Source organism: Ambystoma mexicanum, chromosome 11, assembly GCF_040938575.1.
Source record: "Ambystoma mexicanum isolate Mex_15411 chromosome 11, UKY_AmexF1_1, whole genome shotgun sequence".
In the NCBI taxonomy this organism is placed as follows: Eukaryota; Metazoa; Chordata; class Amphibia; order Caudata; family Ambystomatidae; genus Ambystoma; species Ambystoma mexicanum.
The window spans coordinates 869348329-869420417 of NC_090934.1; the positions used below are offsets into that span (position 1 = coordinate 869348329).

Consider the following 72089-nt stretch of genomic DNA (forward strand, 5'->3'; position numbering starts at 1 on the left):
CATTCGGATTGTGCAAGTGCAGAACAAGAAGTGCAAGGAGAAAAAGAGGAATGGGAAGTGCAGGTCTGGAACCAATGAAGTGCTTAGGAGGGAAGGAAGGGAAAAGTGAAAGGGAAGTGCAGTTGACCTCAGTACATAAGGGAGTGCACATACCACCACACCCAAGCTTAGAAAGGGGTGCAGTAATCGAACAAGCTCAACCAAAATGTTGATTCATTACTCTGATGGAAGTCAATGGACAAATACAAGACCTGAACAATGCCCTTTATAACCTTTAGCCAGATTGAAACATACTGTGGCAGATGTTCTCCATGGGTCTTTCAACACCAGATGTGTTAGGGATCCTGTGACCCTCAAATTGTGTTTGTGACACACATCTGCATAGCCTTGACTTTTCTGTAAGGTCCTACTTTGCCTTATAGGCCAAGCTAGCAGTTGCGCCCGTGCGTTCCACAGTAATCCCTACTTCGCAGAAACATTCTTGGTGTCCTGATCTACAGCCCGAGGCTGCAGCGATCTCTACATAAGGGCCGTACATGCAGGGCTGAAGTGTATAAGCTTGAAGTGCCGTACCAGTACGTGTACAACTGAAACATGCAAGGTTCGTACTGTTGAGATGGCAATCAAACATCAACTTCTGTGGGGAATTAAGTTTCTGTAATCATCATGAGAGATTTGCCACAATGTGATAGACAATGTCATTGCGTACACCATTGAAGAGACATGCACCGTTTCCCGTCACCCACATTACTACAAAGCACCGTTTTGTGTCACCTGCAGGACTTCAAAGGCGAGTGCCGCTAATGTCAGCTAGAATTCTGATAGTGTGGAAAGTTGAGGAACAATGAACTGCTGAAGTTGGCGTAGAACTACAGCAAAACTACGGTGTGACTAGCCAGAATGCTTAAAAAAAATAGGTAAATTAAATGTTATACTTTTTACATTGTCTACACCATGGAACCTACCCACATGCCAAATGTCAGGTAATGGTGGACACAGAATGCAAATGGTGGAATGAAAAGTACTCTGCCCCCACAGTCGTGGCTGGCCCAAATACCAGTGTCCTCATGAAGCAAAACAGAATGGACTATATGGATATGTTACCTTCGAGAAACACTCCCACGAAAACACTACTACGTGGAATGAGATTAGATTTTAGCACGAGATGTATTGGAGTGAATACAAATTACAGCTATAACATTGTTGGTAGATTTTCTGATTGAAAATATCACAGTGGGCCTCGACCTCACTACGAGTTATTTGGTAATTTGGCAGTAAATCCACTGAATTACCGCCAAACTCAATTACTATTACCACCACTTTTCCGATGGGATTACCATGCGATTACCAATAGTGGCAGGTTGGTGTTAATCCCCTTTTCAGAGTCCTTAGGACTCCATTGGGATTTCGGCAGAATTACTGCTGGTGGTAATTCCGCTGCAATTTCACCTTTACGCAGCAGATTTACCTCCAGCATGATGCTGGATGAAAGTCCTCCCCTTCAAGGTCAAACCTATTGATTGGCAGTGTGGTAAACATGGCAGTAATTTCATTAGCACAAAAAAAGTGTTGCAACGTAATTTCAACCCATTATTTCCTGCATCGCAAAATTTATAGTGAGGCCCAGGTCTAATTCAGGGCAGAACACACACAGCATCTCCTCCAGCATAAAAAGCCCAATTTCAGACCGAGCAGAATCGGACAATCAGGCCTGGGAAAAATGTATCCAGCTGATCTCCGAACAAGATGAATTGGCAGGAAATTCAGTTAAAACAAACTTCAAATTGTTAAGATGTTTGGTTATGGATTCCGGGTTAAGTTCCGGACACTTGCTCACTTGAGTGTCTGTAACCAGTGGGCTGAAAAGGTCAGCGCTCTTCCTGTCAGCAGCTCTACAGATATGCGGCATGCCAGCCACTTTAAACTCCCTAAAAATAGGCAAACACTGCCAAACAAAAATGAACAACGGGGCCCTACAGCAAGAAGAGGCGTCATTTTCCATTCTGTGTGTCCGCTGCGAGGGCGAAACGCATTGACACAGGGTAAATGTGGACCCTCGCTGCCAGCCTGTGCTATCTGTCAGGTGGTTGCAGCCCAACGTTCCACTGCATATGTCAGGTGATGGCAGCCCAACGCTTTGGAATGCCATTGCTTGCGACCGTTTGAGATGACAGTTGCTTGTGCCAGTTGCTGCAAGATGTGGCTGCCTGAGGTTCGACCTGCCTTGGGTTCTTTTCCTTCGAATAAATCTTCTGTTATTACTCTTCATATGTGGTGCTGTTTAAATATTATCACATTAGTGGTGACGGTGAAGGAAGACCCTGAGAACGGAGTATAGCACCTACGAGTATCGTTGAAGTTTGGCAGTGGTGGTGCGCGGCATCGGTGTGGCTGGACCTCGCTCCAGGAGACAGGAGCCCGTTTCGGGGGTGTCATTTGGATGTCAGACTGTGGTGGCTGCGAAGTCCGATGTTGCTGGTGAGATAACTAGATCGTGCTGGGCCAATCCGTACAGACAGGCAGCTTTGAAGTGGACATAGGGGGCTGTCTCTGTACTTTGTTTTGACTGTTTTTGGGGGAGGTGGGCTGCCGTGCACATGCGCTGTCTGTGAGCACCCTGCACACTCTATCGTCACCTTGGCATGAACATAGCAGCCACGGTGCTGCCCGCTGTATAGAACGACCAAAGCAAAACAAAAGAGGTGATGGCTGGAAGGTTTAGAATGACTCATAACCTCTGGCATTGCTTTGGGCAACCCTCCAGACCATTGCCTGCCAAACCATCATAAAAAGGGAAAGACCATATGCAAATCGGGCTTGGTCCCACCCAAAAGGGGCAGTCCAGCCCGAACTACTAGGTCACATCCCTTCGGCATGGGACCACGAGCATCCCCAGACATGTTTCAGCCTCACCAGTGAGGAGTAGCTTGAGTCTCTATGCCCAGCAGTCACGGGGCCCACGTCTGGGCATACCCATCACACTTGGGTTGACTAAAGCAAAACAAAAGATGTAATAGCTGGAAGGTTTGGAATTAATCTTAACCTCTGGCATTGCTCTGGGCAACCCTCAAGACCACCGTTCTTCGCCTGACAAGCCATTACAAAAGGGGAAAGACCAGGTCTGTTATAAAATCGAATCTGGGTGTTATGCCTTACCCAACTGCTGCATTTTGCTCATCGGTTTTAAAATAGAACCTGCCTGTGTAGAACGTTTGATTTCTTTACTTAACTGCTGCATTTAGCTTTATGTCTTAAATGCATCGTGCAGCCTGGTGTTGCTCTGCACCCACTGCTTTATCCTAACGTTGGCATTCTGAAAGTATTATGGATTCTGAATCTGAATGTTCTTAAAACTACTGGCTGTACTCACAGGTTAGCTTTTCAAATGTTAAACTTACCTTCTGATAACTGATGCCTTGTGCTCTAAAAACTGAAGTGACCATGCTCCCCTCATTGCGTTGCCTGTGTAACCTAGGCCCTTCTTACCCTTGATTTGCTGTTCTTCATTTGCTGCATTCGCTCTTCTCCCACCTTATTGGCTGCTAGGCCACCCTTTGAGTGCTTTGTGCAGTCCCATTTTCTTCTCTCCAGCCCCCTCCTGCCACCATGGTGCTCCCCATCTCTTGTTTCAATTCTAACTGGTTTTCTATCTCCTTTCCCAGCCCTCTCTCGATGACTGGAAGATCATTTTTATTAAAACCACTTCTGGTCTCCAACCCTGGATTGCCCATTGCTGACACCTGCATCAAGGCAGACTATAACGGACATCCTCTTTGCTGTCCCCTGTCCCTCTATGCGCTCCCCTTTCTCCTCCTCACCCATTAATGGTGGAACCCTATAGGAAGTGCTCTTGGCACACTTATCATCCAGTTGCATCATTAAGGTCTACCAGAATGGCACTACCATGGCCCAGGACTCTCAACCCACCCAACTCCTTCTTGACATGCATCTTCCCTCTCCCTCATTAACTTCTTCCCCTCACCAGCCACCCCTCTTTCTGCCATCTCCTGGACTCCGCCCCCTACCCCCGATGGGTGTACCCTGTCCATGTACCCCCCACCCTCCTCGGAAAACCATCAAAAAGGATGGCAACCTGCTTCATCTATCCACCTCAACTCTCAAACGGCTGTCAAACACTCCTCTGACATCTGTCACCTCCTTGAAGACTTTGACCTTGATGTTCTCGCTCTCACAGAGACGTGGTTCAATGCCAGCTCTGTCACTGTTTTTGACACTCATGAGGGCTACAAGATCCTATCCAAGCACAGGTCTAACCGATCTGGAGGCGGAGTGGCTCTTGTCTTCCCTGAATGGGTCTGTGCCTCCGTCATACCCACTCAATACTATTCCTCCTTTGAATGTCTTGTTTGTAAGCTTTGTGTCTCTCCTTTCCTCTGGCTCACTCTCGCTACTATCTACAGGACCTCTGGGACGATCTCCCTCTTCCTCTCTGAGAGGGCTGACCTCTCTTCTGCTCTGACCTCTACCTCTGAGCTTCTCTTTCTGCGAGACTTCAACATTCATCTAGATTCCTCCAACTCATCCACTCTACACTTTGCAACCTCTGCAACTCACTATCTTCGCACTGGTCCAACCCACTCAGCCGGGCACACCTTGGATGCGCTCATCACAGCTGGTATCTCCTTGTCCAACCCTCTCACTCCCCCCCCCCCTCTCCTGGTCTGACTATGCTCTTCTCTCCTCCTATCTGGAGCTCACGGGCTTCCTGGCTAAGCCTGTTACTCAACCTTTCACCCTTTGAAGCGAGTGTCAGTAGGTGCTTTTACCGCCTCCTTCATTCCTCCAGTCTCTCCTGGTATCGACTCCCACACAGAATCCTCCCTTGCTAACCTTCACCTCTCCATCTCCAACATCCTTGCCCCTGCCATGAGGTTCTGCATGTAGCCTGCCTCCAAGTGCAATAGTTGGTATAATTCCGACTGCCTTGCTTAAACGCAAAGTCGCTGAACAGAAATGGTTGGCTTTTATCCCATCCTGTGACAAACTGGTCTGTCGCCTGCTCCAAAGGCAATACAGACTCTCTGCCTGCACCAAGAAAGGGGCCATATCCAAACCTGCATCTCTGGGGTCACAAACAACACAGCTGAAATCTGCAAGCAATGTGCCAATCCTACCTCTGTCTCCACTTCTCTTCCTTCCCAGGCCCTCTGCATAGCCTTGGCCACCCATTTCTCTACCAAAACTCAGGATATCCTGTCCTCCGTCTCTTCCTCTCTCCTCCCCCTGCACCCAGGCCTTCCCTTGGCCCACCTCTCTCCTTCTCCCCTTCTCTCCTCCTTCTCAGCAAGACTACGAAAGTCTCTTCCAAACAGGTTCTCCCCTGCACCTCTAGACTACCAAGGACAATATTGCCTCTCTCACTCCCCCCTGAGTTATGCATCATTGTTTTGCCACTGGCTCCTTCCCATCACCCCTCAAGCACTCCCTTCTGCACCCTCTCCTAAAAATCCATCTGCGGACACTTCCTGGCTGGCTAACTACCGCCCTATCTCCACCACCCCCTTCTTGGATGAGATATTGGTCACCCCCTCCCCCCAACTAATCCATCACACTGAATCTGTTGGTTGTCTCCATGACCGCCAGTCTGGCTTCAGAGCAGCCAGAGGCATGGAAACTGCTCTCCTGAACACGCTTGATGACCTGCTCTCAAACATCAACTCTAACTCTCCTTCTGTGCTCATCCTCCTCAATCTGTCCTCTATCTTTGACACAGTCAATCACTCCACCCTCATAAATCGGCTTTGTGATACTTTGGGCATCACGGACGGGCACTGGATTGGTTGACCTCTTTCCTTTCTAACTGTCCCTTCCAAGTGCAAATGGGCCCATTTCTCTCCTCTACCTCACTCTCTACTTGCATCGTCCATCATGGAGCCATCCCCTCACTGTGGCTTTTCAACATTTACCTTGCCCCTCTCGCCCACCTGATTTCCACCTTCTCTCCTCATTTCCAATGCTATACTGATGACACTCAAACTCTTCTTTAAGCTACCCACCGCTTCCTCCTCCCATTCTGGACGGTCTGTTTGCTATTCAGGCATGGTGTGCTGCTAATTATCTCTGCCTTAATGCCAGTAAAACAGAGATACTCTTCATTGGGACTCCTGCACCCTCCTTCCCTCCTTCCCTTCTACTCTCTGGCCACCCTCCTTGGGTCTCCTCCCCTTACTCTTGTGTGAGGTAAAAAAAAACCTGGGTTTCATCTTCGACACCTCCCTTTCCTTCTCACCTCATATCACTGACCTTGTCAAGAAATCTCATTTTCAGCTTCGCCTCCTCAGAGGTATTCTCCCTTTCCTCACCTTTCCCCCAGAAACTCAATGTCTCCAGAGCTCTGGTTCGCTCCAGGTTGGACTACTGAAACCCAACCCACTTTTTTGTCTTGTGGCGCCCGAAAACACTTTGATTTGTAGGTGCCATATAAATGCCCAATAAAAATTATAAACATGGAAATAAGGCTTGGTCCCATCCCAAAAGGGGCAGTGCAACCCAAACTGCTGGGTCACGTCCCACTGGGGGTGATAAAGGCAAAACAAAAGTGATTGGGCTCCCTTCCCCTGGATCAACTCAGGGATACCCATCCAAGAGTTCTGATTCAACAAAGTTCTGTTCAGTTCAACACGAAATATATTTTCCCTTCACTGCCTCCTTCCACTTGGTAAAGTAAATGTCACTTTTTTGTCTTGTGGTACCCGGAAACACTTTTTGATTTGTAGGTGCCATTTAGATGACCAATAAAAATAAATAAACATGGAAATCGGGCTTGGTCCCATCCCAAAAGGGGCAGTCCAACCCAAACTGCTTGCTCACATCCCTTCTGCACAAGGCCACAAGCATCCCCAAACATGTTTCAGCCTCGTTGGGCCTCATCAATGAGCAGTAGCTTAGGTCTCTAGGCCAAGCAGGCACAGGGACCATGTCTAGGCATACCCGTTCCACTCGGAATGACAAAGGCAAAACAAAAGAGGTGATTAGGCTCCCTTCCCCTGGATCAACTCAGGAATAACCATGGAAGAGTTCTGATGCAACAAAGTTCTGTTCAGTTCAACATAAAATATATGTTCCCATTCACTGCGTCCTTCCACTTGGTAAAGTAAATGTCCCTTTCACAAATACTTGTTCAAAAATCAAAGCAATGGTTGCCTTCCACAATATCCTTCTTGGTAAGGCAAATGTCTTTCTCACAAAAGACAAGCTCATAAACCAAGGCAATAAACTAAGTAGGCAAATGGAGCATGTGCCCCTCCAATCCATGCCTAAAAGAGTACAGTGAACAGCATTATAGTCAACACTGAATAAAAATACATGTTCACACGATTTTCCATTGCAGGCATTCTACATGTAATATGTTATATGAAATGTGTATAGAACCTGCCATTACTATGGCCGCAAAGCGTGATGGGTTTGATGGCTCTTTGGCATGCCATAGTCTGAGAAAACATGCATTACATTGCATGCAAATATCAATTGGGAGTTAGCAGATTGCTTAATTGTTCGCAGCAAAGCCTAGTTTGGACACATAGTAGAAATGCTAAGCAGGGTTCAGGCACACAGAGGACTGCAATGGCAGTGGCTCTGTGGCAGCTGGTCAGAATTTGTGTGGGACTGAGCTGTATTCTGTGGATCGTAGCTCTAACAGGGGTACGGGGTATTATAAAATAGTCTATCAACCCCAAAGGCGATTGTCTACAGTTGAGTCTCTGCTATACTTTATATGCAGAACAAAAGTACACTAAATAACAAGCAAATTACATGCACAATTGTCAGAAATATCAGCGATACATGTACCATCAAGTTAATGAAGTAGGCGTTTTATATTGGATGGGGTAGGGTCATGCAGACGTTTTACTTGTCATTGCTTGCGATTGGCTAGACGGACTTGTCACAGAGATGGCGATGCCTTCAGTGAGTTTACTTTCAAGAGGACAGGAAAAGTAGGAAAAGTATCAAGTTGACCAGCATGATGACAAAAGCATGGCCTCTGTTTGAGAACTGATCTGTGCGACAAAAGACAGACAATTTGTTCATGGACCAATGCCAAAGGGTGAGGTTGGGACAGAGTCTCTGGAGCTTTGTGCCCCATGAAAGCTACCGAGGGCCTTGGTAAAATGGAAAGAACATCAGTGAGGATAGGTCAGTATATCAAGAGTTGTGTTGAGTGCTAATCCCACTGGTATAATAACCCCCCGGCCCCCTCCTCTTTGGTCCTTTAGCAGCTCATAACAGCTCCCAGTCCAAGGGACCTAAAGCACCTAGGAATAGGCTGAAAAGTAGGGGAATTATTGCTATAAATCACATTGCACTTAATGAAGGAAGAATATTGTAGAAATGACAAAGGAGAAATATTGGAATGTTGGGACAGACGACCTATACACAATCATTAGTGCCCTCTGCCGTAAAGTCGTCTGCCCGGGAACTGCCAACATTCCAATGTTATCATTTAAGCTTTACAGACCCCAACCCGAGGGATGTACCAGCCGGGAGTTATGGGACCTGAAGACCAAGTTAAATGCCCGAGCACAGCCTATAACGTCTGGTGGGGCTCAAGGGCGGGCGTGATCTATAAAGCCATAATGCCCCAAAACCCACCAAAAATATATATATATATTTTTTAAAGGAAATCCGCCGGGGTGGTTGCTGGGAATTTGCTAGTTCTCAGCAACCGCGTCCAAACATGAGCTTTATTAGCAGCCAGTCCACATCTGCCAGGTGTCACCTGGCGAAAGCTGCAGGCAACAGAGGGGCAGCCATCCGCCCCCTCAACCTAACAAGATAAATAGTGGGGGGAGGGGCAGTTAATTTTAAACAGCATTTGATGCTGTACCTAGGCATCAACTTTGGTCTTGCCCATTTGACTTGGGCACCCCCCCCCCCAACTACAATCTGATATTATGTTGCTATATAACGGAAATAGAGCTGAGACACTCGGCCATTAGTTATAATAAGGGAATACAACAGGGCTGTGTCCTTGCCCCTAAACAGTTCTGTCCATTCATTAATCATGCAATGCTAGACTTAAGGTTGCACCCATAGATGCACCAGTACAAGAGGAACCGCAGGTTCAGACATTTGGTGTATGTGCTTGGCTGAGGAGCCAATGGGGCGAAGCTACCATCTGTGGGATTATGACTGAATCAATCCCCCCCTAAACCGTAACGATACCGCAGCGCTGCTGAGTCTCGGTTGGCCTAGGATAGCGGCCTCTGGGCCGATGCGTAGAGCCGCTTGCCTCGGGCCTCGAGTGTGGACAAAAGGGGGACACCTCTCTCGCCCGTAGTGCACCGCATGTTCGTGGGGAATCTGGTGCTAAATCATTCGTAGACGACCTGATTCTGGGTCAGGGTTTTGAAAGTAGCAGAGCAGCCGACAACAAATGCGTACAACTACACTTGAGTAGTACATGAAATTGCACAAAATAGTGTGCTACAAACCCTCACAATAAATGTGCAGCTAAATGTGAAATTGTACCTTTTTCTCCTTTGATTTATGTGCTTTTTAATTTCACTTTTTGTAGGCCTCTTGTTGAGTTACAGGCCTCCATATTTTAGTTGTTTGTCTAGCATTTAAATAAAGGTTTTTCTATGTGTTCACAATCCCTCCTTCTGTGACCTCTCCTATTAGCTAGTACTTGTCATACCTAGCTCATGCTGCATCACGGACCTAGCTCCAATGCGTCTCTGAATAGGGGTAGCTTTTGACTCCTTTCCCTCCCTTCACCACAGATGCACCTACGTTGGGTAGGAACAAGTTTCCCATCTTAATGTTCACAGACGATGCCACCCTTCTATCACTAGCCCCAAAGGCCCTGAAAACCCAATTCTGCACGTTTGAAACCCTCTGCAAAATCAACGCCTTACAGATAATAGCTTGAAAACTAAAATGTTGCATTTACCAAGAAAAGGCAAAAACCATTTATATAGCTATATACTCAGGAGGGAATGATGCTGGAACAGGTTCATCATTCTTGATTATCTGGGTACAAATGTTGCAGCTAACGCTACCTAGCATAAGCATAAATAGAAAGCTGGTGTAGTACTGCATAGATACAATGGGGCCACTGTGCGTTTGGCTAGAACACATGGAAGTGGGGCATTGAAAGTTACAGGAGAGGTATACAAGAGACAGGCTTGCCAGGCAAGCCTCTATGGTGCTCAACTATGGCCGCTATTGGAGAATGGGTTTTTGAAAAATATAGGTCTAAAGTCTACCCCTACCATTTCACTGCTCCTACAACTGAATTTGAACAGAATCGGAGAATTAATTCAGCTAAACCGTTACTGTTCTGGTTAAGGCTATGGAGTTGTCCAGCACTGGAAAAATATTGGAATTCAGTACAGCATGTGACGATCCAGGAATGTAGGTCGACTTTGGTGAGGTTTGCACAGATTAGAAGACTATTGGGCAACATAAGACTTGGTGGGTGCTGGCATGTGATGGAAGCAATAGAACCAATAACGAGAAATCTGTTAAGTAAATTTAAGGTAATGAAAGACACGTCACTACAGCAGAAAATGCATGCCGCCTCCTTGACCCACCACTGGTGTAAAATGTATGCAATGAGAAATATTTGGATTTTTTGCAATGGAGATTCCTTCCACTGGCAGCATGTCAACACAAGTGGAATAGCGACACATGTGGCTATTGTAACTTGGCTGTTCAAACGGATGTCCATTTTTCGCTGATCTCCCTGTAATTGAAGTACTTAAGGAAACGGTTGTTGAAACCCAGACGGGTACAAGTGTGGCTGATTTTCTCCACTGTTGTGGATCAAGTTCCCCTGTACCCAGTAGCTAAATCCTTGCATCTGGCCTAGCAGAGGTGTAAGCGCCCACGGATTGTCCAACGAATATGTCAAATTAACACTCCAAAAGGTAATGAGGCAATATGAACGTGTTGCTACTGGGCAGCTGCCCAAGTTAATGGCCCTTAACACGGGCAGCTCTGCCGTTACCAGCCTGAACAGTCTTCCCCGAAGGTCATATCATCATCATTAGCACCAGCGTAGTTGACCGGGAGCTTTAGATTATGGACCTTATGCAGCAGTTCAATGAAGCAGCTACACTAGAAAAGTCTGTTTTCTTTGCTGATGACCAGGAAATCACCAAGGACTAAAATTGACTTTTGGAGTGCACCGGCTCTGCACAGCACAGGCTGTTCAGAATACAGGCTTATGCCAGTGAATACAGCCTGCATAGCAGCTTCCTAATTTTCTGGTGCCCCCCCCCCCTTCAGGGTGCTCATAGGAAGTAAAATATGCCCTCTTCAAAATCATACCAGGAATTGGGTGTCTGACTCAACCCCAGCACTATATCCCTTTCAGTGGTACAGGTCAGACATTTACTTTCGATATTGAAATATTATACACCTCATTGGAGCTCCTTTTACTAACCTCCGAAAGAGGTAAAGATGATCCAGGTATCGCCAACATGCAGTTGCCCGTGCCCCAAGAGTACCAATAAAATGACCCACTTATAGACAGATCATGATCATTACCAGATCATTACCACAGGTGTTTTAACTTATCTCATAATTTAAAGTAGCATCATCTGGAAAGCATCGATAGATGCATGACACTCCATTCTTGCAAGCACACTTTATCCACTGCACTTTGCACCTTTCCTGCAACAATTGCTCACTTTGAAGTCACTCCTCCAAAGTTTTCTTTTTACAAGAATCTCACAAACATGGCCTAGATTCATGGCTTTGGAAGGAGATTAAGGCTGTGCAATACTCGCAAACCAGCACATCTCACCTGGACACACTACAAGCCAAGTCACCCTTCCGTAAAGGTTCGCCCAGTCTTACTCCGACTGGCACCCCCACCCACACAAACACGTAGTCCTTCAACTACAATTGGTGAAGCGCCTATGTATGCTTAAATAATGGAGTTAATTAGAGCGTGCCAATGGAATCGGATCCTCTAGAAGCAGAAAATCCACATTGCAAGAGACTTTGTGCATAAACCACGATGTACCACTTAATCTTATTTTCCAGAAAGAAAATGTGGGACATCTTAACACTGCCCCTGGGACTACTCATCTCTGGGCCCAGATGTTAGCGGTTTTATGTAGATCTTCAGTGGGAGAATCTCGCTCCAGACTTCTACATCAGGATTTTGCAGGGGAGTTTGTGGACTGGTGAACTTTGCGTGTATAGGTATAGTCACTTGTGGGATGGAGATGTTTGGAAATGCAACTTCTGTTTTTCAGGTTCCCTGGCAAAAACAAATCTAACTGGGTCAGGAGTTCTTACTACAGTGCCAGGTGGGCACCCACATCCTCGGCATTGCATAGGTGGAGGACATGGAGCTCCACGCTAAGGACGGTGGTTGAGCTGTGCACGTAAACTTCAGCCTCATCTGCAGCAGCTGTTCCCTACAGGCTTGAGGGATGGGTCCTGCTCCCACTGACATCTTCAAAATAAAGGAGGAATAAGCTGGAGGGTCTAATAGTAATGTGTTACGGTACTAAAAGAAAGTCCTAAGAGTAATATTTAAAAGAGTGCATGGCGAGTTTAACAGCATCATCAGGATCCCTTGCATGAAACTAAAAGTCCCTGCATTGGCTGATTATAGACAGAGGAGTTCGGCAGGGTCAGTAAAAAATGTAGGCATTACTGATATTTGCGGCTGTGATTAAGATATTTTATTATAAAAGGATTATGTGCGTGAAGTATGCTGGATTATTTTGCTTCTGTGTAGATGATGCTATTACAATATGATACTGAAAAGCTCAGTCAGGAGGGTGGCAGATCTTTGCACTGGGGTCCGTTTGTTATTAATATTTATGGTGGGGGGAATGCTGCAGGAGATCGTAGTGACACACGAGTGGCCTTTGTCTTTTCTACGGTAGGGAGAGAATAAAGGCAGCAGTATAGCGGTTCATGGTGGTACACTGAAATACAGCTCTTTAGCTACAGAAAAAAACAGCACCAGAGCTAGAGACACAAACACTTATGGTGTGAACACACTCAACCAAAAGATGTGTATGCTCTCCACGCAGTCACACATACACAACACAACAAGGAATACAAATGTGGTATATATTTTCTTTATTAGTGCCCACAACATCACTTACATTGCAGAAAGCGCCCATAGAAAGTGTTAAGACACAAAAGGCAACAAAAATGGTTATAGTCTAAACATGGAGAGATCTCTCCTTTTCGCAGTATAGGTAATAAGTGCTGCTACAAGAAAAGCTATCGCTGCCATAACGCACACTGGTTCTACAGAGTCAGGAAAGAACGAACAGAGACGCTACCAGCACAATGGCTCTTGAACAGAAGGATGGTTCCAGGTGGCTCTAGAGCGCCTCATTGCTCGATGTCTAGGTTGCTTGTATGCAGCACACTCAATTAGGATGCCATTTTCTCTTGCATTCTGAAATATGGGGGCACTTTGAGAAAAACAAATCCAGGGCCTCTTTTGGTTCCCAGTCCACTCCTGTGTGTGAGCAGTGGTGTCCCCTGCGAATGAGCACAGTACGTGAACATTACACAGGCTCCAACCACAAGCACAAAAGGTACATAGGGGATACAATAACATAGGATATGGGGTGGGGGGCATGTATCACGCTGGAGGCCCGTCTAAGGCAATCAGCACACAATCAGCGAGTGCTGAAGAAATGTGAGCACTTGAACAAGGTCTGGGAGAACAAAGGGCAGAATGCTCTCCAACTAAATTTATTGAAATTAAACTGGGCTTAAAAACAAAAAAAATTAAAAAAAGAAATCAGTGTTTGAGGCATGGATAGGGATATGAAGGAATGGGGTTAGTGCTCCAGATAAGATTTTATAGTGAGTGTATTTTACTCCCTATTTTTTGCAGTCAAAAGATTTTTTGAGGGAGTAAAAATGAAAGTCCAATTGGCAATCGGACTATTTTATAAGCGAGTAAAAATATGCTTTAACTGGAAAACGGAAATGTTTTTTTTAATATATTTCTTTGCACCGTTTACTTCTTCCGATCAGGCAAATTCTTCCTGTGGTACTTAGTGCACTGCTGGTCCAAACATAACCACAGAGCTGTGCGAGTGAAAGCAGGGGCACAAGGTCATATATGTCCAGTTTCCCATTTTTGTTGGGGGTATTTTTACTTTTTGGGAGTATTTGGCTACTTTTATGGAGTAAAAGCGGCCAATACATACCCTAACTGTAGGGCTGCATGGGGTCCAGATGTGGGCCCAAGTGCTCACGCACTTATGGAGAAACCACAGATCAGTGGAGATGGGTGTGAGAATTCACACAGAAGCCGAGGAGAGAGGACTATGCTGGTGCAGTTCGGGAAAATTATTCAGAGCTTGTTGTCAAATTCATCGACCACGACTGGTTGGCAAGAAACCAGAAGCCAGGTGTTGGTAAAGCGTGCCAAGATGGTATGAAGTTAGAAGTCACAGTGGTATATTCACAGTGCTGGACCGGTATACTGTGGTTTGCCAGGTTACTTCCCAGATCCAGGCCCCCAGACGTTGTGCTCAAATTCGGCCTGCTGACGGATTACACTTTGCATAGCAATGACACCAGTGGCCAGCAGGACGATGAAGAGGAGGACGAAGAGCAAGCTCAGTACAAGCGATGTGATATTCAGGCACTTTGCTGTCGAGCCATAGCTGGTGGCCCCATTAATATCCCCCACAACCTTTCGATCCCGTGCCTAAAAAAAAAAAATAAGAATAGATTAACAGAGTTAGAGATGCAGACAACATGTAAAGAAATCAGAAGAAAGACTATGAATGGCAGTAGTTCACAAAGCTCTAGGTGCGGTCAGCAGTGCATTGCATTCTACAGCAATATATATGGGGTATTATATAGTGTGAACCCATCAAAGAAACAACAGAGCACTGTATATGTCGTTAAGGGCAACATAACGTAAAAAGTGGGTTACAATATGTGGCATGGGATGTACCAGCCACAGGGTTGGGATGTGAGAACACAAAGTCCTAGTGGCACCAAGCTATTGACTGGACAGTAAAGTCTTGACTTCCTGAATTGCAAGAGCGTTGGTGCAGACTGGATTGACACCAGGGTGGTGTTCCAGCGGTCAAGGGCAAAGCAAGGGAAAGCTGGTTTCCTGTTTTTTCTTTGCATAGCAGTTTCATTTTGAGCCTGGGATGTCTTGGCTTCTGTAGGAGCGCGACCCACCCAAGAGAGAAATATTATTCTGCTAGGCAGGCTCGTGTGCAAGCGGTGGTTGCCTTGTTGGCAACACTGGGAGTGGTGGTCTGGCCACAGGACACTGGAGATTTCCTGTGGTTCTCTTTTCTGTGAATCCTCTGGTTTGCTTTCTGCTTCTCTTACCGTCGTCTCTCAGTCACCCCGCCACATTCTTTCCATCTCTCCTTATCCTCCACATCCCTTTGAAGCAAGTAATGCGTTATAAAGCTTCCAGAGTTATTCCTTTGTTTGTATCAAATCTTATATGCCAGTTTTTCATATATTTAACTTGTCCATCATTGTGTTGGGAGGGACACGTGTTTTAAAAAATGCCTGTTTAGAGCCATTTTTCCAATGGCAGAGAAGCCACTGAGCTTAAAATGGGCTGGGCTTGCTCACTACCCTTGCTCGCATGGTGTAACATAAGGCCACTCTCCAGTCAATAGCTTGGTGCCACTATGTCTGTGCGTTCTCGCATCACATCCCAACCGAATAATATGTGGCATGGGATGTACACTGGTTAACAGGTGGAGTTTAAGTCTGGTCTTTAATAATGCCACTGATGGGCTATAGGTTGCTGAGGGCATTCCATCGGAGAGGGGCAAGTAGAGAGGAGCGGGATGTGGGGGAAGGAGGCCGGGGGACAAGGCTGTGTAGAAAGGACGACTGCACAGTGTGAGGGAGGGTAGAGAGGTGCAGTCAGCAGCAAGTCCATGGATGCACGTATAAGAGAAGGAGGCTTTTTATATGGATAGCCATTAAGCCTGGTGGGAAATGGATCTGGGTAAGTTGTAGAGGGTATGAGGGGAGAACTCTATTTTGTGGAGAGAAGGAGTATGGGGGAGCGGCAAGGAGTAGGCTCGAATAGTAGCCCAGCTTGCTGAGCACAAGGGCAGAGATCAGGGTTTTGGCTGATCGATGGGGGACGGTAAAGGTGGATTCTCATTCGGTTGAGAAGGTGAACCCTGGCAGCAGTTCGAGCAATCATGATAATTTCCTGGAGTCCAACATCACAGTCAAAGAAAACCCCAAGATTTTAAGTCTTAAGTGATGGAGTGAGGTGATCAGGAGATGAGGCTATGGTTAGCATTGGGAGCAGGAAGAAAGAAGATTTCCATCTTGGAGGTATTACGCCTCAGACTGCATGATGGCATCTATTGTGTGTGGCTGAGAGGCAGCTGCATAATACGTCCACAGAGAACAAGGGTGAAGGAGGGAAGGTGAAAGAAGTAGTATTGAAAGCCAAAGGATGAGATGAGTTTGCCAAAGTAGGAGGCTGTTTTATAGATACACCGACCACAGGACAAAAGAACAGCCAGGAGCCACTGCTTGGCATAGCTTTTCTTCATTTCCCTCCTTTACACCAACTAACTTCCTTCTCCCCAACTCCTCCTCTCCCTTGCCTGTGCAACCCTTCCTAGCTCCTCCTTCTTAAAGTGTCTATCAATTTATGGACACAACAGAGGTGAGAAGTGGAACGAGGACCGATCTTAAGCGAAAGAGTTCCACGAGATAAGGAGCAGTTAGAGATAAGAAGCTACCCACTCAAGAACACGGTCCTCGAAGCCGAGGGAGGGCAGGGGAGGGGATGGTTTGAAGGGAGGCACGGCCGTTCACTGTATCAAAGGCTGCCGAAAGCTCAAGTAGTAGGAGGATGAATGAGAGCAAGTGAAGCTCAAGATTAAGGACAATACGGTTAAAGACAACTCTAGGATGGTCAGACGGGGGATTATTAATCAGGGGGACAAGAGTGGCTATTCTGTAGCAGGCAGGGAAGAGGGCGTTAGACAGGGAAAGATTGAATGAAGTGTGAGGGGATAGGGGGGTGGCACAACCTCTTTGATAAAAGGGGTCAAGGGAGCACTAGAAGTGTGAGCAGAGGGTGGGTAGGAGCTCAGTGGGGAAGTGGGAGGGATACGGTGGGGAAGTGGGGTGACAGGCAAAAAAAGAAGAAAGGTGTGCTTGGAAGAGGCAAGAAATGGGCAGGGTGTCATATCCGATTTTGGAGGAGAAGGAGTATAGAATGGGATAGGGAGCATATTGAGGGGAGAATATGGGTGTACGTTTCATTTTGGGGGTGAGAACGAAGAAGGGATACGAGATCAGTATAGTAATCAGAAATGGCAGAGTAAAGAGCATTGGTAAAGGCAAGCACAGTCTTATAGGCAATAAGGATCATGAGTGAGCGATCAATTCCTCAGCGAGAGGTGGCGACATCCGGATGGCATTCAGTTTTGGGATGGTTGGAGAGTTCAGGAGTTGAGGGCGGGAGGCGGATGCAAGCAAGGATAGTGAAGGCCAAAGAAGGTGGCAAGTGCGTCAATGAAAGCGGAAAGTGACGAAGTGAGGGTGAGGTCAAAGTAAAGGGACAAAGGGTTGGGTGTGAACTTTCTTTTGGGGATGGATGAAAGGAGCAGAGGTGCTCAATAGAGAGCAGACGAGTTGAGAGAGGAGGATTGGAAGATGCTAGCGAGGGAGATCCCATTAGGGTGGCTTGCGTCAGGCACGAAACTTCACATAAATACCAACACATGGAAGAAGTTTTACCACTTTACTGACAACTATTGAGCTGCACTTTCTTTTTTAAACCAACTCAAAAAGTGAACGTAGAGGCAACTATTAACCAGCTCCTCATTCCCTCCAATGGCCCAGCGCTTTAGCATAGCTGTGGAAAAGCACGTTAGATATTTGACATTTATAGTCCCAAACTCCGCTCTTCATGGTGTCACTCTGCTCTGACGAACAGCAAACTGCCGACTTTAATGGTCTTTTGAAGGTGCTTGGTGCTAGTTTGAATCTCCGCCCTCCCACCCATGTGGACCCTAAGCCAAAAGCCACAGAGGGCAGCGCTTGCATTACAGGCATGTGAACGGGTAACTCAATTAAAACACTAAAGGTATCCAGCACAAAAGGGATTAAAAACAGTCTCATCTGTGAACCGATTAACCTCTTGCACAAAATGGCTGCCAGCATCCCTCTCCCCGAACTCTGCTTCTCCCCAACAGGATAACTGCATTCAGTGTGAAAGGCAATGGATCAAGTGTACTGGTCGCTAGCGACCATATATAAAAATTGCACCCCACTTAAGACCCCCCCCTCCACTGTGCATTATAACCCCAATATACTTCTGCTTGGAGCACTCACAAGCCCTGCCCGACAATACACCCCCACTACTCTACGACCTCTCTTCCCCATTCCCTTAGGACCTTCTTGCCTTTTGATAGCGCCTATAATTACACTCCAACCTCACCCCCACAGCCCTACACTCTGCCCTCTCCCACATCCCTTCCCACTGAACACTTCAAATCCCGCATCCCCAGCTTGCACTCATGGGCATCACAGAAAATGTTTTATCCCCAATGAAACAGCAAGGATTGCTGCCGCGCACACCGACAGAAACCTTCGACACTGCCAGGTGGTAAAGAAGGAAGGCCGGGTGGATTTGTATCATCAACCAGCTCCATTTCTCGGTCCTACTTTCTCCATTGCCACTTTGAACACGTTGCCGTCCAACTTCTTGCACCTACAGCTCCTGCACCTGCCCTCCCCTCACCCTTGCTGGCCTTCTGATCTACAGGTAGAGAGCCCAGTCTACTCTCTCTTCCTTGGCCGCTAATCCCTAGTCTCACTTCACTGGTCAGGTGGGAGGCGTAGGCCTCAGATCATGTTATATGTGTGAAACCGAGCCCTGGGAGCACTGGCTCTGGTTCCAAATGCCAGACTACAATCTAGAACAAAGGTGCTGGATCTTGCGATTAGTGTGCTGGAGTACCTACCCTGTACCAATGTGGAATGTCACTTGTGCACTCAGGCTGAATTATTATTAGACCATGTGCTTCCCGTCATTTGTGTTTTGGGAGTTTGCACCAATGACAGGGTATGAAGCCCTATATTTTGTCATTCATTGTGTTTTTAATCTTGGTACCGTTGTGTAGGTCGTTTGCGCCTTTACATTAAGCTGTGAATCCCAGCACTACTTCTGTGGGCTGGGGCACCGGGGATTTGGGTGCAGAGCAAGCTACCACTGCATCAAGATGTGGATTCTAGCAACAGAGCCCTCTGATGGTGTACATTGCGTTTCAGCCAAAAAGACCGAACCCAAATGACCTAACCAACCAAAAGTCCGAAAGAAGGTACCACCAAATGTTGGACCTTCTAAAATGTCGACTTTTGGTTGGGTAGGTCATTTGGATTTGGTCTAGGGCTGCAGGGGTGTCGCCACGCGACCCATGCTCACTATACTGTGAGTGAGGGTTGCAGGGGTGTCCCCTGCAGCTGCCCCGCATTCCCCCAAAAAGGCTGCAGCGGTGTCCCCTGCAAACCCCCACTTACTATGCTATATAGTGAGCGGGGGTTGAGGGGGAAACCCCTACAGCTGACCCAAAAAAAAAAAAAAAAAGAAGAAAGGACCCTCCAGCGCCGGTTCCCGATCACAGAAGTGAAAGGGAACCAGCGTCGCAGGGACAGAACGAGACGGAATGCAAGGTAAGTGGGGAGTGAGGGGGGGGATAGTCAGGGGATAGCCATTTGGGCAAATCTGTAATAATCTTTGGTCTTTTCTCCCTCGAACATTTCCGTTTCGGTAAAACAACCCCAAATCATACATTGCCGAAATGTGCATTCTCCTGTGAATGGACTGTCCATCTTCCCCTAAATGGGCCTTGGTGGGACTCGCGTCTATATAGGCTAAACATGTGAGTGTACTGGGCTCTAGACCATGCCTTCGTAGACTTGCAGCAGAAGGTGCCAAAGAACTGTGCTACAACATTAATCCTGGCTCAAATGTGTAAACTATGGCACGAGAACACATGGGCCAGATTCCTGGAACTGATGTTTGGGGGGGGTGGGGAGGTGTGTGCATAAAATTCCTGGCACTAACTTGCAGGAAAGTAAACCAGGGCACTAAACTATCAAGTAGCTGAGCTATGAAATGCAATTGCCAGACAAAAAAGGGGTTGCTTTTAAAAGAAAGTCTGCAAGTTAAAAAGAAGAACAAACCAGCACTACTGTAGGATTCTACTCTGGGAAGAGTGTACTGGTGTTAACATCTGACGTTAACTTCTGGCACAGGTGTATTAGAAGACCTGAGAGAATTTATGGGTAGGGCTGAGCCAGGGGTCTGGCCTGGCTCTTGGCTACAAACACGAGCCGAGCCAGGGAAATGGTGCTCAAACAAGGGGCGGGCAAGAAAATGTGCAGAATAGGACTAGAGGGAAACAAAGGGGCTAAAGCGGTTGGGGAGACAAAAGGGGGCGGAGCAAGTAAAGGGGGTAAAGGGGATTGGTGTAAGAAAATGAGGTCTAGGGGTGGGGCAAAAAGGGGCTAAAGCGAACTGGGGGCAAGAAAAGGAGCTAAGAGTACCTGGGGCAACAAAAGGGGCTGAGGACAAGGAAGGGAGTAGTCGTACACAGGTGGAGGTAATGGAGAGGGCAGGCAGAGTCCCTGGTATTTCGTGGATGGTGGCGCTGGGAAGGGGGACAAGGGGACAGGCAGCACATGGGGTGCTGGATCAGGACAGCGCTAGTGTTTCTTTTGGGGGGGCCGCCTATGGCAGAGAACAAGGTAAAGAAGATGGTGGCCCCTAAGGGAGGGGGACTAAGCAGAATGCTGGGGGTTTGGAGAAGCGCTTGTGTGTTTGGGATGGGGGGAGCTGGGACAGGGAAAAGGGGATGGTGGCGCTTGGGGAGAGGAGGTGGCGGAGACAGCGCCAGTGGTTTTTGAATGGTGAGGGGAAGGAGGGGCATGAGAGATGTCAAGGGGAATGAGCAAACCACTAAATTTGCCACAGCCACTGCACAGTCAAGTGCTCCTCTCCCAGTCAATCAATGATTGGCTGGGCGGGACAGGAAGTGAGGTGGCTGGGACAGTAAGTCAGGCAGACACGCTTCTGTTCATGTTGGGGGGGGGCTTGGATGCGGGTGGGCTTGAGCCCTGCCGATGTCACCCAGCTCTAATTGGTGGATTGCATGTTACACAGTACAAGGACTTCTAGTCACTAGTTGTGAGGAATTCGCCCATCCACATGGGGGGTGTGCACTCGCCTGGGCTTTTTAAAATGAAATTGAATGATGGTAGATCAACCTCCAGAAAATGTGTGGGGCTGATCCGCACACATTTTCCTATGCTCACTGCATGACATACGCATATACTTGTGTACTATGTGTGGACACAGCCTACAGACGCAGTCCCCCGGATCATATTTAGATAGGATATGACAGCCAGGAGTACACCATGTCACCTCAGAAGGGGGGAGGGCCAAACCTTTCCCCTGCCATGGAGAGCTTAATTAACTAATTAAGGCTCCATGGATCTGCCATGTCTTGGTGGCAGCATTCACATACTAATTAGAGTTTAATTCAAACAGGCCCACATGAGGCCTGGCTGCAGAGTCTAACAAAGGAGACAGGAAACCCCAACACCCTTTCATACACTTTGTCAACCGGAAGCCAGCTCCCGCCCTCAGTATGTCTGGGACTGCGTGTTTACAGTAGTCATCCCCTTCCTCTCCGCTATCTTTTTCTCGACCTGTGGTGTCCCCCAGGGGTCTAACCTCTCGCCATGGCTGTTCAACAAATACCTGGCACTCCTTGCCCACCGCATCGCCACTCTCTGCCCCAACTTTCCGTGCTATGTGGAGGACACCCAGCTCATTTTCAGGCTACCCTCGGCCTCCTCCTCTCCTTCCCTCATCTCTGACTGTCTGCTATCCAGGACTGGTGTGCCGCCAATAACCTCTGCCTTAATGCCAGTAAGACTGAGATTCTCCTCATAGGCACACCCGCTCCCTCCTTCCCTGTAGCTCTCTGGCCTGCCGCTCTTGGCTTTCTTCCTGCTCCCACCTGCAAGGCTAGAAACCTTGGTGTCATCTTCAAATCTACACTCCTCTCCTCACATCTCAGACGTCTCTAAGAAGTCACACTACCAGCTGCACCTCCTCAGAGGTATTCTTCCCTTACTCTCCTTCCCCCAGAAACTCACCGTCTCCAGAGCTCTGGTTCTCTTTAGGCTGGACTATTCTAACAGCCTCTTTCTAAATCCGACTGCTTCTACTCTCCGCCCTCTGCAATTTATCCAAAACAGGACTGCAAGACTTGTCCTTGGCATCAAGCCCAGGGATCGTATCTCTCCAGGACTGAAATCTCTGCACTGGCTCCCAGTGGATGCGAGGATTAAGTTCAAAACTCTCTGGATCGTTCATAAGGCCTTCTGGGGTCTGGGTCCTCAATACCTTCAACTCTCCCTTCCTAAATATCTTCCTTCTCAAGCTCTTCGCTCATCCCCCTCCAACTCCCTCAGGGTCAGCCGCTTCTCCAATCAACGAGTTGGTGGTAGATCTCTTTCCTCGGCTGGTGTCTCTCTCTGGAACAGCCTCCATCCCCCCCCTTAAACTTGAGGAGAACCATCTCCAGTTCCGGAAGCACCTCAAAACTTTTCTCTTTGCTTCTGCCTTTTCTCCTCTGCTGACCTCCTGGTTGAAACCTGAACTACACTGGCTACCTGGACACCCTATGATCTCGGGCCCAGGTCCCTCCCCTGCCAGCGTCTCACACCTGCACTGCCCCCCCTTGCAACCCCTGCACTTGGGGACTGTTTCTGTATCCCTACAGTCCCCCTACCAGCCCCTGACACCGGATGTCCGCACTTGCACTTGCCTCTTGCTGGCCGCTACTTACTGTTATCTTCTTGTATTGCACTGTCCCCCCTTTCCCACGCACTTGCGCGATCTGAATGACACCTGGCCTAGTAGGATCGCTGTCTGTCCTCTCTTTGTTCCCCTCCCTTGCCTCATCGCGCCTTGAAGCACTTTTGCATAGGCGCGTTATAAATGCCATATCATAGGGAGACCCCATTCAGAAGGTAAAAGTATGTGGATTGACAGAGCCAGAAAGTCTGGTCTCGCTGCACCTTCAAGAGAGACCTGCTACTCAGGGTGCTCCATTAACCAGAGGGACCTTTTGATCCACAACAGACCAAAATATGGGTGGGACTTAGTATTACATAGTTTCACCTCTTTAACTTTTCTGTTGCAAAGCACTCAGGTTATGACCTTACACATACAGGAGATTGTTGGTGGGGGCCCAGGATTGGTTCATTAAGGTAGGCTTAGCCTACACCAATCACGGGTGCCCATAAAGAGGGCTGAGCCCCTCTTTTGGAAGATCATCTGCAGGCTTCACCAGAAGGAAGAATTCATCATTGGACCCTGGCCGAAGAAGGCCAGGACCTCCAAGACGGAAGCAAGATCTTTCCCTTAACATCTCCCATGCGAAAAGCCCAAGCAGATGCTATTCTCCTCCCAGGCCCAGTTCCAGGAAGGCCCTTCAGCATTCCCAAGTATTGGTTACATGTTACCCCCAACTGTACCAACAAAGTACAAAAACGTCGACAAGAAGGGCTGGGGACGTGGCTCGTCTGAAGGAAGAGGAACGTGGACCAGGAGTACAAGAATCCATTTATTACTACAGTCCCTGCCTCTTACAAAATCGGTGGAGAGACAGCAGTCACTGCACAATGGACCCAGCTCAATATAAAGAAAGAAGGCGGTGTAGCTAATGGGCAGGCACATAGAATGTGGGTGGGTGCTGCATGGTATTTTATGTGTCTTCTTTCAAATTGATGGGAAAAATTGAAAGAAACTAGATTACTCTTGTATTATTCAATACAGGAGACTAGCCAACAGGTAATGGAAGTCTTAGGGGCTCCAGGTGAAGGGCCACTGTATGCCACACAAAGCATGTAAAATGCTCCAACAGATTCAGTACAATCCTAGGATGCCTCAGATCATAAACTTAATTAAAAAACCTTAATTCCTCAGAATGAGGGAGGGCCCTTTTCCATCAAAGAGATCCTTCACATCGTCGCTGGTTTTCTACTGGTGGTCAACACCAAGACTTGAAAAGCGCACCCATTAAGTTTCCCAGCTTGCAAAATCAACACAATGTGTTATTAGCAAAAATGATGGGTTAGTAGCCTACTTCTGTAGCTCAATGACAACCATGCGGAGTGAAGCGAGTGCCGTCTCACACCCTCGCTTGCTAACATGGAACCCTGTTTTAAGGCCTACGGACAAATACGCTATTAGGAACAAATGGTAGGCTGTGTTAATAAGGCACACAAAGTGGTCAATTCCAGAACTTCAATGAGATTGTTTCTGTCTTTTGGAGGTAATTGATTGCTCTAGTCCTCACCTGCTTGCTGAACAATTTATGTTTCTTTAGTAAAAGGTTAGACTCATCAGAAAAGCAAAGAGCTCGCCTCACCAGCTGGGAGATTGCGCCAAACACGCCCAGTAGAGAAGCATATTGGTTTGCTATATTGGAACCAGGTCAGTATGGTGGTGCTCATGTAGATGTTGGCACATAACTATTTGGACACAGACTGTCATGGGTCCCCCAGAAATACCACAGCTTGGTGCCCATTAGGGACATGGGCAAGGGGCATCCTGTAGAGGCCCAATATTTCCTATGTGAAGGGAAGGAGTTACCCTCCATTGAGTTTCAAACTGCACCAATAAATGGAAGGCTCAACTCCGTAAAAGTGGATTTGTTTCCCCCCCTACCACGAAACGACCCAAACTAAAGAAAAAATTAAAGGAGGAGAGGGGACTGCACTGCACCAGAGGGATGCAGTTATCATTGGCACAAGCTTCATAAAGAGTGTGGTTGAGCCGAGACCTGCAAGATGTGGAGAAGGTTTATACTGTGAGCCCCTCTACTGAGAACAAGCATGGCCAAATCTGTTCTATGGGTAGGTTGTCAATCGGGAGGGTCTACCACCATGTTTTATCTCACTGTACCTTCCATAATGGAGAAATATCGATTTGTTTGTTCTCAATAGATTCACCCCAAGTAACCCAGGGTAATCCAGGCGTAGACGCTTGCTCACTTTGCCGTGGAGAGGCTCAGCTTCACCTCACTAAAAAGGCCCAACAAGGCTGAAACTCGTGTCTGGGGTTGCTGATGGTACTCTTGTTCCGAGGATAAATGCTTTAGGCCTTGCAAATTATTCAAAATCCCACTAGACCTGTAGGGCTGGTTCAAAATCCTACTAGACTTGTAGGGCAAGTTCTTTACTTTATATACTCGATCTAAGAGAAATGCACTTGCACCAAGGTGACTGCTGACAAAATATTTACCAGTGCTTTTTGTAAAATGGTGCATGTCGCCATAAGCACACTTCATATTTGGTGCAATGCTTTCATGCATGCACAGTGAAACTTGTATTAGCCATTTACTACAAACAAAGTGTTTGCAGTAAATGAAAGGAACAAGTTACTTACCTGTAACTGTTGTTCTCCAGCATGGGTCTGGCATGGATTCACATGCTCATGAATATTCCCCGTCATCAGGCTGGGAATCCTCGGTAAAGAAAAAAATCAGTTTCAGTTCGTTTCTGAACTGTCTTTCTCCTAATAACCAATCACTGGTCTCGGTCATACTGCCCCAGCCAATGACTGCCCTCTACCTAAGCCATCCTCAGATTTGGTAGCACGTAAAGTGGCAGTAGGACCAAGTGAAGAGTCGCAGAGGGGTAGGAGGGAGGGTTCGCATTTGAATCCATGCCAGACCCATGCTGGAGAACAACAGTTAAGGAACTTGTTCCTTCTCCAGCATGAGGTCTGGCATGGATTCACATGCTCATGAATACAAGATACACATTCACAACCACGGGAGGTGGCAAGGCACAACATTAAGCATTTCATCAACTGAACATTAAGCATCTTACCTCCTCACCAGGCCCCCCTTCAGGCGAACAGGTTGCGCAGCACTACCTGGCCGACTCTGGACTCCTCCCTGGAATCCTGGTCGACGCAGTAGAATCTCGTGAAGGTGTGCGTCGACCTCCACGTAGCAGCCTTGCAGATGTCCAGCAGGGGCACACCAGATAGGAACGCCGTGGTAGCAGCGATCGCTCGGGTTGAATGGGCTCTCAGACGGCCGGTTTGCCAACCGGTGACAATGCAGGATGCAGCCAGAGAGCCATCTGGAAATGGAAGCCTTCGAGAGGGCATTCCCTTGGTTCAAAAACAGCTGTGGTGCTTCCGAAAAACTCTTTGTGCGGTCCACGTAGAACTTCACCGCTCTAGCTACATCCAGCTAGTGCAAAGTCCTCTCGGCCAGCGACGGGAAGAAAACAGGTAACACCAAGGGCATGAAGGAGGGGTGCGTCCTCAGCACCACGCTCGTCTCGTGGAAAGTCAGGTATGGAGGCTTGCAGGAGAGGGCCTGGATCTCTCCCACTCGTCGTGCGGAGGTGATGTCGTGGAAAACAGCGTTTCTTGTGGCCAGGAACTTCAACAGTGCCGAATGCAGAGGCTCGAATGGCGGCCCAATGAGCCTGGTCAGCACCACGTTGAGCTCCCACGCCGGGGCCGGAGGCTTCACCGGTGGGAACAACAGTCCCTTCATGAACTCCTTCACCAGGCGATGGGACCACAGGGATGAGCGCCCCAGAGTTCTAGTATAGCGGGAGATAGCCGCCAGATGGATCTTGATGGGAGGCATGGGCCAGCCCCGCCTTGGCCAGCGACGATAAGTACGGCAGCACTTGAGGGGCCGTAATCCACAGAGGGTTCATCTTCTGTGCCCGGCACCAGACAGAAAACCTCTTCCATTTGTGTCCATAGCACTTGAGAGTTGAGGACGCCCTGGCCTTTGCATGCACCTCCTTGCAGTCCGCCGGGATATCGTACCCTCCAAACTCTAGTGCTGCAGGAGCCAGGCCTGAAAGTTCAGCGACCCCGGGTCGTGATGGAGGATGGCGCCTCCTTCTCTGGCGAGGAGATCCGCGTCAATCGGCAGTTTGACTGGGGGGGGGGGACGCTGACAAGTCCAGAAAGTCCGGGAACCAGATCTGTCTCGGCCACGCCGGTGCAACGAGGATCATCCTGCACCGGGACCGCTTGAGTTGGTTGATGAGTCGCAGCAGCAACGGCAGGAACGCATACAGGAACAGGCCGTCCCAGGGGAATGAGAAGGCATCGCCCATGCTCCCCGGCTGGGGAGAACCTCCGGCACTTGGTGTTCGTCGCTGTCTCGTATAGGTCGATCTGGGGATTGCCCCATCATTGGAATAGCCGATCCACTTGATCCTGCCACAGTTCCCACTCATGGCGTGAGCGCAGCTCCCTGCTGAGTGAGTCGGCGATGGTGTTCTTTATTCCTGCCAGGTGGAAGGGCACCAGATACATCCCCTGGGCGACAGCCCAGTGCCACAGATCCTGGGCCTCCTTGGATAGGGCTGGGGATCTGGTGCCTCCCTGCTTCCGGATGTAGAACATCGTGGTGGTGTTGTCGGTGAAGAGCCTCACCACCTTGCCCTTGAGGGACAGGAGGAATGACCTGAGGGCCCAGGACACGGCTCGGAGCTGCAAGACGTTGATGTGCAGTGACCTCTCCTCCGGGAGCCAAAGGCCTCTTGCTTGGAGATCTCCGGTGTGCGCTCCCCATCCCTCCAGGGAGGCATCCGTCATCACACCGTCTCCTGATGTGCCGGGGTCTGAAGTCCGTACCCGCCGGCACATGCGTGCAGGTGCCCCACCACCGGATCGCTTGGCAGAAGGTCTCGTTGAGCGAGATCCTGTCTTCGAAGCGGCCCGCTGCTTGCATCCACCGGGCTTCGAGGAACTCTTGCAGTGGACGCATCCGCAGTCTGCACAGGCGCACTAGGTAGATGCATGAGGACATCATGCCGAGAAGGGACTAGATGGACCTCACCCTGGCCACGTCCATGGCCAACAGCTGCTGCACCTTTCCCAGGATGGCCTTCGTCCTTTCCTCCGACGGAGAGGCCAACCGCGTTACTGTGTCGAGCTTGGCTTCCAGAAACAGTGCGACCTGCGACGGAACCAGGTGGGATTTCGAGAAGTTGATGGAGAATTCCAGTTCCGTGAGCAGTTGGACGGTCTTCGATGTGGGCCCGATGGCGAGTACTCTTGTCTTTGCTCAGATGAGCCAATCGTCCAGGTAGGGGTAGATGTGGATCCGCTGCAGGCGCAGCCGCGCCGCCACTGGTGCAAGGCCCTTGGTGAATACCCTGGGCGCCGACTTCAATCCGAAAGGAAGGGCCTTGAACTGGTAGTGCCGCCCTTGGACTACGAATCTGAGAAACTATCAATGTCCTTTTATAATGAGGATAGGAAAGTAGGCATCCTCCAAGTCCAGCGACGATAGGAAGTCACCTTCCTCCAGCTGCCCCAGCACGTGACCATCCGGAACTTCTGGGCCTTGATGTACTTGTTTAAACGACGCAGGTCCAGGATGGGTCGCCAATCGCCGGTCTTCTTTCTTAAGAGGAAGTATCGTGAGTAAACTCTGGAGCCCCGGAGCCTCTTTGGGACGAGCTTGATGGCTCCTTTCTTCAGCATCGCCCTTATTTCCAGCAGCAGTTGAGGGACGTGGTTTTCCTTCCTGGCCACGGGTGGAATGCAGGGCCACTTTTTGTTTTTGTTTTTTTGGAACTCGAGAGTGTGTCAGCGGGCCGGGGCATCCAGCACCCATCGGTCGGTGGAGATGGACTCCCACATGCTGACTAACTTCGCCAGCCGGCCTCCCACTGGGGTGCTCAGGTGGGGGCCCGACGCTATGGCCGGTTCAGTCCTGCTTGGCAGCGGCCTTGCCACCGACGATGAGATCCTCCTGACTTGCCGCGTCCTCTGTAAGCCTCCTGCGACGAGGTGTGGGCCGCCTGGCAGTACGTCGAGGAGCCGCTGCCGAATCCTTTGGAGGCACCTTGCTTGCCCCCGGAGTTCTGAAAGGGCGGCTATTGTTGCTGCAAAACTCCCAAGGCCCGAGCCGTCTATGTGTCGGCCTTGATGGCCTGCAGTCACTCATCCACTGTCTTGCCAAACAGTTTGTTCCGGTCGAAGGGCATGTCCAAAACGCTGGTTTGCTCGTCCAGGCGGAAAATCGGTCGCCTTGAGCCAACTACGCTGAAGACAAACACTGTTGCCCAACTGTCCGAAACTCGTGTCAGGAATGTCCGTGGCCACCGTTATGGCATGGTCCGATGCCACCTCGCCTTCCTGCAGAATCTCCAGGGCCTCCGCCCTCTTGTCGTCCAGAAGTCCAGCAGAGGAGTGATCTGAAACCAAAGCTCCCGGTTGTAGCGTGCCACAATCGCTAGGGCGTTGGCTGCTTTAATTGTCGTCGCAGCCGACGAGATGACCCGTCGTCCCATGGCGTCCAGTTTCTTCCCCTCGCCGTCCGGCGGGGAGGTTGAAGTTGAAGCTGTGGCCCCCGCCGCCTTCTTCTTGGCCGCCGCCGAGACGACCAAATCCGGGATCAGCTGCGCCCTAAGGCACGAAGGGGCAGAATCCGGGACCCGGTACTTCTTCTCGTACCGGTCTCTCTTGGCAGGAGTCGTGGACAGGTTCTTCAGGAGCGACACCCCCCCCCCTCGACCCAGTCGTCGTTAAGAACTGGACCGAGAGGACAGTCTTCCTTTTGGCCTCACGCCGTTGATAGAGGAAGCCTTCCTTCTTCTATTCTTCGGGGCAGAGCTCGAAGATCTCGGATACCCTGGTGATCATGGCGTGGAAGGAGCCGATTTCGTCGGTTGGGGAGGCCCGAGGAGGTGGTGATGGAAGGCCCATCCTGTCGTCACCACCGTCGTCATCCGTCCCCGTCGTGGCCGTCTCTGTTCCCAGTGTCATCCCTAGGATCAGGGGAAGGAGATGAAGGCTGTGAGGGCCGCGAAGGCTGGAAGGGCGGCGGGAGATGAACTCTCCTCCGCTTGCTTGGAGGGCTTCCCGACGGGCCAGGCTCCGCTGGATCGTCCGTTGGGGGTAAGGGCAACCTCATCCTTATCCTTATCCCCGTACATAAGGCCTGGATCGCCATCAAGATGGCTCTCGGGTACCGGCTGCGACGGTTAGGGAGTGGAATCCTCCGCCTCCACGGGACCCTCATCGGCACCACCGTCGCTCTCTTCGTCCGCCTCGTCGGGATCCCTCCCGTGGGACCGGACCTCCTCGAACTTCTTGTTCAGGATCTTCACGACTCCAGCCAGCTCCTCTTCAGAGTCTGTATCCGTGATGGCCACCGCCCCGCCCCCCTTTTTCCACTGGGGTTCTCACGGGGGTCTTATCGATGGGCTGAAAAGAGGATTCCCTCCGCGGTGGCAGGGAAACTCTGGGCCCCGAGGTCACCTCCACTGGGGTAGCCTCCACAGGCTTCACCAGGGCCGCCACGACTCCCTTGATAGAGGCCTTAGCCGGGTGAATCAAGGCCTTCACAACTTTAGGCGCGCTTGAGGCCTTCACCTTGGGGGTGAGGGTCACCACCTTACTCACCCTCGGCTGTCTCCGTCAGGATTGACCGGGACCTCTCCAGAAGCTTACCCGGGTTCTCCGATTTCCTCTTCCCCGAGCCAGAGCGTTGGCTCGTGGTTGATGGCGTCGGTGAAAGTGCGCCCTGCCTGGCAGCCGAGGAGCCCAACCGTTCGGCGCTCCCAGTGCCCGCGGTGCTTTGCCTTTTGTTGGGCCCCCGTCGCCGGACCGCCCTCAAAGGACTTAGAAGACCGCTCGGACCTCTTCTTCTCACCTACCGCTGGGCTCTTCCCTTCCAGCCAGTTAGTGAGGCGGATACGCCGATCCCTCATGGTCCGCTCCGACATGTTCTTGCAAAACGCACCGTCCTTCTCCACGTGCGTTTTGTCTTCGTGAAGGCAGTAGAGGCATCTAGAATGCTCATCCTCCTGGAAGTCATTCTGCAATCCGCATCCAGGGCAGTTCCTGAACAGCTTGGATCCGGGCGTCGAGCTTCCTTTGTCTTGGGCCATGTCCACGGGGTAGGCCTCAAGATCTTCTGGAATCCTCCAAGAAGTGTAACTCGATGAAAACCTAGCCCTTGAGGGGCGTAGAAAATTCCGAAACGGGTCCCCGTTGATCGGAAGTAGAAACGGTGGAGCTTGAGGCTCGATTGACCGAAAAAAAAGAGATTAAACTCTTCGAAAGAAAATAAATAAATATTCGCAAAACGCAGTAAAAGCTCGAGAGCTGTAGCACGAGGACTCCCAACCCTTGAATGTGCAGTAAAAATCTGAGGATGGCTGCCAGGAGGAGGGGCTTAGGTAGAGGGCAGTCATTGGCTGGGGGCAGTATGACCCAGAGACCAGTGATTGGTTATTATGAGAAAGACAGTTCAGAAACTAAACTGAAACTGATTTTTTCTTTACCGAGGATTCCCAGCCTGACGACGGGGAATATTCATGAGCATGTGAATCCATGCCGGAACCCCATGCTGGAGAAAAATAAGTTTCTAACATCCCCATACTCACCAGCAAGGTGGAGTATCATGTAAATGGCACTCACTCTTCATTAAAACTACTAGCTATTGCGAGTGGGCTAGTAGATTTTGCAAGCCCTGTGCTTAGCATTTTGGTGCTGGACTGCCCTTGTGGGTGGGACCAGACTGATATGCCAATGGAATTTTCTTCTCTGTGAAGGATCAGTGAGCTAAACCTGGTTGTAGACCCTCCTGAGTGGAGGAAATGCCATAGAGCAGTTTATTTGAACCAAGTTCGTACTATGCGTAGAAGGGTAATCTTTTACGAACAAAGAACCTCCACCAACCATGAACCCCTAAACCTGTGCCGTTCCCACTTTTCGTAATCTATAGCAGAGCCAGATATGAATACCATGTTCAAGTATTCCTCAAAAAGGAACAATTATGAGATGCAAATCCAGAATAGTATTTCGAAGACCCGGTTCTCTTGTCCAACTCAAAGTTAAATACAACTGCAAGCCCAATCGTATCCAGTCATACAGCATGCAAAATGTACACCAGCCACAATCCGCTGATACATGACACTCTGCAAGTAAAGAAGGGTGTGCTGTGTGTATGGGTAGACTTGAGGTGGGAAGTGACTTAATGCCTGGTTAATTGCTTGCAATTAAATTTTTTCCCCTGGTATGCAATTAAAGCTTGAAGCAATTTTGGAGAAATCAGATTTGCGCAAGAGTGAGAAGGAACATGAGAAGGGAGCCTGGATGCAGGACCAGCCAGTGGTGGGTGGACTATTTCAAAGAGTAGAGAAAACTAGAGGTTCTACTTCCATTGGTTCAGAAGGTCTTGGATCCCCACACTGCCACTGCTTTGCTTTTTTGCTCCCAAGTACAAGGTGAAAGCCTTCTCATATTTTGGCTACTCAGTGTTTTGCTCCTCTGAACACTGGTGGATCCAGCCGGCCTGGTTCCATTATTTGTGAAGCCACCGTGTTCCGAGGAGGTATATATGAAGCAGTAATTTGAGTAACGTGGTCACTAATGTGCAGCTGCAAGTGTACTGGGGAAACTCTCAAATATAAATCTCTCCATCAGATTGCAGACCAACAGGACTACATCGGCGATGATCTCTGGTGCAAAGGGTCACTCTGGAAAATTCTACTTCCCATCATTATGGTTTCTTTAGCTTCAATATCAAAAGGCACTGTTAAAAAAAACACAAATGTATTTTCTGTTACACGTGACAAACAGCACGCAGATGAGGTTGTGTGGTTACCTCACACTTAATGTCCACCTCCTTGGAAACCATCTCAGCAGAGTTGGGAGTTTGCCTTCTTCTTAGTCCCTCCTTAACACAACCTCCCACATGAGTTTCAGTTCTTCTTTAGACAGCTGCCAATCGAGTTAAGACAACTTTTTTGTTTGGGATGAAGTGGCTAGATTTTTGACATAACGAGTAGCATTGATCAACATGGGCATAGAGACAGTTCTTCAAATCCTTCCACCTTGTGACAGGTATAAAAGTGAGGAGGCGGTGGATCACTCAGCGGGGAAGACCACCAATCCAAAGCAAAAAAAGGGCTACAGTAAAGTCGGGAAAAGTGTAGTCTCAGGAGCAGGTGAGCCAACAATGCCACGAAGTTGCAAATTCTGCCGAAGTAAGGTTTCTTTAAACAAATCCTTCATTATATTGAATGTCATGAAGGCAGCATCGTTGGTCAGTAAAGGATCCTCAACCCAGGGGGAGTAACTGAATGCGTACAGTAGGTAGAATTGCAGCTGTGAGTGGGTGAAGCCACCACATGTGCTATATAAACAAATAAAAAAAAGGTGGGTGCAGGATGCCAGAGAGAGAATAAAGCCAAGTGTGGCTGCTTTATAATTAGCACCTGTGGCGGGGGAGTCAGCCAATCAGGTTGCACGGATAGGTGGGTTGAATCCCACGATCCAAGCTCACATTCCAAGCAACCCGATGGCTGCTCCCACGCCCCGTCATCTTCCCCCTCCCCTCCTGTCAATGCCACCCCCCCAAACATTCTTTTGGTGGCGAGGCAACAGCCGCACCAACCTCCCAAGCAACCATGGAAATGGAAGGGGGGGCTTCACATGGTGCTCCATCTTCCAGCTCCAAGGCGACCATCCAGAATTCCAAGTTCTCATAACAGGCACTTGATTTTGCAATACATTTTAACTGGAAATAATCAAACCAACACTGTGGGATGGGGGGGCACTGCTTACACTGAGGCTCAGTTGCTACGAGAAACAGTAAATGGCTGCATGACAGCACCTTTATCCAGTCCGGAGTTGTTAACCCAAAAGAATGTACAGGCTGGCACATGTAGTGTTGATTTAACATTAGAAGTATTGGCTTGAAACCCCAGCAAGTGGGTGCTTTTTGCTCAAGTCCCACAACTGGGTAAAGGTGCTACTGGTGCTAGTAAAAATGCAAGGGCACTCCAACTGGGCTGCTATAGATCTAGAGTTGCCACCTGTCAAATATTTTCCCCGACACCTGGAAACAAACATTGGTAAATCAAACAGTTTTGCCTTTGAAAAAGTGCTACTACGCTTGTGCCACGTGTGGCGCGTCGCAGACAGTCTGGGGAGGGAGACAGTCTGGGGAGGGAGACAGTCTGGGGAGGGAGACAGTCTGGGGAGGGAGCTGAAGGAGCTTGGACACAGGAGAGGAGTGCAGCTGTCCACAGGAGAGAAGGGGAGTGGCCCTGCGTTTCCTCCCCACCTACATCCGTTTCCTGTGCGCACCACCCGTTTTACACCATGCCCCATATAGGACACTGGATTCCCCCCCCTACCCTCCGATTGGTGCTTAAACGTAATCTACGAAGAAAAATGATGTAGTCCAAGGACACCTACAGGCATTTTTCACAGCCAATCACATTAAAAAATAAGCACACGTCGATCTACAGGCGGAGGAGACCCGATGGCGATGATCTGTGATGATTTCCTAGAGGTTTACTTTTGCGACAAAAATCTTTGTGGATGGAGGATAACAAGGTTCTGGGCGCTGCACAATTTAATGGTAACTAAACAATTCCAGGTTTCCTCATGGGATCACTTGGTGTGATTCTGTGCATGCAGAGAACTTAAGATCTTCCTCAGAATTCCCATAGTGGATTAAATTGCAACAGTTTAATAGCGTGATGAACTGCTTTGGCTCTTGGCATCTTTTGGCCCGACTCTACACCCCAACTAGCAGTTATCTTGCTACCTCAAGTGATGTCAATCTGTTGCGTCCTACTGTGAATAATGGGAAACGGGCACCCTAATATTCCAGTCATTTTGATACCTCCAACCCTACTACTTTCTTACTATATAGTAACCAATTGTAACAAGGGTGCAAAAGATCTTACCCCAGAAACATGGGAGGATCAATATGAAATTGCCCACGAATCACGTGTTTGAATGTGGATGATGTATTACATCAAAGGCATATCAACTATGCCCTGCACACAAAAGGCCTCTCTAAAGACATCAGTCCAATTGCACCTCACTACCCTGCCCGGTGCACCCTAGCATCACCGGCCCCTGACACGCACACGATTGCAAACCTCTCCCAAAATCGAGCCTTACCCAAGAACCACACCCCTCAACCCGTCTCCCTCTTCTTGCAGACATTCCTCTTTTCCTTCTTTTTCAATGTTATTTTTAATAAGAATTCTTAAAACTTCCCCTAAGGCGGATGGAATTAAATCATTGACAGTTAATATAAACTGCAGAAACCTTCGAACAACTCAAGTATCATTTAGGAGTAGCTGGAGTCTGCAAGCCACACTTTAAAGGTCATTCCAGGTCTAGAGGCCAACATACTTCCCCCACCCCATGAAAAGGACCTCTACTTTCCCCCCAGCAAAGGAGTGTTCATCATGTGTGCTACTCCATCTACAAAGCTAGGTGGATTGGGGTGACGAAGCCGGAATTATAACAACTGGAAACAGTTGCAACACATACAACTCCATCGAGGATGCCATGCTGGAGAAACTGGTCTTGAGCTACTTTCCATGAACAGGTTTATATTGCTGTTCACAAATTATAGTTGCCAGTCTACTCTAAAGAAAAGAAGGCCAACTCTTCTCCAGTCTCATGCAAGAATTCATTTTACAAATCGGTAGGATCAGTAAGCCTTAGTGAACTCAAACTTCCACATTTGGAATCATAGGACTATTGAGGCGATATGCCCTGAGGTGGCGGGCCCACCCTGTAGGTAACGGCCAGCCTGCCGCCCAAGTTAAGGGCCCGAGCGCAGACAGGATACCTTAACTAGGGTGGCGGGCCGTTACCCACAGGGTGGGCCCGCCACCCGGAGGCATATAGCCATTAGTATCTGTGTAATGCGATATGGGGGGGGGGGAATGGGTTTTTCAAACAAAATTACAAGAAGTATTTTCTCTCTGAACAAGATGCCTTGCAGTGTTCTGTTCATGGAGAGAAAATACTACACCAACATGGCCACTGTGCAATTGGAAGGCAGTGCCCCGTATGGAGTCCCTCTTCCATTTCCGGCACCTGGCAGCTTATAACACGGGCTTACCATAGCAGTCTCAGCCCGCGTTCCGAGTTCCCCGATTAGCACACTGGGCAGAGGCGCCAGCCAATGAGTTATAGAATCAAGTATCAACCGGACTCTAACCTGGGAATCAACAGAGCAGTTTGGAGAAAAGAAAAATGTATGTATAAAATAGGACCGGTTAGATTGATTTCGGGATCACTGTTGTATACCGAGGCACTGTTGTATACCGAGGCAAGAGGTTGTTCGAGCAGTTGAGGTGATGGGCTTTCGTTGAGAGCGAGAGAGGTAGAGAACTGAATAAGATTAGCCAACTACTGACGGAGGATGGACAGAATCCCAGTGGCCACCATACAAAATATGCAGGAAGGGGATACATCTTGTTAGGCAGGAGTTATGGTTTAGTGGCTGTTACTGCGTGGGCCACCTTTATGTGACGAAATAAAATACTAATTGCATAAAAACAGAGTGAGACAAGTTTTGTCCGGGGCAACAGTTTCTCCTAAATGTGCAATTTCTTAACGACAGCACTTACCCACCTGCCCATAGTGTAATAAGTGAGTGCCAGGAAATGGGCCAAGATTTGTGGGGGTGGAGTTACTAACATCTTTGCAGGATCAAAGGCGCGTGACACTTTTCACAGGACTGGCATGAGCCCAGAAGATCAACACAGCAGCACTCTCGCCAAATGCCTGTCACCATGCACTCCCCAGCCTGTACCGACACCCCAGAACACCTTGCTACTGTATCACTGCTATAGTGACAAACAGAGGCGACTGACTGCAAAAGTTCGAGAGGTCATTAGCGTGTTTACTACTACTTTTTTGGAGTCCTGATATTTAGATTATCTCTGATCATTCTTTCTAGGGCCTTCCCCAATAAAGAGAGGTGCAAACATGAGCATTTTTGGGTACACCATTCCTAAATTAACGACAGGAAACATAAGAGCTCGAGCATGCACCCAAATTCAATAATTGAAGAGATATTCAGATGAAGATTTAAGCTGGACAACATGATTCGGCCATTCTCAGGCAACACATATACATTTTAAATTCCGTCAAGTTCCAACTGGAATATATTGCTGTGGCATATTTTCATATTTATAGCATTAACTGTTTTCCTGCTCACGTCCAAACTGCAAACCTCTAAAGCATGTGCCCTTAATGTGCACTCCTCCAGACGTTTTGACTACAACTGACTGAGTCAGCATAATCAGCGGCAAAGAAAAGGTGCATCTCTGTGCATCAGCGTCCTCTGTTAGTACAAACAGATGTCCATCAGTCTGTCTAAACAGTTCTTAGTTTGTCTCGCTCTTCTGGGATGTATTAAATACAACCAGTTCCTCTTGTCTGCATCAATCAAAGTCTTCTCTGAAATAGTGCTCAGATAGCTTGGTTCCCAGCCTCGGGTTGGCCAAGGGCTTCCTAAACCAGACCTTGGTTTTCACTCTGGTTCTTGTTTCTCTGACCGCGTCCAGGGGAATACTTCTTTGTGCATTCCTTGTCGCCAAAGGGGGTGGGGGTCACCTCCAATGGGATCCTGCTTGCCCTGTCCCCTAGGATATTGCGTAGAAGGCCTGCCTCCCTAGCCCCAAAGGGGGTGGCTCCCTTGGGGAGTCCCTGGATTCATCACATTTGCCATTGCACAACCCTTTTGTATATAGGGGCAGAGGCTTAATTTCAGGGTTCAAAACTGAGAGCTATTTAGCGCCTGCCCCTGTGCCCACTGATGCCAAAACAAACACCGATGTGAATTTAACTCTGTGCATTTAAGACACATCTATATGATATTTAAAGCAGAAGAGGGCCTAAATCATGGACAAAATTATAAGTTTGCAGCTTATGTTGAAGATTTGCAGAACTCCATTTACAGCCCCTCGTTCCCCAGTCCTGCATTTGATTTCGCCTAAGTAATCCGCTGGGATACCACATTGTCCCTTCCAGCTGTTCCATCTCCAGGTTGCCCCCACACCTCTTTTGCACCCTAAGCCTGGTACGTTACTACGTACATCTTCAAGGTCACTGCAGACATTGTCCAGAAAGTCCTGCAGTGTATCCACAGCTGCCACACTTTCCTTCTGTGTTTAAGATAGCAAGGGTGTGTCCTCAGCCCCCCACCAGATATCCTGCCAGCTTCTTCACCAACAACGGGTCAAAGGCTTAATGCACCGACATAGGCCCATCCACCTTCTCCAGAGTCAGAGGACGATCAATGCCTGTTCTGCCTCCCCCTCCTAAGCTGTACCCAAAGGACTCACCTACCCGAGGCAATCATTGTTTTTGGCAACTGACACCTACACTGACAAAACACAAGAGGCCCACCACTCTCCTTCAAGAGCTAGAAATTACCATCCTTCTCCTCAGAGAGGCGAAACTCCTCTCCCTCCAAGAGCAAAGAGACACCGGGAAAGGTGGCAAACACAGGGGAAGGCGGCAAACACAGGACATTCCCTGGTGCACACAGAAAAGGTGGTGTAACCAAGCGGAAACACAACAGTGAACAAAACGTTCGTAAAGGAACTGGAAGGACAAAGACCAAATAGAAGTAGGAATACAAAATGGGGAAAGGGATTTTTTTGTGCTTTTTTTAAACTTTGAGGGGAAAAGGGAAATGGATTGAGAAAGGTTTACTTTTTTCCATTACATTTTTTGGGTGTCAGCTGCAGAATACCATAAGGGCCACTCCGACGGTCATTCTTGGAGAGGAACTGAAGGACTGAAGAGTCAATAGCCTACCATCCACCCACTAGCCAAGTTATACTCCTGCCTTCTCGGACATACACCAACAAACACTACATCTGCACTACATCTGTAGGCTACACTAGCTCTGCACCATTACACACTTGCACCCACCTCATAAATCATCTTGGGACCCGCTACCCGTTTAATTGTTGTAAGTAAACTACTCCCCTGCCTTCCCCAGGAGAAGGGGGGCAAGGGAGAGGGCAGGGAGATTTTTTTGACGTTTGAAAACATTACACTTTTTTTAAAAAAATAGGGGGAAAAAAAAAAACTATGAACACCTGAACTGTACTCCACCGCCTGACTAAGGTGGCATAAGAAGGTATCAGAGTCTGTATTTTTTGTCATTTATTTAACTGTATATACTTACAGATATCTGGAGTATGTACTCATGCAGAGATGCTCAAATAGTGCTGGGCCGCCGATATGGGAAAAGATTTACAACATATCTGGTTGGAATAGATTTCAGACAGTGGGGATTTACTGGTCCATAAAAGCAGAAAACAACAGAGGCTCTAGAAACAAATCGATAAACCATTTTTTAGGAGACAGCAATATCCTTCCATCCAAGGGCCCTGGGTGCTAAAGGTCCACCCATGATACAGTATAAAAACAGTTGGGAATCTACCAGATCTTATGAAGCTAGTGATATACTAACTCCTGGGTTGATCTGAAGAATTCAATGCCTTTTTCCAACTAAAAATGAAGCTCTCATTTCAAGAGAGGTTGTTAGAGCCGCTTTTGAGGCCTGGTAATACAAACCTAGGTGTTTTGAGGTTGTATGGGGTTCGGCGGGGGGGGCAGGGCCTCCACCCCGTGCGTAAAGGCCGTGGCCCCTGAGCATTCAGTGGTCTCGGGCACATGCTGGCCTGAGAGGGGTAGAGCGCACAGATAGGAGATGAGAACCCATGAAAGAGGGGCCACGGGATTGGCCATGGGGAAAAAGGGAAGGATCACCTGGCCGCCAGTGGCATCACTGCAGGGGGTTAAATAGCCCAGGTGAGGGACATTGTGCCTCTTTTGCAGCGGGTTGCCACAGATTCACCTGCCCACCACTCTCTAACAGATTTTTTTTGCAGGTATTAACTTTTTTACTGATTAGGTCTGGTCACAGGTGACGGATACACAGACGATCGAGCACAGCAGAATAGCCTTTTAAAGATGAAATGACCATCAGACAAGGCGGGCGGGAGAGGGGACCCAGGACAGGCCAAGAACATGTGCACCCACCACCCCCCAGGCCTCCCAGCTGGCAAGATCAAACAGCGCTCCCCGCAGCCCAATACCAGGGGATATCCAATTCAGCGTGAGCGGGGGGGGGGCGGGTGAGGGGTGGCTGGTGGGATGGAGACACTCAGGAAGTTGGGAGCGAGACCTGGATTATGCTCAATTACTTAAAGCTGAATTGAGTAAAAGGGGAAGGATGCTGGAAATGTTAAAGTGATTGTTCTACTGCTGACTTGCTTGAAAAGGTGGCCGTTAAGTTTTCCACAAATCTGTGCTCTAGTTCTGTAGGCAGCACCGTGCTAGGGATGGGAAAATGAGGCAACAGCAAGGCGTAAACTGGGCGTTCCAGGGGTCAGGGAGTGGCCACCAGGTTCCCGACTGGCCATGTTAACAAGTCTGCATAAGGGGCCCAGATAGGACTTAAGAGGAAGAAGGGACAGGGTACGCCACCAGTGGCGTCGCCTGTAATCAATGTAGGGGGGCCACAGACAAAAAAAGGGGAGGCGATAAAAGGTTATTTATTTATTCGTATTTGTTGAGCGCACAGCAGCCCTTAGGCATCGCAACACTTGTTACAGAAGGTGATCAAAACTTAGTTACAGAGATAGGAGCAGAGCTTTGTTGCAGGAAGGAAGCCAACATGGTACATGCTTAAACACCATACATTTTACATCTTACACGAAATACATAATGTAGTGTGAGAAAATTTGGGGTGGTGTGTGAAAAGTAGGATGTTGGAGTGGGGAAGGTTTAGTTGAAGAGGGCAGTTTTCAAGTGTTTCCGGAAGACAGTGAGAGTTGTCTCAGCTCTGTGGTCAGAGGGGAGAGCGTTCCAGAGTTTAGGAGCCAAGTGTGGGAATCCTAACCCCCGCCCCCCAGCTTTGGCCCTGTTGATGTGCGGGATGTTGATCTGGTTGGTGTAATTTGATCTGATGGGTCGTGTGGATTTGGTCCTAGTTAGGGTTTCTGACAGGCATGAAGGAACAATGAGATTGAGACATTTTGAGTGATGGTGAGAATTTTAAAGGTGATTCGGTCTTTGACTGGTAGCCAATGCGCTGCCTGTCTGGCTTGAGTGATATGGTCTCTTTTCGGGATGCTTAAAGCAGCTCTAAGCGTGTTGTTTTGGGTAACTTGGTATTTAGTTTTGGGTAACTTGGTAGGTTAATGTACACTCCTGCACAGAAGCTTTTGTCCACAAGTCACTAATGACCCATAATCAGGGGTGTTGCTAGGTCTGGAAAAGATCAAAAGATCAAGGGCTAAGGTCGGGACTGGTGGGATTCGGGGCTAGCTAGCCTTTTGGTTGTAGTCCCTGAGCTTCTATCCAGGGCTACAACCAAAAGACCCGGGCCTATAGCCCCCTCAGTGCCCCCCCTAGCAACACCTCTGCCCATCATTAGCGGTTTTGTGCGCTACATTCTGATTGGATGGGCTGCTCGGGAACTTAACAGCTCTTCATTGCCGTGGGCAGCATTGATGCAGCCCTGTGTGTGTGTGTGGGGGGGTGCGTGCGCATGCGGGCGAACACAGCACTGCAGACAGTGCAGCGAGAGCGACAAGATTTCATAGGAGGTTCCAGCCCCCCCAACCCCACTAGCAGTGCCACTGTATACCATGCCAGTGAAATGCAACCTTTGAATCCACGAGCCACACAATGTTTTGCCAGCAGGCACTGTGTAAACGGTGTGCAAACAGCGATAAGATAATTTTGCTTTTTATAGATAAGGCTTGCTAGCGGTATCAAAGGCCGAACTTCCGAAGCATTAGACAACCTTGCATGGTCGCCAATGGTAGCTGGCTGTGTCTTTGTGGTGTTGCTCATCCTGTGTTTTGCACGGAACTCCGTGCCTTTACCGCCGCCCCTCCAGTTCTAGAAGCATTCCCTACACGGTGTAATGAATACAGCCTACCGTACAGTCCTCCCTCCCTCTGGGAAGAACATCAATCCATTAAAAGAGACAGCAAGTTTAATCAAAAATCACACGTATCGCTTTACAAGTGTCCTGGTCCACCCTGAATGTTCCTCTTGTGCTCCCAAAACGTCAACGATGCACGGTTTCAGAAATACAATGATCAAATATTATGTAGCACACAAAAGACCAAAACTATATTTCGGCAATACATGACCTGTACCTGGAAACGCTTTGGGAGAGGTCAAACGTACTTCACGCCCAGCACTGCAAAGTGGGATAAGAAATGAGCACCTATAGTCACAAAACTAAATTTGGGATCGGGAACCAAATAGCACCTTGCGAGGCCTGAGAATCGCACATAGCTCAGAATAATTGCAAAAGGAGTCTGGATTGTACAGCCAAGAGGGTGGTCTAACAGATGCAGTTGAGTTTTCTTATCTGGCATGGTAGTGAATCAAATCCATTGTAAAAATGTTTTTTTTTAATAAATACAAAATAAAGTGTGTAAAGTGATTGTTATGGGTGGCCCAGTTATGTGTGGGTTTGGTGCCCCTTAAGAGAAAGCGTCATAACGCTCCTCCAATAAAAGGGGCTCTGGGCGCACGTAAAGATCAGTGCAGCAGAGCCCCAGGAAGCGGCAACTCGTGTCTTTGTCCTTCTTGAGTGTGGGGTTTGCCGTGTGATCACGGCCTTGTCTGACCGCCTTGCCTGGATGAGGCCAGAGCCGAGGCTGCTGAGTGCTGGGTGCACCCAGCTTGTGTCTTTGGATCCGGTGCCCCGTATCAAGCAGGGTGACACCTGCCCCTGGGGTGCTGCGTGACTGCAACCAAACTGCTTTTCCAGTTGACCCTGGCGTTTCGTGTGGCCTGCCCCAGTGACCAGAGGCGGGCCACCACACTGGCAACGAGGTTCGAGCCGCGTGTGTGCGGTGTCAGCCGTTGCAGGTGGCCCAGGGCCCGTGCTGCAAAGCACGGGCTGCCGCCGTGGACAGACGGAACATCTGCCGCGGCTGTGGCGAGTATTGGCGGCAGCACCAGCCGCATGTGGGGAGGCGCCGCGGGATCGCCGTGGGAGTGTGTACCAGCTGGTGATGTCCGGCCCGCGCAGTTGAAAGCTGCGGTGCTGGCCGCGTGGTGTAGGAGGTGCCGCGGCCACTGCTGAACAAAGAAAAGGGGCGTGGTGTCCAGGTAATCAAGGCCATGCGCCTCCCCCAGTGACTGAACAAAGGAGGGGGTATGGCCCAGTAACACCGGGCTGTGGAAAAAAAAAATAAGAAAAGGGTGGCTCATGAGCAACAGTAAAAGGGCCTGTAACGACCCAGAACGAGGAAGGGTGCCCATAGACAGTCAGGCAGCATCTCGAGGTTGCTGTAGCCCCGAGGTGGGTCAGCATACTGATTCAGAGGGGCAGGGGCACTCGGAACCTTGGCAAGAAGGAAGAAATGGCACATCGACTCCTCGTGCCTGTTTTAGCACCAACAAGGGTAGCGGCTCCTAAAGGAGTGCTTGTGCGCCCGCAGTGACCGGTGGTCAGCGGAGTCATTAAACCTCGTCCAGTCACTGCCACCAATAAGGCCCCGAGAGGGTAGCGGCTCTGGAAGGAGTGCTCTTGCGCCCTCAAGAACTTCCACTCTGGTCAGCCAGCTTAGGGGTCCATCAACAATGAGCGCATACTGCGCCACACCCTTTAACCATCATGGAGGAATAGAATGAGGTGGTTTGTCCACAGGGTGGTCAGCTGGCGCCTCTGTATCCCTTCGATGCCGTGGGTGCACCTGCCAGTCTACAGCCCCGGTGGACGGCATGTGTGGAAAACCTGGAGCTGTATTTTGAGGCAGTGGAAGTCAAGGATAGAGCGAGACGTTCAACCCTCCTGTACTCAGCCGGCCCGGCTGTCCAGAGGCTGTTTAGGAGCCTGCAGCCCAGAGACCAGTCATATGGCACAGCCATTGCAGCACTGAATGAGTACTTCAGGCCCATGGTCCACAGGGACTATGAACAGTTCAGGATGAGGTGCACGAGGCAAGAGGAAGGAGAGAGCCTTGATGCATTTCATGGAAAGCTGTGTGGCATTGCGTTATCCTGTGCACTGGGGAACTTTGAGGAGGACAAGTTCAGAGTGCAGATCATCTAGGGCTGTAGCTCATCTAAGCTGCACAAACAAGTCCTGAGGGATCCAGCGCTAACCCTGGAACGTATACTAGAACTCGGTCGTGCCCAAGAGTTGGCAGAGGTGTGCCTCGGCCATGGACCTATCCAGGCAACACCTCAAGCTAGAAGCCCCCTTGCAACGTGTCAAGTTGAAGGAAGTGTCAGCAGTCGGCAAGTAGGTAGGCCAACGAGGAGAGGGGAGGGGATTGGCTACGGAGGGACCCCGGTGCCACCATATGCCATCAGTGCGGGTGGGATCTCCTGCATGCGCAGTAATGCCCCGCCAAAGGACGCATCTGTGGGAGGTGCGGAAAGGTGGATCACTTCGCACGCGTGTGCCTTGCCCCAACGCTGGCCAGCATGGTGGGGCCTCCGGCAGGGAGTGGGTCAAAGGAGAGCGGGGGAAGAAAACCCCCCAGAGTGGCAGAAGTCCAGGTGGCTAAATAGCAAAGGAGGGGGGTGTATGACCTTTGCTGAGGAAGAAGATCAGGGGAAAGTGTTCTTGTCCTGCAGCAGCGCAAGCAGCCAGTTTGATCCGGGCATCTTCTGAGTCATAGCGCCCGCCATCGGGCCTACATGGGGCGTGAGGACGGGAACACACCTGTCTGTTTGCAGTGTTGAACAGTTTGTTAGTCGCTGCTCAGACTGCACGCATAGTACTGGTGCGTGGACTGGAATGCACCATGTTTAGACCCCAGTACAGGCTCGTTATTGGCAGTGCGTTGTAGGTTTTTTTTTGTTATAATAAAGGAGGGATGCTATGGGTGGACCAGTTATGTGTCGGTTTGGTGCCCCTTTAAGAGAAAGCATCATGACATGGTGCTCTGCTGGCACATAAAGATCAGTGCCGCAGAGCCCACGACTACATACTCCACCCGAGAAGATGGAGTAATGAGCCTCAAGCCTCGGTATCCAAAAATCACCGCTGATGGATAAAAATCTATCAGCAAGAAGAAGAACAAGCGCCCCAGGAAGCGGCAACTCTTGTCTGTGTCCTTCTTGAGTGTGGGGTTTGCCGTGTAATCACGCCCTTGTCTGACCGCCTCGCCTGGATGATTCCACGGCCGAAGCTGCTGAGTGCCTGGTGCCCCCAGCTTTTGTGTGTGGCCCGGATCCAGCAGGGTGACCCCTGCCCCTGTGGTGCGCATGACCGCAGCTGAACTGCTCTGCCAGGTGACCCGGGCGCTTCGTGTGGCCCGCCCAGGTGACCGGAGGTGGGCCACCACAGTGATGTATATAATGAATCTGCAGACATCTTTTTCATCAGACCAAATATTCCATAGTAACTCAATGCTCTGTAATGCCATTTAACAAGGTTAATGACAACACAAACACACGTGGCAACAAAACAAAGTATTGTCTTCCGAGAATTACAAGACAAATAAGAATTGTCTACATTCCTGAGAATGTGGTTCTAAACATGGGCAGCATAGGCGACAGCGACATCTATTGGGCAGGAGCAGTATCACCTCTTATCTTTTCAAGGCTTTAAGTACGGGATTTACGATGGGGAAAAGACTGGTTCACACCGAGCTTGGCTGAAACGGCTCCTTGCCACGATATGACACTTCGGCCAACCCATTCCTATTGGCAAAAAGGACTTTGCATCCCAGCACTCGTAATTACATACTAATAATGAAACCTGCAAGTCCCACGATAACCTCAAGCGCTGTTGAATACAATTAAGGAATAACTGAAAGTGTAAGTGCTTAGGCAATTTTATAGGAAACGGATGCGTTTACCCATGGAGAAAAAAAAAAGTTTGTGGACTAACCCGAGCTGCTCAATAAATCTGTCTTCTGGATATTGCAGAAGTTGATAAAGAGTATATTGCTAGAACATGATCAGAGCTGGTCATTGGGACGAATTTTCCCAGCCCTGGGATGCAGCAAAAACAGTCTCCGTGGATCTCGGAAATCCAAGTGCACCCCTCAAGGGTTTTACATCTCTATGTTGACATACTCTTGTACTCCAACCAATATTGTGCTATGCTTTACTCTAGTCAGGCCGCCTCCCCCTCTATGAGGGCACGTCACTGGTCGACCACAGATACCACTAAGTGAGCAAGTGAAAGCTGCTTAGACCAGCATGCGACTAGTACTCGACCGCAGGGCTAGGATGCCTGAGGAGGTCCACCTACCGACACGATTAATCCTCTTCACTGGGTCTCCCTGGCAGACAAGTGCACTACTCAAGCGATTGCAAGGGGATGTGTAGCGCTGAACAAAAGGCCTGATTAAGTAAAGAGTGACAGGCACCCCCAGAAGGAGAAGACATGGGGTGTATACGAGAGCACAACACAACAAGAGCTGCACAAACTAGGACAGCATCTACTCTGCATCCCAGCGGACCCCAGTCATAATGTACACAGAGGATTAGTGTACAGGACCCTTACAGTTGCAGCACATGTTCTGCATCTGCGAGTACATTCTGGTTTGTAAAGAACACACTAGTTGCACCTGATCTACATCCCCCAGGCACACACATTGAGGCACTCATGGGCCAGTAACAGTGGGTACACCAATTCCAGCCTAAATACCCACATCCTCTGCAGTATCCATGCTCTCCCACAGATAGAGAATTCCTGCCACACTTAACTCAACCCAATACACCACCAAAGATAGCCGCAAATGGAGGGACTAGGACAGCCTTCCAATGAGGTAGATAGAACTACATGGTTCGAAGTTGCTGGGAGCCATTTAGATCCCGCTTCTCGCCTTCGAGAGCATGGTTAGCTTAAATCCAACAGCTCCCAGGAACTGCTTTTGGCCTCACAGTCCAACTGGTGCCTTACAACATGTATACGTGACATTACCCGAGGAGTTGAGAATGTTAATAAAGAAGAATTAAACACATCTAGTGCACATTTAAACATAATAATGGAATAAATAAAGATTAATTCCATTGCTTCAAAAAGCTACTAAAAACTTGATTATTCAATGAATACTAATCTGATGACAGACTAGCACCCGTAGAAGAACTTTTCTCTCACCCCTAGCCCCGTTGAAGCTCACTTAAACCGATTTGCCCCAATGTAGTTCTGCCGTATCCGTTACTGCAAGCACAATGTGTCTATTGCTTATGCATAATGTTTAATAATGGTGTTAAGATGTCTGTAACTAGGTCGTGATACCTCAGGGTCTGAGCGTATTATAAATGTAATAAATAAATAAATAATGAATCATACGTTACAGGAAAAATCGTAAAGTGTGCATCTCGTGTGGAAGTTAGATTTTCTGTGCGCTGGGTACTCACTACTGGTTCCTCTGTGGCATCTCCCGCCTACTGGGTGATGCCGGACACCAGGAGCTGGTTTTAGCTTCTGCTCAGTGAATCTTAAATTTCAAACCCCGACCTGCTCCTCCTCACCCCAGCTCCTCAAATGTAAAAGGGGACCTCCCTTCACCCAAGCTACTCGCTCATCCTAACAATGCTCCACTGAAACCCACCAGCCGTCCCAAAATCAATTTTGTTGCTCTCCGCTGAATAAGCCGCCTCACGCTTATGGGGATTTACAATAATGGAACTTGGGGCCAAAGCTCATTTACTCCATCACAGCGGTAGTGCCCTGGAAATGGTTCAGCGAAACAAATCTGCACCCTCACCACTCACCACATCCCTCACTATGCCAACAGCACTGGGGCCTCACCAGAAGGCTGCTTAAGCAGTGTTGGCTCCCTCAACAGAGGGGTCTGTTGTGTGGTGGGTTACAGATGCATTCCTCCAACAAAGGGAAAAGTCACTTAAAACGTGGCCTTAACGCTATTAGAGCCGATGCACAATGAGAAATACTGGTAAAGGAATGTTGGTCTCCAGACACTGGTTGTTGAAGGATGGGGACACAATCACAGCCAGTCTTTGTTTAGCGCACAATCCTACAGATAGCTTGTTCCATTCTCCTCATAATCGCCAGAGCTCACATGTTTCCCGAGGCCATGCGTGAGAAGGCCAAACAGCAGTGTTTTCGCTTGGAGTTCTGGGACTTAAGATTTCAAATGGAAAAGAAAACACTGGCCGTTACAAAATGCTGAGGGAAACAAGCATTGGCAATTCCAGCCGTTTGGGCTTTTTGTAGGCATGGGAAAGGCACTTGCCAGGCACTGCTTAATGGTAATAACTGGCTATTGATGGCCGCAGGTGAAGGTGCAAAATGGTGCAAGTACATGGGCATCCAATGCCTGGCAAATGCCCAATACGTGTACATAAGCCAAAACTATTGGCTTTGCCAATGCTTGTTTTTAACAGAGCTTAAGTGAAGGACACTCAGTGCTTAGAGTGTGGCTGAAGCGAGGCCTGGTTAAGACATTTTTTATTACACCATTAGCGCATTTACAACTCCAATTAAGTCATTAGCTCTCAGAAGACTGCTTTGAGCACTGAAGAGCAAAGTTTGATGGTAATGCTTGTTTAAAGTGAGCTCAAAGAGTTTCAGTGGGGCTGTGTTTTGAGAGGGGCAGGGACTGGGTGTGAATGGCCTTAGATATTAGCATGGACATGGGCAGTGAATGGGTGGGCAAATAACCAAACCCCTACAAGCTGTGTCTCCCTCCTCATTTGCCAGTTCTTCCCCCACTGTGCTCGACTACAATAGTTGGCTTAGCGCCACCTAATAGCCCAAACTAAAAAGGACGGTCTTCTAACACATGGTCATGGAAAACTTGCTGGATCACACTGTGCTTTCAAGGTCACAAGAAAAGTAATATTTTAATTATTGTTTAGCACACCAGTATTTTTGTTCAGTCACATAACAACGGGGGGCTAGGCGGCGCGGTGCCACCAAGATTTATAACGAGACATGACCACTACGTTAAGCAAAGTTCAAGGTCAGAGCCCCTACAAGATGTCGGGGATAATTGGTTAGGCCACTGTGACAAGCATGGGAGAGGCGAGTCTTGCCGAATAAACACGCTACTCAGACCCGTTTCTGGGGGCGGGCGAAGGGCGTGACGGCCCGGGAAGAGTGGGGGAGGGGCGTTGATGGGGCAAGTTTTTATCTGCCCCCCTGCATCAGGGACCGACTGGCTCATCAGGGTAACGTCCGTGTCAGCGGTGCACGAATCAGAGACACAAGACAGAAGCTTGCTTTTCCCTGCAGCGCGTCCCGCACACACTTAGCACCTCCATCATCCTAAACGGACCTAACTTGCACAGGGCAGGGCGCTGCCAGCCATAGACAACTTGGGACAATTAGCCCCCCACAGGGATGGGATTGCCAGGGCTGAGTGGGAGCTAAAAACGCCAGACAAGCCAAATCCAAGTACAACCAAAGAGAAAGGCAGGGTGGCTGAGGGGGGAACTTGGTGCTGGACGGGCTTAGTGAGAAAGGGGGTGGGGGGGAGTGGAGGAGAGAAAGATTAAGGAAGGATGGGTTCAGTGCACGGAAAAGGGCAAAGTACATGAACACAGGAATAAAAAAGAAAATGTACACGCATGCCAGAATTAAAGAAAAGAGATGGGTGGGGGGGGGGGGCGGGAGGGGGTGGGGGTAAAGTGAACATTGTATGGAATACAAAAGGCAATTAACGAGCAAGAGAGCAAATTAAGTGTCAAATGTTAAAAGGGGGTAAAAGATCAAAAGAAAGCAGTGGATTGAACAAAAAAAGGAATACAGAATGGAATTAAATAAAAGAAGAAATGATGAGGGAGAGATTGCTGGCCGAAAAATAGGAACAGGCAGTAGATGGGTGGGGGGTGGGGAGGGGGGGGAAATTCAGGAAAGGTTGTGCTGCCACACAGAAAAGGGAGGTGCCTCCTCCTACTCCATAACAAGCTGGTTCTCTGCCTGGACAAGTTGCATGTTTGTGGCCCGGCTAAGTGTCAGAACTCAGTCCTATCTGATAGTTACTGATATTGGTATTTAGGCATTCCCAAAACGTCCTGAAAACATATTGCAACCGTCATGTGGCTGAGTAACACTTGAAAAATGTCAGGCTATTTTCTGGCCCACAATATTCCGCACTCCCAAAAAAATAAAAAATGATATATATTATATTTATATAAAGGTCTGCACTATCTGTATGCATAACGTTGATAATTTGTGCGATGTGCACCAGAGGCTGATGTGTGCCCTGTTTCACGGCATAACCGCATGCAAGATATACTTTCCGAACAGAATAGGGAGGCATACCACGCAACTCACACAGCGTTGGCACGTGTCACCCACCATGGAGCCAGTTCATAAACACAACTAGGCAAATACCATCCATGGATTTCAATGGGCTCTCTAGGCTAATCCACGTGGGCCGGTCAAAAAAAGATGGAAATGCATGGGCGATGTGAATAATGTACTGTGGTGTTTGGTTGTTAGAGGTGCATCTGGCTGGGGCAAGGCCTTTAACTGGGTGGGGGGAAAGAAAAAAACAATTGCTTTTGCCAAACTCAGGTCATTGGGCCCATAGCTGCGGAAGCTGTACCTTCTGCTACTTTGTGTCTAAAAGAAGAGGGGCATACTGATGTTGGGTATGCCGCGGAGGCAAGTTTCCGGCATTTGCGGGAGCCGTGCACAAGTGGGCGGGGGGCACTTTAGCTGTTTGCCAGGGTGCCATATTGCCAGAAACCGCCCTGACGGATGTGGCAGGGATACCAAAAACTTAAACGCTGCAACGGCAGGCGGGTGAAGGACATTTGCAGTTGGGGTAGCCTTGGCCTAACAGATACAAAGTGGAGTTGGTTGGTAGCAAGGAATTGATCATTTAGTCGGCTGGTCGCTGCAGGACCAACTGCGTCTGACATGTATTTCGTTATAAAGAAGTTACAGAAATGGAGGCATACAAAATATGTGTTATGGTGCAGTAAGGCGACAAGTGCGCCCCCAGCGTCCCCTGTAGCTCCAGCTTGCAACTGCATAACCGTTTCCTTCTATTTTCTGCGATTGCTCCCGTGACCTTCACACTTTCTGACCTTCTGCAGTAGCTGATCTATCTGCTCCTCTTGCGCCGATACGCCCCCACCAGGCATGTAACGTCAATGAGCTGACCGGGCTGAAGCCCCCCCAATATGTTAGCTGAGGGGCGGGGCTTCCATGCCCTTTACCAGGTCAAAGGATCAGGAACATGCTTCTGGGCGCATTTTGTCTCTTCCACTGTTTCCAAGAGTCACAGCCAGTGCCATAATGAACTCGACAACACGTTTCTTTTATCACCAGCAGCATAGCCTTTCTTATGCACGATGGTGACTTTCCAACTGAAATACCACCAGTCCCCTTGCAAATCTGTGACAGTTAAAGCGAGCAACACAATAAAGCACCCTTTGAAATATGTGTTCATACCCATCATGTCTAATAGCTTGATAAGCTAAAAAGTAAAGTTTGCTTTGATGTCCTTAGATGAATGTACTTAAAACCATACATAGGACGCTGGAGGTTTGTGACGAATCTCCAAACCTAAGTGAGTTTATGACACAACTTATCTTAATGTGCGCCTTAAAGCACTGAAAATAAAGTGGGTAAATAGATATTTTGCCTTTTGCATCTTATAGTGTTCCATCAGGATGTGGAAAATAAAAGTACACTGATATTATTTTGGCCCAACATGCTGCTGCTATAAGGATTTACATGTTGTCATGATGCCTCACTATGCAATTTGTGTATTTTGCAAGTAAACTCTATAGGACATTATTATTTTAGCTCTTGACATCCAAAACTTAAATATTTGTTCCAAATAAAGCGGGGAAAAGGGTGGCTGTCACCAAACTGCAGCATAGGTTAAAATCCCTGCTTGGCTGTTTAGCGTAAGAGTGTGATCCTGGGCAAATAATATAATGCCACCCGGACCTCAACAGCAAAAATTGGAGTGCTTATAAGTGATTACATTTACACCCTTACAAGAGGACAGTTTTAAAAAGTGTAGGGACACATTGGTGTACCCTGGTGCTCCTCTGCTAGGGGCTCCAGTACTGTCACATAGAATTGCATTATTGCTGCACTGGCCCTCTCCAGTCTCTTATAACTTGATTTGATAGGCAGACAGTCTCACCAGCCAGTCAGAGATTCTAGTATAGCGGACTAACTGGTTGAAGCAACATTACATTTTCTGCCTGGTTGCTCCCGGCCACTGAAATTGCTTGGGCCATCCAGAGTGCTGCCGCACACTCTGCAATGTCCTGTTATGCTATGGTACTGGGTCTTTCATTGCAGACCATCTGCCATTTTCACACTTTCTAGGACCTTCAGGATCTGCACGAAGTGGGTGTTTCAGACTTAAAGGAGAGAGTTAACTGGTTGTAACATTGAAGCTGCACTAGAATAGTCTCATTACAATGAGTAAAGAAGTTAGATACCCCCACACAAGTAAGTTTGCCACTTCTCCACTGTGTCTGAAGTTAACGCCTCTCCCAACATTTGAACGGTTAGCCCCAGCCTAAATTTTAGCCTAGGTGCACCCCTGGATGTGCGCACTTGCATTTTGTTAGGCAGGGAGGTGAGGGAAGCCTTTCCCCGAAAGGGGCGGTGTTAAAGTTTTAGGTGTTTGTTCAGAAAAATGTACTTGAACAAACGCAGTAAAACTTTAAAGCTGCTACTTTCAAGAAAGACTTCCATTGCCTCTCTGGGTACTGCACTTTAAAATATACTATTTGATAGTTGGTCCCCACACAAGACCATGGGGAGGGGGGTAGAACAGTGGGGGCGTAGCCTCCAAGTTTACCCCACCTATTTGCTGAAGTGGCCCCTCCCATCACCACTTAGCCCGCTCCCCCCACCCCCCATCTGAAAGCTAGGTTAATGAACCGCCATTTTCCACAGCATATTTATGCATCAAAATATTCCCAGAGACAGACCCGTCCCGCACTGCCCTTCCCCCCCAACTTGTCAGCCATGTATTTTCCCCTCAATCTGCGTGATCACGTAGTTGCCCTTCCAAAAACGGAGGGGGGGGAGGGAGGGTTGTCACAAGTAAACTGGGAATCCAGTTTCTCCTTTTGTACCGGTCGTGCCCCACCTTTAGTCTCCCCCAGTGGTCATTACTTAGACATCTGTGCCGTAACATAAGTGAAGTGAAAGGGGAACTACTGGCCCTCGCCAGTTTTGCGGCACGTCTAAATCGTGCGTGCCCATAATCGGATACGTAGAGCTTTAACAATGCTGGGTTTCACCCGCCTTGCAATTAGCCGAAACACCCAACAAGCCCACTATACGCCCATGTACTCCAATGGGGCCTGACCTGTCAAAAAGCAAAGCGGGCGTTTTCACCCGCCCTGGCGACCCTAAAAGTTAAGAGCTATGGCCTTAACCTGAAAAAGACAGGCTTTCTTAATCAGCCGGGTCAGGCTATAAGCAATGGCAAGCGCATACATACTTGTCACCGATACACGCAGTTTTCAAGCGTTCAAAGTTGTTAAGTGGGATGTCCTAAGCAGGACAAACTTGTAGGGTTTCGATAATCAAGTTCAAGACCTGCAGCAGCTCAAGTGGAAACCATGACAGTGTAATACATCTCAAAAAGGGGGGTCGCCCGCAGGACAGGCAAACAGCGCCGACTCACCTTGACTGAGAAGACGAGCGCCAGGAATCCCAGGCAGCAGAAGTTAAAATAGACGGTATTGAAAATGGACCAGATGATGTGGTCCCGGGGCGGCTGCTGGTAGGTGGTCACGGTGCTCATGTTCACCGTGGTGGAGTTGATGGCTGTGCCGTGGGGGCGAGACAGCACCCCCACCTCCATCTCCTCCTTCAGCGGCTCATAGGGGCCGGTGGTGTAGGGGTAGCTGCCGGCGACGGGCATCTGGAAGTTTCCGTTGTCCATGCTCGCTCTTTGCTGCTGATCGTGAGTCAACCGCCGTCAGTTGCACTTCGAGCGTATTTCACACGCTATAAGTTTCTCCGGGTCCCTCGCGCTCTTAACTTCTCGCAAGCTTTGTATTAGAAAAAAGCGCGTGCACGTGGTACACATGCACGACACAATCCGAGTGCAGGGAGAGGAAGCGCAGACAGACGGGAGGCGTGGAATTCCCAGCAACAACCCTGGCTATGGGTAGGCGGGCAGAGCTGCAAAACCCCTGCCAACAGAACAGGAGGGGCTGCTCCCTGCGGACACAAACACATGTGGGAAAGAAAGGGTGTGCGGAAGGGAAGCGAAGGGGCCGCAGAAGGGGAATAAGGAACCGTGGGTGAAACAAGCATTGGTAATGCCAATAGTTTGGGGTTTTGTGTAGGCATGGGAAAGGCACTTGTCAGGCACAGCCGTAGTGGTATTGACTAACCATTGTTGGTAGCAGGTGAAACACGTTGGGAGTACTTGGCCATCTAACAGCAGTGCCTGGCAAATTTATGTACAGCCAAAAATGTTGGCTTTGTCTTCAACAGAACTTCACTGGCTTTGCCAATGCTTGTTGTAGTGACCTTGAATGTGGTGTTAAGCACCGTTCTAAGGCGCTGGAACGGGTGGTAACGGCCAGGCAGCCTGAGTTATAGGCTTGAGCAAAGCAGTGGAACAGGTGCTTAACGCCATTAGCACCCGTCCCATGGGCTGGGATGGGGCTAATTAAAAGTATGTTTATTCCTTGAATGGTCCCGTCCATGGAAGGAAAATACTATTCAAAGATGGCTTTCATGGAAAGGGAAGGCAGGGCTCCTTATGGAGCCCCTCTTCCCTTTCCACGGCGGCCTTCGGTAGCCGAGAGGAAGGAGCGGTTACTGCCACCGCCGAAATAAAGTAAGTGGGGCGGCGGGCGAGGTGGGAATGATAAAAAAATAAAAGGGACGGCGGGTGGTGGGGAATATGGTTGTAGGGGGAACCAGCTGCCAAGCTACTTTGAACGTGGGCTGAGATCGCTGGTTTCAGCCCACGTTCCTAGCCACCTGATTGGCTGGCTCTTCTATCAGGGTGCTAATGAATGTGTGCTGAGTTTTGTGAATTGAAAGGCCTAGTGTAATGTAGTGATGTGTGTGGAACCTAGGACCTGCACATTCCAGTCGGTTGGGGACATGGAGCTAAGAAAGGAACCAGAGTGGATGCTCAGACCCTGCTCTCCCATTTATAACAACACCAGTTATGCCTCAACGATGACAAAACTGAGCTCCTCATCTTGGGCATTACGCAACGTCTTAGTAAACTTGAGCCGTCCTACCAATCATTTATCATTGATGGCAACACCATCCAAGTTTTCGAAAGACACCAAAACTCTAGGCATCTACCTTGACGCCACCCTATCCCTATCCCGACAAACTAATGCAGTCAGATCGGCCTCAGCATACATCTGCAAACTCATTGCAGCTTGCAGGCCATTTCTGACAACCCCAAATACGGTCACATTGGCCAGAACTCTCATCATGGCCAAAATTGACTACGGGAGCGCCCTCTACCTAGGAACTAGCCAAGAGAACATGAACAAACTGCAAATCGCCCAGAATAACGCCATGAGAGCGGCCTTAAACATCCTGCAAAACCACTACATCTCGGAATCTAGATCCAACATACACTGGCTACCGGTCAAACAGAGAATTTCATTGAAAGCCTTAGGTCTTACCCACAAATGCCTAGCCAACCAAGCCCCCCGTACCTCTGCAGCCGGCTATCCCGCCACGCGCCTACCCGCCCTCAAAGAACTGCCCAGACCCACTGTCTAACCATCCCCAGGTTCAAACTACAAAAAGCGGGTGGATCTAGCTTCCCCGTCCTAGCTTCCAAACTCTGGAATGCTCTCCCCCTTATCATCAGAACTAAAGAATGTTTTAGTGCCTTTAAATCCAAAACGAAATCCTGGCTCTTCAACCAGCCTTGAAACCCGGACCTCTTTGCTCCTGGGAACCTGTCCCAGGAATACACCTGCCCTAACCTCCACGTTGTAAATATGTATATTACGGTATGTCTTGTATACTTGCACTGTCTTAAAAGTTGAATATATGTATGCATATGTAACCATGTCTAAAGTTGCGCCCGGATGCCTCTGGGCCTGAAGGTGCGCGTTACAAATAAAACAAATACAAATACAAATAACCTGTAACTGAAACTAAAGAATAAAGAAGCATCTCTCCGTTTACACATACCTGTGGCAGACTGGTTCCTGCTCCTTATCTACTTACCTGGCCTAGGTACATCACTTGTTTTTAGCAGCACTTCATTGAAGGACACGCAGAGTGCTTATAAATTGAGTGGCTGACATTTATATTACACCAGCAGTGTGTTTACATCTCCAATGAAGTCATTAAAGGAATAGTTCACTCCAACATTTTATTGGCTCTAAAGATGGGCCATGATCAAAAATATATATACAAAATATTTATTAAGAAAGTTCCTATGTAAACGTTTAAGCAAATGAGGCTCAAAGTCACACATTTCAAGCACTAGGAGGCATCCTTTTTGTGAAATGGAAGCCTCCTGTGCTTGTGTTAATCTCTGCCCTTGCGGCACTAATGAAGCAAAAGCCAGCCAGCTGTAATAAACAAAAGCTACCAGCAGGTGGCTTTTGCTTCATTATTGCTGGAGAGCAGAGATTGACACAAGCTGCTGCTGGTAAGTGCTTTAAATTACATATTTTTTCAAAGCACTGCAAAATAAATGCTGCAGATTTCTTTCTAACTTAGAAAGAAAACCACAGCATTTATAACATTGTATTTATGCTTGAGGTGGCTTCAGCTTTGAGTCTCCTGTGCTCCCCTGACACGGAGTAGCCCAGGAGACTCAAAGCTGAAGCCACCTCAAACATAAATACAACGTTGTGTATTTATAAATGCTTTGGTTTTCATTGTTACGTTTCCCAGTCTCCTCCGAGACGGAGGAGCTTGGGAAACGTAGAAAGAAAATCGACCGGGGGGGAGTTCAGGAGACTCAAAGCGAAAGCCTCCACAGTCAGAAATACAACAACGTTGTATTTATGATTTCCGTGGTTTTCTAACCATGGCAATCACAAATACAACAACATTGTATTTATAATTGCTGCGCCTTTGCTTTTTGCCTATCTTTTTACGTTTTCTGTGCTGCACTGGGCTAGGGGAGCACCGAAAAACGTAAAATGAAAGTGAAGGCAGCCTCCTCCATGTACAGCTTTGCTCTGGCTGCAGTAAGCAAAAGCTCCCACTATGAGGCTTTTGCTGCTTGTTTAGTGCCGCCAGGGCCGAGCTTAACATGAGTTGGGGAGGCTGCCTGAAATGACAAAATGGATGCTGCCATGTAAACGTTTTGAGCCTTGTTTGCTCAAAAGTTTACATAGGAACTTTCTTGAATAACATATTTAATGTATGTTTTTGTGTATTGCCCATCTTTTGGGACAATAACATTTTTGAGTGAACTATTCCTTTAACTCTCAGAAGACTGCTTTGAACAAACACTGGTAGGCATTGTGAATGCAAAGCCTCATGGTATGGCTTGATTAAAACACGCTCAAAGAGTTCCTATGAGGAGGTGTTTTGGGCGGGCTGAGGCGGGAATGGGTGGGAATGGCCATAGGGATTAGCATGGCCATTGGCAGACAATGGGTGGACATATAACCAAACAACACCTACAGACTCTCTGTCCCCCCTCATATATCATTCCACCCAATCTGTACGCAAATACAAGAGTTTTGGCGTATAGGTGTCGCAAGCGACAACTAATAGCCCAAACTATAAAGGAGGAGAGGCAAGTTGACGAAATATAGATGGGTAGGGCAGTGAGAGTGGTGGATATTGGGTGGGAGGGTGTAGAATGCATTGAGGCACACATCTATCTTTTAAACTAGCACTAAAAATCTCGAACTCCCTCTCGAATAGTCATTCAGAAGGTATGCATGGCATCTGTACTTTCTGCTATGACTCTTTCGCTCAGCAGAGCCTTACAATGGCAGAATACTTTTCTAAAAGCCTTCTTGTAGTTTCGATATACAATAAGAGGTACTTTATTGGCATGACAAGTTAGAAAAATATTGCCAACGCAAATGCATGTCATACATAAACTCTACATTCTCTTCAGTAATGATCATTTTGGTTTCCAGCTTTTATCTACAGTTTGATGCACTTTGCCTTCTCTGGTGGCAATCATTCACATATTTTTCTGTTCTCTCTGCTAATTACTGGTATTTGTTCAAGGATGAAGCAGAGATGTTCTTGTGAAGTTTTACTTGCAGAGACTTCCATATTCTTGAACAATCTGGGCACAATAAGTGGCTTAAATGTCTTTGTGTGCAGGACAGTGCAGGAGAATAGAGGTGGACAAGCCAAGAAATGCATAGGGACACAGTCAAGCAGGTAGTCTGGCTTGGCCACAGGAGACAAACCGCGAACCAAGCTATTAGAATAAAAATGCTTGTAAAATAGTCTATATTTTGAAAATAACTGAAATGAGATAATAAACATGTTGGATTTATCATCACATATTAAACTATCAAAAATGTCACATTTTCACTATCTACAAGCAAAACTGGTCTAGGCAGGATCTCAAGGCAGATTAAATCACTTCATTTCTACTCGCAGAGAAAAAGCGTTTGTGAGTAGCAGAACACTGTCTTCATGAACTCTGGTTCGCTCCTTGCATTAAACTGAGTGCCATGTGTACTTACTATGGTGTGGGCAATTATACAGCAACAAGTGCAAATACAGAGTTCATCTATGTAACTGGCTTGTGAATGGAGTGAGCCTTAGGGATTTTGGTCCCATTGCAGGTCACAAGGACAGGTGCAATTTTCTCTGGGTTGCTTATACTTCCTAAAAGTGCACCTGAAAATTACTGACTGTCTGCCTTTGTTGCATCTTTGCAGCCTTGTAATCCTGCTCAAGACTGTTTGTGGAAACTACTTCTATCGTAATACACTACATAGCCTAGATGGGAGGAGAGGCAACTAACGCCTCTCTTCAATCAGCCCAGATTGCTCCATTTCATGTCTATGAAATCACCCACTCACAACCCACACATCTCACAGCGAGACAGATCCAAATGATTCTAGGATTAGATATTGGGCTAAAGGAATATGTTGAAGCATCAAAGCAAGAAAGGTATGATTGAAGGGTAATTTAATCTAAAATGGGTCAAGAATCATGATTGTACCCTCCAAACAATGCTCACTTTTGGACTATTGTCAGATGATCCTCATTTCCCCTTTCACAGGTTGCGATATATGTAGAAACAGAGGACAGATGAACCACTGGGAAAAAGTGTGTACATTGGACAGCCTGATATTTATTAAACAGGAGTGAAATAATACATTATTTTGTAGTATGGCCACTAATTTTAGTTGCGTTTGTCACTAAGCAAGCTTTTATGTGTTTTCTTGTGTGACTTGCGTTTCAGCATAGCTAAGTGATTATATGTTTTCTACCCTAGTGGGTGCAAGCATGTTCTTCGTGTCTAAGTGCAATTTGACCTAGTGTTCGTGTGTCTTCGTGTTTGGATGTGTATGTGCTTTGTGTCTAATGCACCTGTGTGCGTTGGCCTCAGCCATGATGTAATTTGTCTCTGTCATGATTCCAGCGCGTCCAGTGGTTCCATCGCCTGCAGGTTTATTGCCTCATTGTTGTCATGTGTGCAAGGTCTATACGGTTGCCTCAGGGAGTAACATCTCTCACATCGACGATACACTGGTGGTGAGGGGCGCAAAGTACAGCATTCATGTCTGTAATGTCGAAACGGGGAAGGAATGATGCAATGATGGACACATTCAGCTGCCTCTCTTCATAGTAGTAGGGGAGATTTTTAAACAGCAAAGCCAGCGGTCAGGAAGGAGCTGGCTGGAGAAGTTGAGTCCTCTAGGCTCTGACCGAGGGACAGCTGGGCAAATGCGAGGTCCGTGAAGCCAGCCGGCTCATGTGAGAAAACAAGAGAGGCAGACTGCCGAGACTTGTATGCCGCAGGAATGCCAAAGGAGAGAAGACGGCCTCCTGGCATGCAGCAGTACTGAAGAGCAGTGATTGAGCGATATCAGGAAGTAAGAAGGAACCTGGCAGGAGAGCATACCAGGTGGTCTATCAAGAATCAGACTGTCAGCCAAGCTGTTTTGTATGGTAAATATATTTGATCTAAATTAACTTAAAGAAATTAAGGCATGCCCCTGAAAGCTCTTGCCAGAACATATACAACCCGCTAGGGAAAAAAGTCCAAGAGATTCTTGCAACGATAACACATTTTTAATCACACAAAAATAGGTAGGCCAGCAAAGAACTCTGCTGCTCGAGAACGTTCTGCCAAAAAATAGTACAAGCAGAAGGTTATAAGGAAACACATCATCACTACTGATGTCACATATACAATAAAAACCCATGTGGCTGGTTGGTGAGACCCTATACATGGGCGGCCCGCTCCATAGGAGATACCTGGCTGCTTATTGTTCTCAGCCCCATCCGTCCATCTTCCATCATGTGGGATCAGCTAAACTCATCGTCTCCAGGGAATGGTGGTCACATTCCTCATCAGTTACTATTGTAAGACAATGGGCCTCATTATAAGTTTGCCGGTCCGGTAACAACAGTACCGGTAAGCTTGCCGGTACCATTGTTACCGGACCAGCAAACTACGAGTTCTGCTCGCAGGTGCCTTTCCGCCCATCAGGTCTGACCCGGCGGGCGTACCAGCACCCGCAAGGAGAGCATGTCGGATGCACCGGCACCATTCACGAATTGTGCAGGTGAATCTCTCAATGGGAATGGGGAGCATTCTTTCCCGGTGCCTGCAAATGGGCAATTACCGGGTGCAGCTGGGCCGTAATGACCCGGTAATTGCCTATTCACGGGCGCCGGAAAGAAAATGATACTGGCGGCAGCTGTGTCTGTTATACCGGTACGGCTACCGCCAGTATTGTAATGAGGCCCAATGCTATTCTATCATTATGGCAGGCACCTGGGAAGCTGTAGGAATGGCACGGGGGGGTCTTAAGATCATGCTGATTTACACATTCTTCTCTCATTCCATATTGGACTATCAGCACCTAGGGTTTCCACCCTCGCTTTGGACTATAATTGATTCCTCCATTTATCTCGTATTACAAAGGGTGTCATTATGAAATAAGGTGAAACGGTTGTGTTCTTTTTAGATTTTTTATGACCACTGGGTTTATGATTGATGGTCTGAGGTCACCTACTATTGCAGAATTCAAGGGTCTTGGTCTGGGGCAGTTGTGGGTGTCATAACTCCTGGTGGGCTGGGTGGGGGTTGGAGGTCTGCTTTTGGCTTGGCTATGATGAATGTGCACATTGAGGTGCCTGGTGCTGTCTCGCAGACTTGCAGGGTGCCTTCCTTCTTGGAATAACAAGTATTTGCAACAGTTAAGGAACAAAGGGATGTTTCTATGGGAATTGGCAGCGCAAGTCTTTCTACCATCAGTTCTTGGGCCTGTTCATGTTTCTTCGTCAGGCCTGTGTTTACCGTGCAGCCATGCTGGCCAAATGTTTCTACCATCACTACAAAAATGGCCCTTACTTATATGCATGCACTAAGTATATGCATTTACATTTAATGTTGTGTTTGTGCAAGGCTTGTTAGCATGACCCTAACCCCCTGGTACATCACATGTTTATATATGGGATTTGCCTCACTCTAAAGCACCTAAGGGGGGGTGGGAGGGATTAATTTCCTTCCCAACATTCCCCCCTTTCATCACTTCTACAGTAACAAACGTCTCTGCATATTTGCATTCATTTCCCTTCTTACTGCAGCTTCATATGATGGTGTTCCCTTTATTGGCATCCATGTGGTGCACACATCCTGCAGGCCTTCTCCTGCCTGTGCATATTTTTCGGGGGTGCATGTCATGTAGATACACCCCCCCATCCCCAACTCGATCTAACCAAACTTCTTTATAATTTTCAGGGTCGGGGGTGGAACAATGATGTGTGATATAAGCAATCTACTTTATCTCCATAGTAAATGGGGAGTATTTGGGGGAGGACATGGTTAGTTTGTATGTCTGTTTCTTTTGTATTATGAGGTACTTTTGAAACGCCAGTTGAAACCATCATCATTGCGCTATTAGGCACTGCTTTGGCACAACATCGGAGTCCCATTTGGCACGTGCAGAAAAGAACCAGGATGAACACAATGGCAGGTCTTCACAAGAGCTCCCAGCCAGGATTGGGCCCACTTAAAGGCAATGTTAAACCAGTCTTCTCCTTGAATACCAGCTTCTTGTTTCATTAGCACTCCCAAGCCATGTACTGCTGCTATTATGTGAGATAATGATCCATTTTCTGCATCTTCAGGATGTACGAATGTTCAACATGAATCCCCGATTTCTTGGCACATGCCTCCTTCCATTGCGTCAGCATATCCAGGAGATACCAGTTCTGAATCGCCATCAACCTTAGAGCGCGCAGCTCGACATTTATGACGTTGAACCCATGCTTGGAGTCATTTGCCAACTGGATAAATTCCCAGCATACTATCTGCTGCCATTTAGCATTCACTGCTGCCTGTACATCAGGTAGCAATAGTGAGGCAAAAAAAGCTGCCAAGTCTGTATTCTTCAGGTATTTCCCGAAGCAGTGCCTTTGAGTCGTTTCATAGATAGTTTGATGCAGGTTGTCATATTGGCCCTTCCTGGGTAGGAAGCAAAATTCTGGTGGTGGCATTGGGTTCTGTTCTCCAAAAACTGGGGATACTGTTTGTGTTTTGTCAAGTATTTGTCCCCCATTCAAGGGTTGTTCTGGGACTACTACTAGTGCGGAGTGCAGCATGGTCAGCGAAAAAATAGCCCCTCCATGATGGCGGGAGTCGCAAGTATGCTTGTTGGCCATAAACCCAGTAGTAGTCCATCACTGCCGCTATGCCCCTTTTCAAGTCTGCAATCAACAATGTCCGGTTTCATCGCTTGTTGAAGCTGACAAAGTTCCTTGGCTGTGGAAGCATAATTCGTAGCTCTCCTCTCTATGCACTTTCACTGGCTTTTCCATCGCCGCAATCCATGTCAGTTTTTTGACGTGCTCTGTACATATTTGTGCGTGTCTTTCCCATGAACGCCACTACTTCCTCTTTGTTTCCCTGAAGGCCTTCAGCTAGGCAGCTGAGCATTGTTTCCTGCTGCTTGCTGTTTACGTACTTCAACTCGTCAATCCCTAAATATGGTTGCTGTAAGCAGTTGAGGTTTTTCTGGTTGTTTTTGGATTGCAGAGTGTCTGGACTGACAAGCTCTAGTCGCATGCTGTGTGCCTGAATCTTGCCTTTTATTGTACATAGCGCAAGATGAACCAGGCATTGTGCCTCTATAATTGTAACTTTCTGTGGTACTAGAACCTTGGGTGCCCCTGATGCATGCAGTATCATTGAGCATATATAACAACTAACATTGGTCGTTTGTCTTCCTACGGCACTCATGTCTGTACACCAGCTATTAGAGTGCTTGGGATGTTTAATATCTTCAATAGCATCCAGTCCTAGATCATGGTATGCATCATATTTGGGCCTACGTGCTTGCTTTTTCATTCTATCATGCTGCGATATATATCCCCTTGTTAGTGTACTACTGCTAACATTGTTGCTATTGCTAATATTTGTGCTACAAAAAAGAATTTTAACTGTGGGAAATAATATTTCTAACATTTTGGTCATGCACAAACTAATTCGTCCAGGTGTATTTTCTTGCGTGGTAACACTGTTATTACTAGTCTGAGAAATATTATACATATGTACAATAGCGTTACTGGTTGTGTTTAGCAGTGCACTTCCGTTCATGTCTCCCCTCGCGTCCCTTTTATATAGCTAACATAAACATCATTATAGTAAATGCGAGAGCAGTGAAGTGTAGCCTACAAGTATAAGAATATAGCCATCTTGAATTTATAGCATATCTTTTGACTTTTTTAAAATATACACTGAATCATTTGATGTTGAGGGTTCCATTTCGAGCACTCCTTTATAGGAAACAAAAACGGGGCTGGGAGAGAGTTTTTTTTTCTTTTTATAAAGTGCTTATGCTTTTAGCAGCAATGCATGTTTATTTTCTGGGACATGCAGTTACATTATTACTTTTGAGGTAGTCATTGTGAGATAGATTGGTAGTTTCATTTAGGATACTGGTCAGGCCTTTGGTGGTGCCCTACGAACATCTGAGAGGTGAATCCAATATCAAAGCCCTTTCACTTTTACTGCAAGAGGGGTGCAAAACACCACTTCATAAGGGCCATGAAATCTAGGGTTGTTCCATATGCGCACAAAGCTCTTGACATATATTAGTTCACCTGGCCGCAGCCCCAACGTTACGGGGAGGCCCACGAACATTACGGCTCCTCCAAGGGGGTGAGTGCGCCGTTGAGGCTGCGGAGAGGAAACCATAGCGACCTGTGAGTCTCCGAATAACTAAGGTGAAGGTGGCTAAGTTTGCTGGCTCAGCTGGAGCCCGGTGCTCACCTAGCCATACTTTGATACCCACTGGCAGGCGAGGGTCCTCCTGGAGCTAAGCAGGCGGCATAACAAGCACAGTGGAAAGACTACTAATTGACGGTTAACCCAGGGACCCCCTGCTGCTGGAGCTTGCATCTGGAACAATAAAAAGCACTCCCGGCTGAGACACCATGGAAGGCCGAACCCACCTGAAATAGCCAGAAGCCGGTCTGCACGGTACCCCCTCTGCGTGCATCTGTGGGCGGGGAAATTGAACTTGCAAGGTCCGCACTATAACTGCAGCTATTGGACATTGGCCAGATAGGGGGCTCTGCCTGGGAAACCTCAGTGGGTAACTCCAGTTCTGAGACACTGACTAAGGGCCGTAAGTGAGACCCTCATATCTTGTAAAGCAGGACCTGGTCCAGAAGCTGAAGGACCTAAGGAGGGTGATGTCTCCCACCAAAAGCAAGCTGAAGTTGGTCACAATGGATTCCTTCACGCCGGTCAGGCCCCAAAGGCTACCACAACAGGCCCAGGAAACCTTAGAATAGCCCCCTCAGCAGGGTGAAGACCTTAAACATGTGCAAGTCCTGCAGGCGATAGCGGCCCTCTGCACTTCAGTGGAGGGGAAGATAGAGGAGATGAGATCGGATATGCAGCTCATGCGTCAGGATGCCCGCAACCTCACGGAAAGGGTGACGGAAGCAGAAAACACCCTACAAGAGAATGTGGAAGGCACCCAGGACCTGAAGTCGAGAGTCCAGGATCTGGAACAAAAGGTGGCAAGGCTGGAGGCGCGCTCGGAGGACGCCGAGGGCCGAGCCCGCCGAAATAACATTCGCTTGCTGGGGGTCCCCGAGGACATGGAAGGCTCAGACCCGACTGAATTTGTTGAAACACTCCTGCTACAGGAAAATGGCCCAGGGAACCTCTCACAGGGGTTCTCTGTGGAAAGAGCCCACAGATCCCTCCAGAAACGTCCACCTCCAGGCTCACACCCACGCCCAATTATAGCCAAAATTCAGAATTTTCGCGACCAGGAAATAATACTGCGATACTCCAGAGAGGGAGGCGAGATCAAACGGAAGGACTCAACAATAGTCATATACCCAGATTACACCCCCACTGTGCAACGAGCAAGGAACTCCTTCATTCCAATAAAAGCGCAATTAAGAAAGCTCAACTTAAAATACATGCTGCTTTATCCATCACGCCTCAAGATTCTCTACAAAGGAAGAGCTATATTTCTGGAGACCCCAGCCGCAGCAAATTTGTGGCTAGAACATAACAACCTGGCCGACGACAAGGAAGACCCCCCGAGGTCGGAAATGGGATGACCACCTCCACACTGAATTAAGAGGTATACCGAGATCTCTACCCACGAGCTTATACAAGCAGACATTTACACTATACCACAATCCTACTGAGACGAACGCTAGATCGGGCAAGAACTCCAAGAACCACACGAGCACCTGCAGAATGACCCACCCCTCTGGAAACTGTGTTGGTAATCTACCTACACGCCTCCCGATCGGGAAGACCAGGAGTGGCCTGGAAGGCTCGGGACCCCTGAGCGTTGCAAATTCGAAGCAACTGCTGGGGGCAGTTCAAGGTTCAAGGTTTTACTGTTTTGTTTAGTTTGTTTTGTTCATCTTCCCCATTCAAGGCAATGGGAGTTACTCAAGTTACAGAATCTCCCATGAGCGAAACAAATGCTGCTGGAAAGCGTGGACAGGTGGGCGGATGGTTGGGATTAGGAGAATTTTTCAGAAGGCATCGATGGGTGCCGGACTGTTTCGATGACAATCTGAGTGACCCGGCATGGCATCCAACGCAAAAATAAAGAAAATGACATGGAATGTGAGGGGATTGGGAACCTACTTACGCCGAAATAGAATCAAGTCATACTTGAACAGGAAAAAAGTGCAAATAGGACTGTTGCAGGAGACACACTGCACAGTGGACTCCCTGGCCAGGCTGGGGGAACACTGGGGAGGACAGGGAGTGGGCACTACCTACTCTAAATTTGCAAGGGGTGTGTACACCTGGATCCACCCCCAACTCCCATTTCATCTAATCAGGTCAGATATTGACCCTGAGGGGAGGTTTGTCATACTCTGGGGCCGACTGGAACACGATGAAGTATGCATAATAAACTCTTACCTCCCCAATACTAACATCCCAGCACATTTGAATGCCATGTATGCTAAAATCGCACCCTACAGGCATGGCTTTTTTCTCTGGTGGGGAGACTTTAATTGTGTCCATGATGTGAACCTAGACAGATCCCTGCCCCACCCGAAAGGCCCCTCACCGGCAACCACAGCTCTGTCCCTACTAACAAATAGATTGAACCTAGCCGACACTTGAAGGGAACGTCATCCGGACTCCCGGGGGTACTTATACTTCTCCTCCCCACATGATCTTCACACGAGGATAGATTACATCTTCATAGGCAAAGATCACCTGTCACAAATAGAGGAAGCACAGCATTTAGGCAGAACCATCTCTAATAGAATGGAACCAAACTGGCCCCAGACCCCCCATCCCTATGTGGAGGATGCCGATAGATGCTCTCAGTGACCCTGCGTTCAGGGAAGAACTACATGAATTTATAGATAACTTCGTTGAAAGAAATAGGGGGAGCGTTGACCACCTGAGTACGATGTGGGACGCTCTTAAGGTAGTGACGAGGGGTGAAATTATCACAAAAGCAGGGGGCATTAGGAAACAATTAAGGGGAGAATTGGATCAGTGGGAACGCCAGGTTGAGCAGTTTGAAGCCACCCCGGTGAGCACTCACCAAAGGGAAGACAACCTTAAGGAACTCAGAACTAAATGCGCCCTTGCATGGGAAAGACTAGCTAAATTTGATTATGCTACCAAAACAAACAGAATGCACAGAGAAGCTGATAGACCTAGTAGAATGCTGGCCTGGCTATGTAGGAAAGAGCACCATAAACACACTATTATCAAGTTACAGACTGAAGAAGGTAAGGTAGTACAGACCCAGAAAGATATAAATGACACTTTTAAGGGCTTCTACAAACTCCTCTATTCTCATAGTGACCAGGTTCCCCGAGAACAAATCATAGACACCCTGGAGGAAATAGGACTCCCCAAAATCTCCTTGGAACAGGCTGCAGTTCTTGACACAGTTATCACAGCAGAGGATATAACTGAGGCAATCAAGTCTCTAGCCACTGGTAAGACCCCTGGGAGCGATGGCCTGCCCACTGAGTTCTACAAGGCATATGAGACCTCCCTAACGCCCTTGCTGCATGAGGTTTTCCAAGAAGCACATGAGAGAGGGATACTTCCTGATAGTATGAGGGAGACCCGTTGATTCCAATCATCAAGCCCAATAAGCCTGCTGACAAATGTGACTCCTACCGCCCGATAGCCATGCTTAATTATGATGTGAAGATATTGACCACGGTATTAGCAAATAGACTGGCCAAAATTATAGGGGGGGTAGTGCATGAGGATCAATGTGGTTTCATACCGGGTCGGGACACGACCATGAACCTACGTAGAGTGCAACAGATTATTGCTCAGACAGAGGCTAGCACGGAGACATATGCACTGCTGTCGCTTGATGCCATTAAGGCGCTTGATTCAATATTTTGGGAGTGGCTAGTGGCGGTTCTTGCTGGCTTCGGCCCGGGGTTCATTAGTTGGATCAAGTTACTTTATACCAAACCTAAAGCCAGAGTAAAAACAGGAAAATACGTATCGGCGGCCTGGGATATATGTAGGGGCACCAGGCAGGGATGCCCGCTCTCCCCCATGCTTTACGTACTAGGGCTGGAACCCATTGCTATTTACTTCCGTAGACAATTTTTTGACGCTGGGATACGGCTGGGGGGAGTTGATCATATTATCTCCCTTCATGCTGGCGACGTACTGCTATACGTCAGGGACCCACTAAACAACGTGCCCACGATGTTAGACGTCTTAGACAACTTTGCAAAGTTCTCTGGTATCCAGTTCAGTAGGGCGAAATTCTGCCTATTCCCACTGGCAGGCCTCAAGGGGAAAGACATAACAGATCTCCCGGTGGTAGGAATACAATGGGAACTTGCCTCATTCAAGTATTTAGGGATACACATAATGCACACCCCTATTCTAATGCATGAGCACAACACGAAGATTGCGATTCCTGCCCTGAGAAAATCCATGCAATTCTGGCCAAAACTTCCCCTATCCATGATGGGCAGAGCGGCAATAATTAAAATGATTGTCCTTCCCAGATTTTTATACGGGTTTCAGAATATTCATTTTTACATAAATGTGCCTTTCTTCCGCCTGTTAGAGAGGATAATCCAGGACTTTTTGTGGGGGTCAGGAAGACGCAAAATTGCACTCTCCACCCTGATGCTGCCATACACCCAGGGGGGAATCCAACTCCCAAACTTCGAAAAGTATTATCTGGCGGCACAGCTTAGTTTCGTCACCAAATGGCTAGCAGACAAAGTCACATCTGAGACCCCCCTGCTACAGACCCTAGTATCCCCGTTGCACATGAGAGAACTCATCTGGGCCCCTTCCCACCTAATGCGGAATGCCCCTTTCATGGCCGCCCTGGGACAAAAAATCTGGCGCAGGAAAGAAACCCTTACTTGCTCCAAGCACCAGTACGCCCCGGACATACCACTACTCTCGGACCTATGTGGGTCCGTCAAAGATCTGCATCACCTCAGACACTGGGAAAGAAAGGGGATATACTCATGGGGGGACCTGTTTACGGACAGGGTTTTTAAAGATTTTGTAACACTCCAGAAAGAAGATGGAGTCCACACAGGCCAGTTCCTGTGTTACCAGAAGTTGAGGGCCGTAGCACGCACCAAGTGGACCTCATGGCCAGAGGAACCGGAAACAAACCCCCTAATTATGCTTCTTTACGCCTTGGGAGAAGGATGGAAACCGGTGTCCCAGATATACGCCCAACTAAGTGACATCCCCAATCCACGGAGCGCCAATTTGAGAGGTAAATGGGAAGCTGACATAGGCCGGGAAATGTCTGATGAAGAATGGGAGAGGGCCTTGTCATTCCCTAAATCTGTCTCTAGAAACCACAGATTCAGACAAATACAACTTAACCTGCTACATAGAACATACTTGACGCAATCCAGGCTGACAAAACTCAATAACAAGTTGCCCTCCAATTGCACATGGTGTGGACAGAGTAATGCGGACCTGATGCATGTGTTCTGGTGGTGCACTAAGACGCAATCCTTGTGGACCGCCATACAGCAGACAAGCAATAATATGGGGGCGACTGGATACAAATGGACCCCAGAGGAATGCCTATTGGGCACGTATACTAGGCCAGCTAAACTAAAGCATTTCACCACACTAATGGACATTATGTGCATACTGGCAAAAAGGACTATGGCAATGTCCTGGAAGAAAGCAGCTGGGCCCCAACAGAAAAGCTGGTACTCTGAGCTGAAACGCTGGATACGAGCAGAAACTTCGGCTTGGGAGGACAGTGTAACCAGATCCACAGATGACTCTAGTATGGCCCTGGAAGCTTGGAAGGAACTCACAGACTCCCTGTTATACCCCTCAGATGACAAGCCCCCATGAACTGGTATGTGTCCACCGTGAAACAGACCTGGGACTAGAGCTTGCAAGCCCTCATGCTGCTTCCCCCCTTTTTTATTTTCTTTTTCTTCCCCCCTCTCCAAACCACCTGGAACCCCTTCCCCCCCGGCCCACTGCGCGGCATCTGCTCAACACGCAAATCATTGGGAGAAAGTTAATGTTGTATCGTTCGTTTGTTATTGTTTTTTCTCAGTAATGCTCATTATCCCTGAACCTTAGACATATATGCTGTCCTGCAAATGTGTTAAATAATAAATGCCAATAAACAAATTTGAAAATAAATAAATTAGTTCACCTGGCCGCAGAAGTTGGGTGATCATGGTGTCTGTGGTAGGTTGCTTGCAGTGCCCTGCGTATTCTCTAGCCGAGGTGGTGCGATCTGTCGGGAGACATATCTGATCGCACGTGTCAGGTTTTTTAAGTAACGTTGTTTGCTTGGGGTTGGTAAATTAAGCACATCCAGTGTTTAATGGCAATTAGTGCTGTGATTTCTTGGAAGAGTTTATTGAAAAAATGGGTTATGTTGTCGGACTTTAGTACATTGCACACTCCCAATCGAGGGAAAACCTTGCGCACTTAAAATTTTGCAACACTTTTGGCATCCGGATATGCACAAAGTCCAGCTTCAACCCATTGCAAACAAAGGGCACACTACAACTATTAGATATAAAGAACGATTGCATCTTTCTCCCATGCCTGCATAATGTATCTGTAACTCACGGAATGGCCCAATGGGGTGAGGCATGGTGCCTCTTCATCACTAATATTTCATATTCTCCCACTTCGAGGTGCACTAGTGCCATGCCATATGTCTTGGTCCTGTGTCCTGGTCAATTGTTGCTGACCCGTCAACAAAGAGTACCTTCCCCTACTCTAGTGGACTGTCCTTTGATTTGCGGATGTCATCCTCTTTACCTTCATATGTGGCACAGTTGTGTTGCTGCAAGTCCTCGTTGGTACACACTTCCATTAGGAACGTGGCTGGATTTACTGTTTTGCATCGCACTACATGTATATTTGGGCTTCAGATAATAATCTTGTATGCCGATGCTCTCTGGGTTGTTAGTGTAGGCTTCGATCTTTCCATCATCGCAAATACTGGATGTTCCACGTGCAATGTCACTGAGCATCCCATCACAATTGTGGAGCTTTTCTCAATGGCGAAGGCAGCGGCAGTGAGAATTTGTTTGCATGCATACTGCCCTCGCATAACTGAATCTAGTGTACTGCTGTAGTAGGCCAATGGTTTGCTGCCCATTGTGCTCTTTTGTGTTAGCACAGCGGTCATAAGTGTTCCGTTGGAATGTGAGAATATATAGAATTCCTGTCTGTAATCTCCGTTGGCAAGAACTGGAGCTGTGGAAATCACTTCCTTCAAATCATTAAAATGTTGTACTATGTATGCTGTCCATTCTAGTTTATGGTTGCCTTTTTGTGCTTCCTTGAGACCCTGTAAGAGTGGTCTCGTGTATGCTGCATAGTCCAGAATCCATGCCCTACAGAGATTAAACAACTCCAGGAATTTCTGGATGTCTTTTACTGTAACAGGTTTGGGCATGGCGCGCACAATTGCTGCTCTGTCTGGTATTAATCTTTTGCCATCTGCTGAGATCTGCTGTCCTAAGTAGAGCACCTCAAGCTGGCAGTATTGGAGTTTGGCCTTGTCGACCATATACCCCAAGTGGGCCAATAATGGTAGCAGATTAATGGAATCTTTACAACAGTTTTGCTCACTGTCACTGTAAACCAGTAAGTCGGTCACGTACTGGATGACCATGCTGGGCACATATAGGTTGCCTAAGTCTTTGTATAATATTCTGTTGAATATGCTTGAGTTCTCGCAATAACCTTGGGGCAAACTAGTGTGCTCGTAGCACTTTCCGCCATGTGTGAATGCTTTGAGGTACTGTGAGTCAGGGTGCACAGGTATTGAAAAGAAGGCATTCTTTAAATCAACCACTGTGAAGTGCGTTGCTTCTTTGGGGATACTGCACAAAATGGTGGCAGGATTCGGAGCAAGAGGACATTCTTTCTGTACTACGGCATTAAGTGGGCAGAGATCCTGGATCATTCCCCAATTGCCCCAGTCGCTTTTTTGACAGGGTAAATGGCAGTATTGCATGGTGAGGTAGAGGGTACTATTATCTCTTGGTGTATTAGAGCCTTTATCCTGTCCTGTATCCCTTCTGCCTCCCTTGGTAATGGGTACTGTTTTACTCGGGGTAATACTGCTCAATTTCTTAGTGTGATCAAACTTTGGTCACTTCTTTTAGTAGCCCTACGTCATGCGGGTTGGTTGTCCAGAATTG

The 72089-nt window shown here is 48.2% G+C and overlaps 1 protein-coding gene across 1 annotated transcript; it reads right to left on the reverse strand.

The window, feature by feature from the left end:
• Positions 1-13054: 13054 nt before the first annotated feature.
• On the reverse strand, positions 13055-53914 carry LOC138503859 (interferon-induced transmembrane protein 1-like). The gene is made up of 2 exons (XM_069623918.1): positions 53434-53914; positions 13055-14671 (listed from the first exon to the last, which is right to left on the reverse strand). The coding sequence occupies exons 1-2, from the start codon at positions 53692-53694 to the stop codon at positions 14459-14461; spliced, it is 474 nt and encodes a 157-aa protein (XP_069480019.1). The 5' UTR covers positions 53695-53914; the 3' UTR covers positions 13055-14458.
• Positions 53915-72089: the final 18175 nt, after the last annotated feature.

Bases quoted from the DNA above. Each gene is read 5' to 3' on its own strand.
- LOC138503859 (XM_069623918.1), bottom strand. From the start codon at position 53,694: ATGGACAACGGAAACTTCCAGATGCCCGTCGCCGGCAGCTACCCCTAC. The intron at 14,672-53,433 runs GTGAGTCGGCGC...TTTTTTTTTTAG, and splicing joins CGCTCGTCTTCTCAGTCAAG to GCACGGGATCGAAAGGTTGT.